Raw genomic sequence first — 72089 nt, 5'->3', positions numbered from 1 at the left:
ACTCGGCCATCGGGGATCTAAATGAACGATATAAAAGAATGAGCTGGATACGGATCCGTTCGTTCTTTTCACGGAATCGTTCCTTTGAGCCGGTTCGTTCATGAACGACGCAACTCTAGACAACATTATAACAGTTAGACTTATTTTATTTTAAGTAGTCTTTAGTAAAGAGAATTCCTTCCATAGAGTCCCAAACTAATCGATTTCGGCACTTGTTTTTATTCAAATTTACTTGGCTAGAAACTCTTTCCACATTTGCTGAAGAATGTGGCAAGACTAAAATATGTTTAATAAATTTGGACAAAATATTAAATAATGGTTCAGAATTTGCACATATTAATTCACACACTGTTTTCCAAAATTCTAGCAACTCTACGTTCTTATCTTTAAACAAATTTCTGAAATTTAAACGTGAAAGTTCGCGTGATACTTGCTTTTCGTTTATGTTTATAAAGCATTCGTATTCCTTTATAATGTCGAAAAATGAATCTTCTGTGCCATTTATTTTAAAATTTGATTTACTGAAGGTTTATTTTCTTCAAAATCTGACAACAAAGTTCAATGTAAAAGTTTGTGCAGTTTTTAATTATTTCCACTAACCCACTTTTCGACAATTTCGTTTTTTGAATAACTTCCTTGACGTATATACTGAAGTACACGTTTTGGTAATCAAGAAAATTCAAACTGTTTTTATAATATGTTAAAAAATTTTATTATTACACTGTGCAGCACTGGAAATGCAAACAACTTCTAATGGGCATTTTCCGAAAGTACATAATGAGACTACAAAAACCTTAATTGGGTTTTGTATTCTTAGATCGGGTTTAGATTTTATGGCCTCATCTAAACCGACCTAAAATGAGCCTTTTTTCCAGTGATCGGACCTTTTTCTCCGAAGCTAATAAGAATTTTGCTTTGCAGTCTTCAGCAATATTGTAGCCCTAAAGTAGTACAACTTATGTGTCAAACAGATGAACTAGGAAAAGCCGCATCCAGCGCATCAAACTCGTTAAAATATAGAAAAGTTTACATAATTTCTGAAATTCTGGTCAGTAACAACTAAACTGTTGTAACTTGAAACCAGTAGCATTTCTAAAAATGTTCCAAATAATGTGACCATCAATTCTACAGAACATTCCGAAACTCTAAAATTGTTATTTCACTTTGTTTAAGTGGTATTTCATAACATACCTTTTACAAAACTTATTTAAAACAATGTTCATACTGGCTGTTTATTCTCATGTTGGGAATTTCAATTAATTATTGAAATATTTACCAAATTGTTATTGAAAAGTTTGCTATAAACAAGGCGATAGAGGCATTTTACAACAATATAATGTTCTGAAGAGTTGTGTATTACATTCCAGAGAATATTTTGTTTTAAAAATTCGGTATTTAACCATGTTTAGATGAGGCCATAAAAACCGAACCCGATCTAAGAAAACAAAACCCAAATATGGTTTTTGCCTATTGGTCCTCTACTTTCATAAAATTCTGGACAGAAGTTGTTTGCACGCGATTGGCTCAAAAATGTTGCACAGTGTTATTAATCAAACTACTCTTGACGATATATGTATGTAGTTGTTTTTGTTATTGTACCAAATTAGTTCTAGCAACCACAATTTTCATACAAAACGGAAATTTTATGTGAACAAGTTGCCTTAACTAAAAATCGGCATTTTAGGGGTGAAAATCGGCAAATCGGCATTTCTATTTTTTTGGACTAAAAATCGGCAAAATGCCGATAAATCGGCAAATCTGGCATCACTGGCAATGCGTAGCGCACGAGAGAGGTATCGGGAGAAAAAGAGAGAGGAGAAACGTCTTTCCCACAGGAAAAAAAGAGAGAAATGAAAAGGCGGGAGTGTGAAAAAATCGAGATGTACAGGAGCCAGAATGAAGTCCGAAAGTTCTACCAAAGAGTTAAACATCAAGCTGATGGCTTTGGTACAGGCACATCCTCCTGTAGAGACCAGCAAGGTAATTTGGTAACTGATACAGATAGTGTGCTCAGGATATGGAAAGAACATTTCCCCAAACTGTTGGTATCCGATAGTAGCGAAGACGGTGAAGATACCAGAGATCAAATCCCAGAAGATGGTATTGAATGTAAACCGCCCAGCCAAGATGAGGTAAAGACAGCAATAAATCGGCTGAAGAATAATAAGGCAGCAGGAGCCGATGGCTTACCAGCCGATCTGGTCGAAGCGGGAGGCGACACGCTGATAAGGTGTATTCATCAGGAAGAACGGGTACCCGACGAGTGGAACCTGTGCATCCCGTGCCCTGTCCACAATAAAGGTGATAAGACTGTATGCTCTAACTATAGGGGCATAAGCCTTCTCCCTTTTTAACATCTCTTTACCTGCTTCAAGAAAACTTGAATTCGCTCTTTCTCCACACGACGAAAAAAAACACTTCTATTGTACACATTGACCCACTTAATAATAAATAGGTCGTACCAAGGTGAGTCATAAGATAAACTTATTAATTCCATTGATTCGTAGTTAAATACATACGATTATGTTTGGAGCAGCAACTGGCAACTGATTATGTCGCTCACATTAATAACCATATATACATACATAAATACAGACGAGCGACTTACTGATCGGACGATTAGTAAATTATGGCTTATTTAAATATCTAATAAGGTGTAATCTGCCAAAACTGGTTGATGCAAAATTCAAACGTTGAACTTTAACCTTGAATTCCTTAGAAAACCGATATTGAACATATTTAATTTACTGAAAACCTGATTGTGTTTTCTGTCGAACAAAAAACCAAATTGACGATACGGCAAACATTTTGTGGACTGCATCTGGAATGGTCGGAATCTTTATAGAAAATATCCCAGCAAAATTTGAAGGAAGGGGTTCCATGCGATGACGTGATTTCATGGAAAGTCGTGAAAGATCCGATCTTTTCATCAGCATTTGAACCCATTCCATCGATCCAATAGAGATGAATTTAGTGTTTTCATTTATACACTTTTTTCTATATATATAAGATTAATTATTTACAATAGGCTTGACGTTTTCGGAGACTCGAAATCACAACCAACGTTGTTAAAACTCTCGTCGTATTGATAATGACATTGTAAAGGGTTGGTGAAAATGACATGCCAAAGCATTGGTGGAAATGACATGCCAATGCATTGGTGAGCATCATAGCATAGCATCTTTTGGGGTCCACGCTCATATAAAATTCATCGATGATGATGCTAAAAATATGACATGCCAGATCACTTGCTCGAAGATTTTGCTGAGATGCATTTTACGCACTTGGCAGATGTACTTGCAAAGTACATGGTCGATATTATTGTCATACAGGAAATACGATGGCTTAGGATTGGTGTCACAACAACACTTAAAGGTGATGGATGCACTTTATTATAGCTGCCATTATATAAATCACGAGTTTGGTTGCGGATTTGTTGTTGTAGTCGGAGGTGGCTTAAACATCTGGTTTCCAGTTTCATTCGGTGGATGAAAGTCTTGGTAAAATGCGGATAATAAGTAAATTCTCCAAAATCTGTCTTATTTGCGCCCATGCCCCAACTGGATACCATGGTATGACCAAGAGTGTCGTGCTGCTACCGAAGAGCAAGATGCTGTATATGGAGCTAATCGGCAATCGGTAGCAACGCGTAGCCATGAGAGAGGTATCGGGAAAGAGGAGAAACGTCTTCTCCGCAGGAAACAGAGAGAAATGATATGTACAGCAGCCAGAAAGAAGACCTCCTAATAGGGTCACTAATATATAAAAGGCCTACTAAACAGAATCTTCTATAGAAAAAACCCTCTTGAAGGGAAATTCTTAAAATAAAAAATAAATCTCATAAAGGTGTCATCTTTAAATAGTACTAATCCTATAGATAGAAGAACCCATAAACGGGTCTTAAACATATAAGAGACCTCCAAAATAAGTCACCAATATATAGAAGGCCTCCTAAAGGGGTCTTCAACAGATGAAGTATTCAATAGATAGACGACATCCTAAGGGGATCACCAATAAGTTAAAGGCCTCGAAAGGGGTCTTGGATAGATAGAAGACTTGCTGAAGGATTCTTCTATAAATGGAAGACATCCTAAAAGGGTCTTCAATAGATATAAGATATATAAATTTGCCACCAATAGTCTCCTAAAGGGCTCTTCAACAGTTAGAAACCCTTCTAAAGGGATCTTCAATAGATAGAATACCTCCTAAAGGGGTCTTCAATAGATAGACGACCTCCATAAGGACTCTTCTATAAAAGGAAGACCTCCTAAAGAAGGGTTCAAAATAAATAAGACCACCTTAAGGATATTCGATGAATAAAAGATCTCCTAAAAGGGTCTTCAACAGATGGAAAACCTAATAAAGTGATCTTATATAAATATAAGGAGGTTTTATCCATAAATAGAAAACCTACTAAAGGAAGTTTTCCATAGATAGAAGACCTCATAAGGGGAATCGAAGACTTCTTAAAGGGATTTTCAACAGATAGAAATCCTCATAAAGGGTCTTCCATAAACAAAAGACCCCTAAAAGGGTCTTCTATAAATAGAAGACCCGCTAAAGGGATCTTCCATAACTAGAAGACCTCCTAAAGGGTTCTTCTACAAAACGAAGACCTTCTGAAAGGGCCGTCAATAGATACAGGAGCACCCCAAAGGGTTATTCTATAGATAGAATTCCTCCTAAAAGGTTCTTCAATAGATGCACACCCTTTTAAAGGGGTCTTCTCTAAATAGAAGACTTCCTAACGGATTCTTCTATGAATATAAGACCTACTTCCTAAGGGGGTATTCTATACATAAAAGACGTTCTAAAAGGGTCTTCTATAGAAAGAATGCTGCCTAAAGATAGAATACCGGCTAAAGGGGTATTCTATAAATAGAAAACCTCCTAAAGACCTACGCAGAACGGTACTATCAGATTTTGCTAATTTTAAGGTTTTAGCCTTTAGTCTTTGTTAGGAGCGCTGAACATTCCCCCAGAAATTTGCCGGTATAGGTTTACGTTTTGATATTTCCCCCTTATCACGGTACCTCCCTAATGGTGTTATTTTCAAGGTTTTAGTCTCATTATCACACCGAAAGGGTTACAATTTCGTATTTAGTCTTCGTTGGAAGCGAAATTTGTTGCTATAGGTCCAAGTTTTGGTCACCCCATAGAATGGTACATCCCGATTTTCGGTGTTTTGAGGATTTTAGCTACAATTTTAAACCGTACTAGCTGTAATTTGACATGTGAGGTTCTCAGTGGCCACAAAACTCCAGCAAAAATCGTCAAAATAGGACCATGTTTTGGTATAGCCCCCCTATATAACAGTACCTCCCGATTTTCGGTATTTTGAGGATTTTAGCTAAAATTTTTAACCGAACTAGATGTAATTTGAAATTTAAGGTTCGCAGTGGTCACGAAACTTCTCCACCAAAAATCGTCGATATATGTCCACGTGTCCCCCATATAACGGTTCCTCCCAATTTTCGATATTTTGAGGATTTTAGCTAAAAGTTTTAACCGCACTAGTTGTAAATTGACATTTGAGGTTCTCAGTGGCCACAAAACTCCAACAATCGTCAACATAGGTCCATGTTTTGGTATAGGCCCCATATAACGGTACCTCCCTATTTTCGGTATTTTGAGGATTTTAGCTACAATTTTTAACCGAACTAGTTGTAATTTGACATTTAAGGTTCGCAGTGGCCACGAAACTTCTCCACCAAAAATCGTCAATATAGGTACATGTTTTGATATAGCCCCCATATAACGGTATCTCCCGATTTTCGGTATTTTGAGGGTCTTAGCTACATTGTCTGACGGAACTACCCGTAATTTGACTTTTGAGGTTCCCTGTAGTTATAAAATTGTCCACCAACAATTTTAAAGATAGGTAAACACTTTGATATAGCCCCATGGCACAGTGGAAAAAAATACCGATCTAGCGCGCCAAAAGTCAAAAAAATCACATACGCCAATTTAAAAATGATTATTGCAGTATTAATCTAAGGTGTCCACAGAATGCAACGACATTTAAAATAATTTGTTTTGCATCAGTCTAAGCGGAATAACGGTCCGTTTTTGGTTGACATTTTTTAACTAGTTTTCATAATATAGTTTATTAGTAAATTTGTGATCGTCGGATGCACTCTTCCTACAAAGTAATTTTAAAGCTTTATTGAATTTAACATTTCGTGAAGCAGATGATTTAAAAAATGTTGAATATAAGATGTTATTTATTACAACTCGGATTTTACACATAAAACATGTGACATCCGATTTTTTTCCAAATTGAGCACTTTGTTAAAGCTATTACTAAGGAGAGTCGCGGGATGGCGCGTAGTTATTTTATTATACCCTCCACCATATGGAGGGTATAATTAAATTTGTCATTCCGTTTGTAACACATCGAAATATTTGTCGGAGACCCTATAAAGTATATATATTATTGATCAGCATAAAATTCTATGTCGATTGGACCATGTCCGTCTGTCCGTCCGTCCGTCCGTCAGTCCGTCCGTCTGTCTGTCTGTTGAAATCAAGATACAGCTCGCAATTTTAAAGATAGAGAGTCAAAATTTGGTACAGAAGTTTTTATTACTTGCAGGATGGTTGGTATTGAAAATGGGATATATCGGTCCACGTTTTGATATAGCCCCCATAGAACGGTACCTCCCGATTTTCGGTATTTTCAAGGTTTTAGCTTCATTATCCTACCAAAATGGCTGAAATTTGGTACATAGTCTTCATTAGGGGTATAAAACTTTCCTCCAGAATTTTGTCGGTATCGGTCCACACCTTCATATAGCCCCCATAGAACGGTACCTCCCGATTTTCGGTATTTTAAAGGTTTTAGCTTCATTATCACACCGAAATGGCTGAAATTTGGTACTTAGTCTACGTTGGTGGTATAAAACTTTCCCCCAGAACTTTGTCGGTATCGGTCCATGCCTTCATATAGCCCCCATAGAACCGTACCTCCCGATTTTCGGTATTTTTAAGGTTTTAGCTTCATTATCCTACCAAAATGACTGAAATTTGGTACGTAGTCTTCTTTAGGGGTATAAAACTTTCCACCAGAATTTTGTCGGTATCGGTCCACACCTTCATATAGCCCCCATAGAACGGTACCTCCCGATTTTCGGTATTTTTAAGGTTTTAGCTACATTATCCTACCAAAACTGGCTGAAATTTGGTACGTAGTCTTCTTTAGGGGTAAAAACTTTCCCCTAGAATTTTTTCGGTATCGGACCACACCTTCATATAGCCCCTATAGAACGGTACCTCTCGATTTTCGGTATTTTGAAGGTTTTAGCTTCTATATCCAACAAAATGGCTGAAATTTGGTACGTAGTCTTCTTTAGGGGTATACAACTTTCCCCCAGAATTTTGTTGGTATCTGTCCACACCCTTATATAGCCCCCATAGAACGGTACCTCCCGATTTTCGGTATTTTAAAGGTTTTAGCTTCATTATCACATCGAAATGGCTGAAATTTGGTACTTAGTCTACGTTGGTGGTATACAACTTTCCCCGAGAACTTTGTCGGTATTGGTCCATGCCTTCATATAACCCCCATAGAACGGTACCTCCCGATTTTCGTAATACTGAAGATTGTGACGTCAATATCCGACCGAAATGGCTGAAATTCGTTATTTCGTCTTCCAAGAGTTATAAAATATTCCAGAAGAGTATTATCAGTATAGGTCCACGTCTTCCTATATCCCCATAGAAGCGTACTTCTTGATTTTCGGTATTTTTTAAGTGTTAGCCACATTCTGTTAACGAAATATAGGAAATTTGATATTTAGTCTTCTTTGAGCCTAAAAACATTCCGTCAGAAATCTGCCGGAATAGGTCGACGTTTTGAACTAGTCCCCATAGAATGGTGCCTCACATTGTTTAACCGAAATTGCTGAAATTTAGTATTAAGTCTTCTTCATACACGAAAGGAAACTAATTATTCCATTTTACTTCAATACAACTCGTGGTGGAGGGTATAACAAGTTCGGCCCGGCCGAACTTAACACCGTTCTTACTTGTTTTTAGTACACATAGTTCCTTACTAATTTGTAAAATTTTAGCTGCAACAAACTGCAACATTTTATTTTATTACTATTTTTATTAACATCATTTTTTATGTAAAAATGCTGAAATTAGAGCGGTACCTTTCTATGGGGGCCATATCAATGCGTGTACATGTGCCGAAAATTCTCCGTCGGAATATTTTATACCACCAACGAAGACTAAATGTCAACTTTCAGCTATATCGGTTGAATAATATGGCTAAAACCTCCAAAATTACCGAAATCGGTGGTACCGGTCTATGGGGGCTATATGAAAACATGGTCCTATATCGAAAGTGTTTATAGGAGTGTATGCATAACACCCACGGAAACTAAATACCAAATCCTAGCCGTTTCGGTTGGATCATGTGGTAGAAATCTTTAAAATACTGAAAATCGATAGGTACCACTCTACGGTAAAAATACAAATTTACCAAATATATTAATAAATGAAGTAAAATTGTCAATTTATAGCTGTTCATATCGAATTTATGGACAAACATACAATAAAACATAGACTTTTACTTTTGGCGCGCTAAATCGGTACTTTTTTCCACTGTGCATGGGCGGTACCTTTCACCTGGTTGAACACAGTTTTATACCCTACACCACACTGTGGTAAGGGGTATTATGTCTTTGTGCATTTGTATGTAACATGGAGAAGGAAACGAAATAGACCCATAGTTCCTTTTGGCGGTATACATATAATCACTTTCTGAGTCGATTTATGCATGTCCGTCCGTCCGTCTGTCTATGTATTTTTGTTCGAAACTTACAGGTCGCATTTATTGTGCGATTCAACTAAAAATTGGGGAATATCATTTTTTTAGCCATAGGAAGAGCGCTATTGCTTTTGGTGAAAATCGGTACAGATTTGGATATAGCTCCCACATATATTTTCGGCCGATTTTGCGTATTTGCTGCACCAGACACGCTATATACGTCCGATTTTGATGAAATTTTGAATGTGTGACTGAATTTTGTCTATAAATAAGTGTGCAAAATTATATCGAAATCGGTTCAGATTTGGATATAGCTCCCATATATATTTTCGGCCGATTTCACGTATTTGCTGCACCAAACACGTCCGATTTTGATGAAATTTGGAATGTGTTACTGAATTCGGTCTAGAAATAAATGTGCAAAACTGGATCGAAATCGGTTCAGATTTGGATATAGCTCCCATATATATTTTCGCCCGATTTCAGGTATTTGCTGCACCAAACACACTATATACGTCCGATGTTGATGAAATTTGGAATGTGTTCCTGAATTCGGTCTAGAAATAAATGTGCCAAACTTGATCGAAATCGGTTCAGATTTAGATATAGTATCCAAATATATTTTCGGCCGATTTCACGTATTTGCTGCCCAAAACACACTGTATAAGTCCGATTTTGATGAAGTTTGGAATGTGTGACTGAATTCGGTCTAAAAATAAATGTGCCAAATTATATCGAAATCGATTCAGATTTGGATATAACTCCCACATATATTTTCCCCTGAAACACACTATATATGTCCAATTTTGATGAAATTTGGAATGTGTGACGGAATTTGGTCTAGTAATAACTGTACCATATTATATCGAAATCAGTTGAGATTTATATATCTGCCATATATAATTTACGTATTCACAGTGGTGTAGGGTATCATATAGTCGGCGCGCCCGACTTTCATCCTCTCCTTACTGGTTTAGAATATATTAGATAATTTAGGAATTTGGGGTATCCATGGTCGAAAAACGTTTCCACTTAAAATTGTGAAAGGAAACTAATTATTCCATTTTAATTAAGACTATTTTATGGTGGAGGGTATCAAAAGTTCGGCCCGGCCGAACTTAATGTTTCTTACTTGTTTTGTTTTTTTTTGTTTGTTTCGCACAGTGATATAGAATAAAATGTTTTGTTTTCTTTAAGGAATTTCATGTTAATTTTTATTAAAAAATAATTTACAAAGCTGGAATATTGATATTTCGGGAAGTGTTGCACTAAATAAAGGATATTAATACATATTTTTTGATAAAGGATTTTTAGTGTTTAATTTTTAGGACATTTTTGATGTCATTGTTATCCTTGAATGGAATAATTTATAATTATTATAGAAAGCCAATACTCTCCTCTTTAATATGACACCAACACCAGCATCGTGCGGTGAGTACAAGTATTTAAAATATTTGTTTTGAAAAATATTGTCCTTTAATATTTAGTGTCCTTTAAAAGGTCTACAGGATGAGAAAACGCAAAATCTTAAATGTCATTTTACTCCATTTTGCGTATAGTTTCGGACGTATGTACATACATATGTATATAGTCCGGTTCATGTGTAACGAATTTTTTTGAATATTGTCGGACGGTGTAATTATTACACCTACATGTCGGAAATTTTGTATTTAGTCTTTGTATTTAGGAAGCGCTGAACTTTCCCCCAGAAATTTGGTTCTTAAAAAAATTTAACTTCTTCTTTCCACACGATGCGAAAAAAACACTTCTATTGTACACTTGGACACAGTTAATAATAAAATAGTTTGTGTTAACTTGATCGATCCCCTATGAAAACGATTAATTCATAGTGAAATATGTTTTGAGCGGCAGCTGATTATGTTTACAAAAGCCAATAAAAAAAATGTGTATGAATATACATATGTACATACCTACATACATACAAACAGACGACTTGGCTTACTGACGTATCGTTTAGTCTCGATCGTGGCTTATTTAAATTTCTAATTAGGTGCAATCTGCCAAAACTGGTTGAGAGAGTGGTGGGTAAGAGTGGAGATATGTATGTAATTAACCTTCGCATTGGAGCTATGTTTTAATTTTTTTAAATAACCGGTCGGTGCCGCGTAAGCAAAGCAGCAACATATGTTTCCAGTGTGCCGGTATAGACTATTGTTGTTGGTGATTTTGTGTTTTTATTATTTGATTAGCAGATAAAAATTAAACTGCATCCATGCCACCGTCAACGGCAACAGCAACAACACCACTTCTCACCACTACAACAACCAATGATAGCAACCCTGTAGGAAGCATGGGGACATGTGTCGACATGTCAACACTTTGTCTACTATTATGGTGACAAAGTCAACACTTTGTCAACATGTTGTCAACTATTGATACTTTTATCTTAATAAGAAGAAGCATTGATTATTTTAAGAGCTGATAGCCCAACGATTGTTTGGTGTAAAATAATTTTGGAGCTTCGTGAAAAAAGTGTTTTTGTGAAAAATCAATAAAATATCGTGAATTTAACGTGTGATTCAGCTTTTAATTACAAGTATGACCAAAAGAAATTATAAAAGACAAGTGAAAAAATTGACAATTATGAAAATACAAATTCTGAGGCGGCTGACAACATGTGTGGTGAAATTTCGACAGTTAGACATTTTGTGGAATCTTTAGAGAAGATTGTGGAGCCTGGCGAATATAATGTCCCGTCTTGCTCGAAATGCTGAACCCAATATACATATTTGAACACGACATAATAATGAATTATAATGTCCATTGTTTATACAGCTGTAATAGGTAAGCAAATTTAAGGACATTTTGTTTTTTTATACATGATTATTCTTTTCAATTTCTAGATGTTATATCAACATTCAGCGAAACGCATGATAAAAGGTTAAGTGCAGCAGAAGAAGAAATATTTTGAGCAGACAAGTCGCACCAAGTCTTATGGCCAAGAAAATAAAAGGCGATGATATTTCTGACAATGAAAACGACTTTGTTCTTATTTAAATATTCAAATGTTTAGCCAGCCTCGAAAACATTGGCTTTATTTTGAACTTATGTGGAATCTTGGACTTCGCCCTTATTTAAAACACGTTATACGCAATTTGTACTTTTTTAGCATTTTCAATAATATGTATTTCTCTTTAATAAAATATACTATTTAAACAAAAGTGTAAGATCATCGTCTTATTAAATGTACCATATAGCTTTTTACTCTATAAAAAGTTCATATAAGCCAAAAAACTTAGCAAGGAGAGTCTGGTACCAATGTCTCCATATGACCCTTTATGAACTATTGATTCACTACCTCCAATGTCTCTACTGACTCACTACCTCCAATGTCTATACTGACTCACTACCTCCAATGTCTATACTGACTCACTACCTCCAATGTCAACACATGGTTCCTCAGGAACTACTGACTTACTACTGACATACTAGTTCCAATGTCAGTACTGACTTTCGAATGACACGTTCATACAAAATGTCTATAGGAAATTACATTAGTTGTCTACAGTTTGTCAGTAGTACTGTTGACAATGTCAGTAGTAAGTCAGTATAGAATCACTATTGACATTTCCTACAGGGAATTGAATGGTCGCTCGGTCAGACTGTCAAGTCGTTTCAGTTTCTAACAAAGACAGAGTGTTTGATTTTTTGTTTTGAAGAGAGCTTTGTCCGATTGACTTTAACTTGGCAATAGCAAATCAATTAACAAAAACAACAACAAGAAAAAATTCCCCCAACAACATTTACTGAAAGTCCAAGGCATTTCATTTGGAAGCGAATAAGTCAGTCAGTCGTTTATTTAGTCTGGTACTGGTCACTACTTGAATCGTATTGGATCGTTTGCAATGTTGAAATTCTCACCATCCCTGGATTTCGCGAAAAAATATGGAACACAACTAGGCGGATATCTCTTGTATATTTCAAAAATTCTGCTAATGGTCGTCATTGCCATTCTAATGATTCTCAATGAATTTATTTCGGATTTGGTGAAATTTGTTACACGAAAATTGGGCATTTCATGTTCACGTGGAAACGACGGTGTCAATGGAGATTCGTCGTTAAATAATTGGTACATACGTTCAGATATGGCAGCATTAAGAAGACCTGGTCAATGAGTTTTGGCGTAGAAGCGAAAAAGGCATTTTCACAATGGCCATTTGGTGATAATAATAAAACGCGCGCAACAGTTTCCGCCATAAAATTTTTCAGAACAGGGGAACAACGTGATGGAGCGGATGCAATGTCGGTCAAAAGATCAAGGAGGATCGTACAGGCATGTTAGCTGAACTGAGTCCAAGGGGCATCGAGATTATAACGTTAATTTAAACATGTGTTTTAAATTCAAAGAAATAAAAAATATTTAAGTGAAACAATATATGGAAAATTTTTGATTTTAATTATTATAAAGAGAAGGAGAAGAGCAGTGAAAAATAACATAAGCAAGGAAGGTGCCGAAATAAAGAGAGCAAACTAAGAAAGTGACTAAGTTATCCATGGTGCATCTTTACATCCACTAACTAGGAAAATGTACATTCTGTGTAGTGAAGCTGTTCATAACAAATAACTATGGCTAAAACCTCGAAAATATCGAAAGTCGGAAGCTACCGCACAGTGGGAAAAAATACCGATCTAGCGTGCAGAAAATCAAAAAAAAGGACTTCAAAGAAATTATGAAACTTTAGTACAGTATTACACTAGAGGGTTGACTGTACTTAACGGCATATACAATAACTAGAATTGATTAGTCGGAACGGAATAAAGGTACATTGAACATAGATATGTTTTACAGTGTTCTCGATGACGTTTAAGTTTGTCATTCCGTTTGTAACAACTCGAAATAATCATTGTAGACCCCACAAACTATATATTTTCTTGATCAGCGTGCAATTCGACATCGATATAGCCCTGTCCGTCCGTCCGTCTGTGGAAATCACTCTAGCGTCCGAACGGATTGACGTAGGTGGATGAAATTTTGGGAAAATCTATCATATGTACGTATGACTTTTGGTATTGAAAGCGGGCTATGTAGGTCCACGCTTTCGTATAGCCCCCATACAAAATGACGCGTGGCGCGTCGTCGTTTTAAGGAATGTTTAAGATATTTGTCCCATTTTACCACCGAATTGGTTGTAATTTGGTATTTTGTGTCTCCAGAGGCCAAAAAACATTCCTACCAAAGTTGGTTTATATAGGTCCACGTTTTGGTATAGCCCCCGATATAAAGTACGCGTCATTTTAATATATTTTGAATGTATTAGTCCCATTTGACAACAGAACCGATTGTAACTTTGTATTTTGTGTTTCCAGAGGCTAAGAAACATTTCTACCATAAAATGTTTATATAGGTCCACGTTTTGATATAGCCCCCATAGGACGATATCTCCCGATTTTCGGTATTTTGAAGGTTTTGGACTCATTATCACACCGAGATGGCTGAAATTTGGTATTAAGTCTTCTTTCCCCCAGAAATTTGTAGGTATAGGTCCACGACATCATATAGCCCCCATAGAACGGTACCTTGCGATTTTCGGTATTTTGAAAGTTGTGGCCACGTTAACCCACCGAAATGGTTGAAATTTGTGGTGGAGGGTATAAAAAGATCGGCCCGACCGAACTTAACGCTTTTCCTACTTGTTTAGTTGTAAACTTACAATAGACGTGTGCTGTCTGTGAACATATTATTTTCGAATCTTTTGTATTTTTGGTTTATCATAAAGGTATTTAACTAAATTAAAAAGTTTAATGAGCCATAAGTTATTTTAGTTTAGATGTTACGGGCTAATTATATGTAACGTTCATTTTATTCCGATTCTGCAATTAAGACAGGAATAAAGTGTTAAATCGGATCAGATCGGATCGTCATATTTTTTTATTTTTTATATATATTGTCTAGAATAACCTCTCAAATTATTTCCTGCGACTTTTTGGCATTTTTAAGGAAATATGCCAATTTAGCACGGGATGCTTTTTAAAGTTGAATTCAAATAAAATGAAATTTTTTGATATAAAATCTCTGAAATCAGTTGGAATTGATCACAGCTTGGCAGATAAGAAAATACAAATTGAAAATGTCCGTCCTGCGGTTCCTAGGAAATGGGGGATGTACGAAAATGAATGAAGTAAAGGACCTCCAAACAAACTGATAAATAAGTTTTTATTACTTAAAAGAGCATGCTGGATGATTTTGAACTCTTATTATACCCTCCACCACAAATTATGTGTATTCAAACCAGATTTCAGACGTTTCGGTTCGATGATGTGACTGAAGCTTTAACCGAAAAATCGGGCGATGCCGTTTTATACTCCCAACGAAGATTAAATGCCAAATCTCAGCAATTTAATTTGGAGAATGTGGCTAAAACTTCAAAATTACCAAAAACGGGCGGTACCGTTCTATGGGGGCTATGTCAAAACGTGGACCTGTACCGATAATTCTCTGTCGGAATGGTTTATACGCCCAATAAAGACTAAATGCCAAATTTTAGCCATTTTGGATGGGTAATATGCCAGAAATCTTCAAAATACCGAAAATTGGGAGGTACTATTCTATCGGAGCTATTCCATAAAAGTATTAAAAAAATAAAAATTTGCCCAATATATCAATAAATGAAGTAAAATTGTCAATTTAAAGCTGTTTTTATCCAAATTATGGATAAACATACAATAAAACATCGACTTTTATTTTCTGCACGCTAGATCTGTATTTTTCCCACTGTGTACCGTTCTGTGGGAGCTATATTAGAACGTGGACCTATTGCAACAACTTTTGGGTACAGATTTGGATATAGCCTCCATATATATTTTTTCACCGATTTTGCTTTAAATCGGTGTAGCTATTCAGGGGACTAAGAAAATAACACATATTAAATGTGAAAGCTATTCGATCAAAATTGAACGAGTTGTAGCAAAATCGGAAAAAAATATATATGGGGGCTATATCCAAACCTGAACCGATATGGACCAAAGTTGATATTCCTTATCATTCCTGTGCCCTCATAAGTGCTTGTGCAAAAATTCATCAACCTAGGTCAATGCCTTCTATTTTTGTCCACTTTTGTATAGAAGCGGCAACACTGTGCGGCGTAGTTCTATGGGACGCTATCAAAACGTGGACCGATATAGACCATTTTCAATACCAAACATCCAAGGAGTAAAAGAAACTTGATCTTGATTTCTGGATAACAGTTATTATTGTGGATATTATTTCACTCGTATTTGTTTATGAATATGCCAAAGTCATAAGAATAATATCCGTATCATTATTAAGTTCAATGTGAGGTTACGCTACAGACATTCGTAAGAATAGCTTAGGAAGTGTGGTTTAGAAATTTTGAGAGACAAACATGCATGCAAGAGACATACATCGATACAAAAGACAACTTAGGATTCTCCTATAGAATAGTAGACCTCCGTAGGGAACCTCTATAGAATAGAAGACCCTCTTAGGGGTCTTCTATTATAAAATAGAAGATCCTCATTAGATTATAGAATTTTATAGTAGGGGCCTTTTACACAAGAGAAGACATCCGTAGGGGTCTTTTATAGAATAGAAGACTTCCATAAGGGTTTTCAATGGAAGAAAATCCCTCCATAAGGATTTTCTCTGGAATAGAAGACCTCCTGTAGAATAGAAATTTTTTAAAAAGTCCACCCACAGTACAAATATTAAAAAACATCCAGAAATATTTTCTTAAAAACTCAACGTCCCATGAAAATATTTATTAAAAACTGCACGCCCCATGAAAACATTTTTAAAAACGCCATGAATATATTTCTTAATAACTCCTCGCCACATGAACATATTTCTTAATAAATCCGCACCACATAAACATATTTTTTAAAAATTCCACGCCACATAAAAATATTTTTTAAAAATTCCACGCGCCTTTAAAATATTTTTTAAAAACTCCACGCCCCAAAAATATTTTTTTTTAAACTGCACTCCACATAAAAATATTTTTAAAAAACTTGACACCCCATGAAAATATGTTTTAAAAAACTTCACGCCCCATGAACATTTTCTTGAAAAATTCCACGCTCATGAAAATATTTTTTAAAAACACCATACGCCATGAGTAGAGAAGACCTCCGTAGAGGTCTTTTATAGAATAGAAGACTTCCGTAAGGGTTTTCTATGGAATAAAATTCCTCCATAAGGATTTTCTATGGAATAGAAGACCTCCTGTATACGCGTGACCTTTTGTGAGGAGGTATCGAAGGGAGGGGACTGATAAGCACTATCTTTGAACTTTATCTAAGATTCGCAGAATTATTTCGATATGCAATGTTTGGACCAACGCGCAACACCCGGTATGAAACTTGTCGGGCACACCAGCTGCTACACGTGGTGGCCGTATGGAGTTTTACAACTTTCGGGCCGTTTTCCCAGAAAGCATGAACTTTCCCCTGAAAAATTAAAATTGAAATTTTGTGTCGGGGGTACCCGAAGGAGTTTACCAATATAGTCCATATTTGAACCTGATCTATGTCTGGATGAAATATTACGAGAAACAAATGTTGGACCAAATCGGTTACTCCTTCGAGAGTTATCGGGCGCACCATTTTATCGAACTTGTAAACTTTTGTGGGGCATGTACCCAAAGGAGTGGACCGATATGGCCCATCTTCGGACTTAAACCAATTTTGAACGAAATATTACGAAAGCCCAATTTTGGACAGATTGCCCCAATTGTCTAAAACCATTATTTCGATGGGACACATCTTGGTCGTATGAAAGTGTCTATTAGGGTTATGACTTTTTGACCTTTTTTTCTCAAAAATGATTTCCTGTAGCGAGAATGAATGAACTTTTGCCTATTAATGCCAAAAATAACGTTCATTCCATTTAATTATTAAACAAGTAAGGAAGGGTTATAGTCAGACAGAGCCGACCATGTGATGCCCTTCTCCACTACACCTGGACACTATTTTCCAAGGAATTTCTTTTATATGATTGCGACATATTTTAGCCGTCCGGTCATACATACACAAGTTGATATTCATGGTAACATACCAGAGATGTAGAACATACATACATTCATTTATACGCCTTCATTACTGGAAACGTAAGGTATTATTTTCCGTATTTTTTAATGACCAATCGGGGCTTCTTTACTACATATTATTAAAACAAGTTAGAAAGTATCAGTCAGCTGTGCCGAAGAAGGTATGCCATCAGCCTCAAACACAAAGAAAATAAGTAAACTCAATACTTATAACGTACAACGAACATTAAGGGTTGCTTAAAAACTTAAATGTGCAGTGCACATGTGCACCACGAACTGTTATTTTTAATAACCAAAAAGTTTTTGTTTTTGTCAAAAACTCGAGTGCCGACGGTGAGCTGTAACGATCCTCACGAGTCCCTATTCCTTCCTGACCAATGACCTTCTTTGCTGGGAAGTAATAATTCAACGAATCGGGAGGTACTATAAAAGGGGGCTACATCGAAACAGAAATCCGTATTGAAAATATGTTGTAAGAAGATTTTACACGCAGTGAGAAAACGGAATGCAAAATTACAGCCAAGTCGCTTATTCAAAATACCTTAAAACGGGAGGTACGGATACATGGGGACTATATCAAAACGTGCACATATGTCCATAATTTTTGGTGGAAATGTTTTGTGACCACTAGGAACCCATGTACCAAATTACAGCTAATTTGCAACGAAAATGTGGCTTAAATCCTCAAAATACGGAAAATCGGAAGGTGCCGTTATATGGGTGCTATAAAAAATATTAGCCGATATAAGCTTGAGCTTACACAACATTTCAGTAACATATCAACCTTTTTGTAGAAAATTAACTTATGTTGAAACTGAGGTATGGGGTATTGTAAATCGTGAACAGTTGTTATATACTATAACTTTTGAAGTAATTGCGGTAAAATAAACTGTTTTAGACCGATTCACCGAGGGATTTTTTAAAATAATAATTTGAGCGGATGCTGTGGTCGTGTTAATGTAAAAAAATAGGAAAAAAGCGTTGAAGGAAACGAGTTTTTTGTATTAATTTCCAATTAGTGGCTTTACAACACAATCTAGAGCTTAATGCTCAAAAAAAGTTAAAGAATACACTTCAGAGATGAGGTTTCTAATGTATGATTTTGTAATAGATCCACTGTAAGTACCTCAAACGGATGCTGACATTTTGAAGAATGAAAAATGGGATTTTTTAAATTTTTGTTCTAATCGGGACGCGCAGCTGGATTTATCTAAAAGCTTATTATTCGATTGTAGTACTCGCGATTTCGCATTTTTAATGTATAACATGAGCGTGTAGCCTTCATAAGATCACACCAATCTGCGCTCAAAGCCGAAATTATTGTGCGTAAATTTTTCTAAAAAATCTGTTTTTTTGGTTCAACATTTGCAAACGTCATTTGATTTCCGTGGAAACCCACGTAAATTTAGTTTTTTTTACGGTTTGAATCTAATAAGCCACGGCGCGCCTAAATCCATCCACTAGATTGGCGGATATGATACCCCTCAAACTTCGAAAATCTGCAAAAAATGTTTTTGAAAATATCGCGTATTTAAACGCGCTTTGGATGTGTTATTTCTACTCAAATAAAGAGAGCGATATGCCTGCTTAAAATGTGCAAAAACAGATATTTAAAAATTGTAGCGAATACAATTGACTTTTTCTAAAAATTATGTGCGATGCTACATCCACGGATCTTCATGGATTGCAATGAAAGGACATCAAATTATATATTTTTTAAAGGTGATCATCGAAATCGGATGCGCATAAAATGTAACTGAACTTCGTGGAAATTATGACTATTTCACTGTTTTTTCCACCCTAATATTCAACAGATGATACATCGTGGTCGCCAAATAGAATTTCACAAACTGTACATCAAATAAAAGGGATTGATTCGCTGCGTTGGAAAATCGGATGCGCATCATTAACATTTCACTATTACGCGGTTTATATGCGTTTCAAAAGTTGTAATATTCAGTATAACATTATATTAATTTTTTTCTTGATATCTCGATTCGTTTGCAAGTTATTAATTTCGCGCCGCTAGATTAGTGGTTTCGACCATTGTGCGTTGTAAAATGGGCCGTAAAGCGAACATATTTCAAACAAATTCAAAACGGTTCGAGAAGAGCTGTGGAACGACACTTTTCCCAAAGGAGTGGGCCCATATAGTAAATATTCGAACCTGATATATGCATGGAAGTAATATTTACACATCCCTAGTTTGGAATAATTCGGTTAGTCCCTTCTAAACCTATCGTGCGAATAATCTTAGCGAAAAATTGTGAACTTTTGTGGGGGTAATTAACGGAAGGGGCAGATGGATATGGTCCATCTTCGAAACAAAAAGGTTGATTTATCGAGAGTTATCGTGCGCACCTGCCAGCCTGACGGACATGGGTAAATCGACTCCAAATCGTTGGCTTAAATGTTGAGGGTATAAACAAATATTAAAAGAATTTTAGAAATAGTTTTCGGTGATTTTTATCGAATCGATCAATGAAAAAAGACCAATATTTCGAGGTACAATTACACTACTTTTTACCAAAGGTTTCACAAAAACTTCAAGACCTCGGACAGCATTGTAATTTGTAATAATTTAAAAACCTGGGAATCCTTCTTTCATGATTTGAAAACTTTTCTATCATGATTGCGAAAGTTTGTAACATGGAATGTAAATGTAATTCTTGCAAGAAAATTACAACAATAAAAAACCACTTATATGTTAGGCAGTAGTTCAGTTATCTAACCGCTATATTCATGTTGGTTTCCAAGTTTATTTTCGTAGATTGCCGAAATATGTCTCCTAGAAATAAAATATAGATCAAAAATTGAATTTGGATATTTTTCCCACAAAAGTTCACCCCCTAAGAACTATCCGCTCATTATTCAAAATTGTTGGCATCTTCCTTGACCAAAATTCCTACCTCGTGTAAAAAGTTGTCAGTATTAAACTATAACTGCGAACTCTATCGTTATGGTTATGGTTACTATACACACAATTAAAACTGTGGAATTTCTGTATATACTAGGCTGTAACTCTGTTATCTGAGAACGTACGTCAACATAATTGGCATCTATGGAAAGGTCGCGTGGGTGGAATGTGTTTACCAGGAATAAAGATATAAGATATATATTAAAATTTTTCCAATTTTCAAACAAACGTTTCGGTCCATTTCACCCGCTAAAACAATCTGATCATCATGTAAAATTGCAAGCTTCTTTACTGTCATAAGCTCACACCTTATTTAAAATTTCGCTCTTGTCGGACTATGATTGTGACCTAAAGAGCAAATACAAATACGGATAAAAATTTTTGTTTTTGTTCCATTTGACTCCCAACATATTTCACGATCATCCCCAATAACAATAGCGATCTACTCTGATATGAAACCGACCTTCATATAAAATTTCGTGACGATCGGTCCATAATTGCGGCCTGGAGTTTGATTACAATTTATAATGGACAGACACACATCGCTATATGGCTTTATCTCTCCGAGATATGAAAAATTGTATATAACATTGGGGGTCTACGACAAATATTTCGCGGTGTTACATGATATCCTTCCCACATTGTGGAGTAGGGTATAAAAAGGTCACACACAAACCACTTAAAAAAAATGAAAAAATACTATGAAATGAGAAAAAATTTTCTCAGAAAATTATTTCCTGCTGCACGCATATTGAAAAGGTCCCGCACAAACCACTTTCACTTGATTTGATATTTGGAATAAAGTAAAATATGATATATATACATGTAATAATATGTCGATAAAATTTTGGTTTATCGTGTGGCCTTAAACCTTGTTTTGAGTTATATATGTGTTTAAAGTGACTCAATTTAGTTTTGATACATATATAAAAACTTTGAAAGCTTTGTGAGTGTGAGCTTTTTTCATAGAATCACATTATAATTTTCGTTTTATCTAATCTCATCAAAATATGATACAGGGATACAAGGTTGTATAAAAATCATAACCCTTGTGTCTATACCCTCTTTAGCCTAAAGGCTGAAGGTATAAAAATTGCTGCTGTCGGAACTTGAACTGGGAACCCTCGATTTCGTAGTCTGGCACACTTCCACTGCACCACCATGTTGCGCTTACGTTTCACAATGTTGCCGCTTCCATACAAATGTGGACAAAAATAGAAGGCGTTGACCTAGGTTGATGAATTTTTGCACAAGTACTTATGAGGGCACAGGAATGAAAAATATCAACTTTGGTCCATATCGGTTCAGATGTGGATATAGCCCCCATATATATCTTTCCCCGATTTTGCTATAACTCGGTCAATTTTAATCGAATAGCCCTCAAATTTAATATGTGATATTTTCTTAGGCTCCTGAGTACTTTCACCGATTTTCATAAAAATCGGTTCAGGTTTGGATATAGCTCCTATATATATCTTCCCCGATTTTGCTATAAATCGCTCAATTTTTGATGAATAGTCTTCAAATTTAACATGGGACATTTCTCCAGGCCCCTGTTCAGTTTCACCGATTTCGATTTGATTTCGCAAAAATCGGTACAGTTTTCTATATAGCCTCCATATATATCATTCACCGATTTTGCTATAAATCGGTCAATTTTTGAAAAATAACCTTCAAATTTAACATGGGATGTTTTCTTAGGCCTGTGTCCTCATAAGTGCTTGTGCGAACATTCATCAACCCAGGTCAACGGTAAAACTGAACAGGGGCCTGAGGAATCCCATCTTAAATTTGAAGGCTATTCATCAAAAATTGAGCGAATTATAGCAAAATCGGGGAAAGATATATATAGGGGCTATATCCAAATCTGAACTGATTTTTGCTAAAATCGGTGAAACTACTCAGGAGCCTAAGAAAATGTCACATATTAAATTTGAAGGCTATTCGATTAAAATTGATCGAGTTATAGCAAAATCGGGGAAAGAAATATATGGGGGCTATATAAAATCTGAACCGATATATCTCAGAAGGTTGCAGGGATGGGCAGAATGTTTTTACACATTTTGATTTGGAAGAGATGTCCAATCAAAAGATCAGCTCTACTAAATATTAAGAATTTTGAATTTTTTTTTATCAAATTTAAATTTTGATTTCTTGATCACGGTACACTGCCCATGTGCAGTTAATGTCAACTTTTTATACTAAAACGTTATATTTACAGCCCACTCATCAAATTCCCATCCAAAACTTTTAGTATTACCAACAAATTTTTCAGAAAATGTTATTTTAAATGTCGTCTAATTTTCATATGATTATCGCCTTAGATTACCTGGGAAATATTTTTCATATTTAAAGAGCTACAACTTCATATCTACAAAATTCTTTCAGATTCCATGTATCGGATGTGTTTACTGTAAGAAAAAAAAAACATAAACATATGTAAAAGTTAACACCACATTTTTTTGATTTTTGTCCACGCGGCAACACTGTGCGTTCTCGCCTACATTACTGGAGAAAAGTTGAACGCTCAACACACTTACCAAATAGTGACGAATAGGAAGCGCTATGGTAGCCCTGAAAATATTTTATGTTGGGATGTTGATTTTATCGCCATTTATTGTCATATCCCCATTGGCAGATTCTCTCTTAGCACATTACGACCAATTTATTATTGGCCATAACAGTTTCAAATGAAAATCCCTTAAGATTATGTCGTCATAGGTACTTTTTCAAGCTCATCTGCTTTTAATTTACAAAAACATGAACATCATCAGCATGCAAACGCCATCATCATCATCAGAACATTTTGACTGTTAATAAAGTGAACATTTTTATATTCACTTTCATGCCCTTCTTTCTGGACACATTCATCATGGTCTTGTTTATGTCCTTAAAGTGTGTAAAACACATTCATGTAAATGAGAATACTCGTTCCCGTTTAAATGACCATTTTATATTGCAACACATCGTCGTACAGCTGATGCTACTGCAAAAAATATGGGCCTTTGTGGTTAATATCTGGCTTTTCTACGGGTTTTGTTTGGGTGGATTTTTTTCATATTTTTGTTTTGTTTTTCTTCTTAGCAATTTTTCAAATAAACCTCATAATAAGTAGCCATGAAAATTAAATTTTCTGAAGCTTGAAGATACATATGGGGGTTTCTGAGTGACATCGGACACTTTTTCAAGATGGAGATAGACTCAGAGCCAGATTGAGCAGAAGAACGAACACACAAACATACAATAACAACATCGAAATTTAAGACATTTTAGTGTTATAAGGAGCTAAAATCTTGAAAATGCCGAAAATCGGGAGGTACCGTTCTATGGGGGATCTATCGAAACGTGAACATATAACAAAAAAAATCTGATGGAAAGTTTAGCGCTTCCAACAAAGACAAAATACCTAATCTCAGCTATTTTGTTGCGAAAATGGGGCTAAAACCTTTAAAATACCGGGGGTCTAAATCACAACGTGGACCTATAGCAAGACATTTCTGAGGGCAAATTCAACGCTCCTAACGAAGACTGAACACAAAATTTCAACTGGTTCGGTGTGATAATGAGGGTAAAATCTTGAAAATACCGAAAATCGGGAGGTACCGTTTAATGGGGTCTACATAAAAACGTGGACCTATAGCAAAAAAAATGGGGAAAAGTTTTACTCTCATCGAAGAATTATTACGACATTTCAGCCATTTTGTTGTGATAATGAGGCTATAACAAAACGTGGACCTATATGAACAAATTTCCAGGGAAAGATTTTGTACGTCCAACGAAGACTAACTACGAAATTTCAGTCACTTCGGTGTGATTAAGAGTCTAAACCCTTAAAAATACCGAAAATCAGGACCTACCGTTCAAAACATGGATCTATAAAAACAAATTTCTGGGAGAAAGTTTAATGCTGCCAACTAAGACTAAACAGGAAATTTAAGCCATTTCGGTACAAGAGTTAGGCGTTAACTTGAAAATAACCAAAATCGGGAGCTATCGTTCTATGGGGGGGGGGGTCTATACCAAACCATGGAGCTATGCTGTTAATTTTTAATGGAGAAGTTTTGCGAACTTTAAATGTCAAATAACAGGTAGTTCAGTCAAAAAATTTAGCTAATATCCTCAAAATACCGAAAAACGGGATGTACTGTTCTATGAGGGCTATATCAAAACATGAGTCTATACTGACAAATTTTTGGAGGAACGTTTTTATTTGGCACCAAACAAGACTAAATACAACATTTCAGCCTTTAGGATAAGATAATGTCGCTAAAATCTTGAAAATACCGAAAATCGGGTATTACCCTTCTATGGGGGCTATATAAAAAACGTGGACCGATAGTTACAAAAATCTCATCTCAGCCTTATAAAAAATGACAACAATTACAACATAATCGCAAAAAAAAACAAAACGGCCTATAGTAAAAAAGTCTAAAAATATATAAGTTATATTATTTAATCAATAATATATTTAGTCATCAGTGAACATAACACTGCACATCTTCATCACAATTCACGTAGTCGTCGAAATTGATTTTCTCATAAATACACCAGAGCGGGTAATAAACCGAGAAAAACATTATTAACTGTTCTTTTTGGGGAAATATTTGACGGGCAAATATCCGAATTGGGTACTTATAGAAAAGTAGTTAAGCGGGACAGTTTGAACTCATTTATATGAAAAAACTTTGGGGATTCAGATTGTGAGGCAATTACACGGGAAAGGCAGTTAAGCAGAGAGGTAAATAAGCGGGGTGCAGTGTATATGTAATGATTCAGCGAAAATTGGACTCTACGAATAGACGCGGCAAACATTTGATAGACATAATCTTAAAAAAATTAATGCTAAAGAATGTTCTTTTAAACAATAATAAACATTTCCCATTCAATTAGAATTTTCTGTTTGTTTTTTTTTTTTTCTTTAAAAAAGTTGGGATCACTCTTTATGTATACTTCAAATCACCCATTGCGGGGCCCGCTAGTACAAATAACATTGTACAAATCATTGGAAGAGGTAAGCCCATTGGATGATTCATAATTTAAGAATAAATACATATTTTAAAATAATCGATTACCCAACAGCCGCATAACATCATTCAGTTTAACAGCGGTTTAAACATAATGCGTTGCGGTTGTCATTTTGGTAAGCAACCGACTTGTCTGCGGGGCTATGAACTATGTGTCAATAAATAGTTAATGTGTGTTTTTACGATCGCCCATTTAAATGCACATACAATCTGAGATAGGACTTTGTGTGTGTCGGAATATTATTCATGAATGCTATTAGCTCCGAATTTAATAGTCTAGGCTATTTTGTTGATTTGCTAATGTGTTCTTAAGGAATAATTATTTCAATAAAATTACAGATACAAACTATACGTTTGTTTCTTATTGTCAACACCGCCAATCTATTACCATACACTTCACCATAGCATGGAGGGTTATTAAGTTTGTTTCTTCCGTTTGTAACGCATTGAAATAATCATTTGCGACCCTGGTCGAGGTAAAATTCTGAGTCAATCTAGTCACTTCCATATGTGTAATTTCACATTTGCGGTTCCCTCTGGTCGCGAAATATATGCACCAAAACTCGTCAACATAGGTCTATATTTTGGTATAGCCCCATATAACGGTACCTCCTATCTAGTTCAATGGACTCCGGTCGTTTGTATGAAAAAACTGCGTATGCGTAATTTCACACTTTAGTTTGCATGACGTTACTCATATGTTTTTTTTTTTAACTAGATTGCACAACTCTACTTCCATGGTACAAAATGTGGAAATCATGATTGAAAAGTTTTGAAATCATGATACAGAAATTTTCAGTTTTTATACCCTCCACCATAATATGGAGTGTATAATTAAATTTGTCATTCCGTTTGTAACACATCGAAATAATCATCAGAGACCCTGTAAAGTATATATATTCTTGATCAGGGTGAAATTCTAATTCGTTATGTCCGTCCGTCTGTTGAAATCAAGATACAGCTCGCAATTTTTAAGATAGAGCTTTGTAAGATAGAGCTATTTCTTCTAGTATGTTTGGTATTGCAAATGGGCTATATCGGTTCACGTTTTGATATAGTCCCCATAGAACGGTGCCACCCGATTTTCGGTATTTTGAAGGTTGTGGCCTCTATATTACACCGAAATGGCTGAAATTTTGTACTTAGTCTTCATTTGGGGTATAAAACTTTCCATATGAAATTTGTCGGTATAGGTCCACGCCCTCATATAGCCCCCATAGAACTGTACCTCCCGATTTTCGGTATTTTGATGGTTGCGGATTGAATATTCCACCGAAATGGCTGAAATTTGGTATTTAGTCTTCATTTGGGGTATAAAACTTTCCATATGAAATTTGTCGGTATAGGTAAACGTCTTCATATAGCCCCCATAAAACGGTACCTCCCGATTTTCGGTATTTTGAAGGTTGTGGCTTCAATATTCCATCAAAATGGCTTAAATTTGGAATTTAGCCCCCATAGAACGGTACCTTCCGATTTCCGGTATATGAACTTTATCAGTATAGGTCCACGTCTTCATATAGCCCCATAGAACGGTACCTCCAGATTTTCAGTATTTTGTATTTAGTCTTCTTTATAAAAGAAAGGAAACTAATTGTTCCATTTTACTTCAACACAACTCGTGGTGGAGGGTATAACAAGTTCGGCCCGGCCGAACTTAACGCCGTTCTTACTTGTTGAAATTATGATTTGGTCTTTATTTGTGTTCCGCTGTAAGTATAATGTCAAGACGCCTATCCTTAATAAAATTTCGTAATAAGTGTCTCCTCGCTAAGAAGATCAACGAATTAACACTGATGAATGTCACCTTAAAACTCGCCCGGGTTTGATCTCGTTGAAGATCGGGCCAAAAGTTTTCGCTTACGATAACTTGCCGGCCTCGAAATTCTAGGAGTGGGAGCTGCATTATTAGCCAATGCAGCAGTAGCAAATGAAATATCTGTACGGACAGACGACAGACTTTGTGACCGATTTAGGGAACTGGCCTGTAAATTAACCTTGGCCTTAGCTTTTTTATTCAGAATAGCCAGGCGGCGTGCACAGTCACGAGCACAAGCAGGGTGATTTTCAATATCGCAGTTGGCGCATCTGTATGTAGGAGCAGTAGTTTTAATAGTTTCTCTTGTAGTGGAATCTGTTAATTCAACGACCATCTCTTGACCTTTAGATGGAATTGGACAACTCTTAGGACTGTAATTTTCACCGCATTTAACGCAGTGGGTGGGCATTGTGCAATTACTTGCAACATGACCAAACCGCTGACAGTTAAAGCATTGTGTGATTTCCTGCCCTTTCTCCTTAGTTATTATAATATTTATGTCTTCGAATATAGTCCCGAGTTTGTAAAGACTGTGGATATCCGACTGTTTCGAAACTCTGAGCAGCCATTTTCTGTCAGAGACACTGACTGCACCCAGAAATTCAAACTTGAAGGGAACTTTCGTTTCCAAATAATCTTTAATCTCACGCTCAGTATAGTCCTCAGTAAGATTATTTACGACCAACATCTGAGGCAGTAGAGACTTGGGCGTGTGGGTGTGAAATTTATACCCACGATCGGACAATAATTTTTTAATGCTTTCATAAACGGGGAGAACCTTTACCTTCACAGACTCACCTGGTCTGTAATGCTGCTTGAGGACTCCTGAAACCTTCTTCAGATTGACATTGTATAGTGTAAAGGCTGGCATAGACTTGCCACCAGGGACTGGTTTCTCGTTCTATGAAAATTTGAAATGAAAAATAATTGCCTTATAAAATTTTTCATTTGACATTTATTTCCTTTATAAAACTTATCATTCCAAATTTTCATAGAACAAGAATTGAGCCCCAGGAAATAAATGTCATATGAAAAATATTATAGAGAAAATATTTTTCATATCAACTTTTCATAAAACTAGGGAGGGCCGAATGCCACATCTCAAGATGCGCATTAAAGTCCCCCAAGGCCAGACGATTATGACCTTCCAAAAGCTTGCTAATGTTAGGCTTGTAATCTGAGATACATACATATGTACATATACATATCTATTTATCGAAGGAGTATATTCGTTCAGCAACTCCATTTCGGCATTTACTACGGACCATTAGAGCCAGACTCAAGTGAGATAGGTCTGGATTAAACAGACTGGTGCAGTAGGAAAGCTAATCCCTCACCTCCACTTCTGGTGCGATTTCAGTTGTTGTTGTTGTTGCAACGCCAATACGTCCGCTCGTATATTTTATTCAACTATCTGGCTACGGTTCCCCTATCCAGATTAAACAATTCTGCAACATGGACTGGCTGCGTCCATAAAGAATCAGGAGACAGGTAAGTGGGGTCGGCTGGACAGCTAAACAAATGACCGTGTGGTGGGTATCGTGGCATCAATACGGGCCCAATATGAATTAAGGTGGCACGAACCAAAAGAATCCGGAGTAGGCATCCCGGGATATGCTGCTCCCAACACAGAAAAACGATATCAGCACAAACATTTGTACACTGAAGCATTGATGGCCAAAAACACACAATTGCAGATTATACATTGCGCTTTTGTGAGCAGAAAAAATCCGAACGACCAACATTAGTATTACACCAACAAACCAACGTTCCTCTCATCGACTGATTTGCAAAACAACATGCCAACCTAACGAAGCGACACGAAGATGTTTACTCTATACCAGTGTTCACCAGCGAGCTGCTACTGAGAGCAAATTATCGTAACTTTCAATCCAAAACACACGGTAATGTATGCTCAGTTGCTCTCAGTACGGGCTCGCTGGTGAACACTGCTCTATACCATAGCCGACCAAGAAGAGCGAGCGCTTAAATTGTTTATGTGTGGGTAAAATTACACTGACAGAACAGGGTGATGATTTTCATATTGAGTGTGAAATGAAAAATATATTGTTGGCGCGTTCGCTTTGTATGACTTAAATTAAAAATAATATAAATAACTTCATAATTTGAAAAGTATTTTTCTTCATATGTTAATTTTTTTTAGAGAAAAAACAAATTGTATATAAAAATTATTTGTTAAGACTTTCTAAGCATACATACATTTTTTATTGTTGCATTGCAGACGAGGCATTCTGCGTCATTAAAAATATTAATACAAAACAAAAAATCATTTTCAAATTCTTCCCTCCACATATTTGCTGTACAACTGCAAAATCTTTTCAGTGTACCCAAAAAAAACAAATAAAGCGGCATCAACCTGCTTGCATGAAATTCAGTACAAGACTGAAGTAAAAAAATCAAAACATTTGCTCTATTACTTTGCGTTCGGGTCGCGTGTGTGTGATTTGCCGAAAAACTTCGTAACCAAATCAATACCCACGAACGGGTTTGCTCTATACGCGTGAGTACGATCGCTTTGCCTATGCCAGCGGACATAGGAAATTTGTTGTTGCTGGCCATATCTGCACTGAAGTGTCATCTGCTACCCGGGACACGGGTGTTGTGTGGTTCCGGTCAAATCCGGTATCGAAGAACCCTCCGCCGTGGGATCGGTTCTAGCTTTGCAACTTCATCCATTGTGATGGTTCTTCTGGTGGAGGCATCTGATATCCAAGGACGGCTGCTGGCATGAATTGGGCAATACTTTGTCATTGCGTTAATATATTACCGGGACGAATAGTACTTACATGAAGCAATTGGATAAGTTGAGTGCAATATTCGTAATGAGTCAGTTCGTACCTTGCCCGGACCTTTCTAGTCTATGTTTGCTCTTCAAATCGATTGTACGTCCAAACTTGAAGTGACATTCCTATCTTCGCAGTCCGAAAATTTTTTTTAATGAAAGTACTGAGTAGAATTTATGAGAACAGATTCCAATATATAGCGAGGTGGAACATTTTTGTGAAGGAAGAAAATTGTATACTCATAATTAGGACTTAAAATGATTGGTCCTTTTGAGAAGGGGGCGCCATCACTCGAAATGAGTTCCTGATTACTTATCAGACATTGGATGTATTATTTTCACTTGTTTCATAGTGGCTTAACATTCAGCTAAAACCATTTCTCCACTTCATTTGTTGGGTAAGGTATAAAAAACAAAAAACGTACACCTACCAACGTGAATTGCAGTAAATTCAAAAAAGTATGACATACTTTTAGGAGCATGTAAAATTAATCTTTATTGAAACACATAAAAAACTTCGTGCTGGAAACGCACGAGATGACTCCATTTGTAATATTTATTGAGATCGAAAATTAATGTTTTTCAAAAAGATTGTCCCCTTAGGCACGCGAGTAGAATTTCACAATAAAACTGTCACTTGTTTTGTCATTAATTATTTCCTTTTTTATTTTCTGGAAGTACAAAAATATATTTATTTATAATGTTATAACTTTTAATAGCTCTTTCTCTTTCAAATAGCACACTAGAGTTTATTTAAAAATTAACATTTACTATTTAAAATTTAAATTTCTTTATATAAAAAAGAATAGGATGGAAATCATTTTAAAATTTCTTTAAGATGAAGAAATTAACGATTCATTGATATTTGCTTTTGTAACAAATAAACAAAATAAAAAAAACTATACTAGATAACATGTACATACATACAAGGTAGGTAGGTAAATACAAAGGATGGATATCGTACGATATTATATCCCTTGCTCACTCATCACTCGGTTGACATCACAATTCAATTTGTACAAACACCCGTCACTTATTTATTTACAGTAGAAAAATTACAAGTAAAATTTTCGAAACATAATTTCCGCATTGCTTATATCTTATAATTTATACATATGTACATAAGTATACAATTGAACTTTGTACAAAGAAACGTTTGATAAAGAATGCGGAAATTAGTTCCAAAAGTTGTTGCCAAATGATAACTCGCATTACCAATTGGCCAAGGCAAACATGGGTAATTTAGATCTATCGGTTAGTTTTAGGTTAATTAAAACTTCTTCCGTCTGTCGAGCAGTATTTAAGCCAAAGACATCCAAGGGTACCATGTTGAAATGATTAAATCTGTAAAAGATAAAATAGATGAGGAAAAAATTATGATAGCATGTTTCATTTCGGTCAGCAAACTTCCCGACTTACCTTCCACCAGAAATATCTTGCAAGAATTTATAGTAGCTAGGTCTCAAACACTTTGGTTCGAGAATACCGGCATGGAACAGAACCGCTGTACAGAAGGCATACAACATTATTGTAAAGCCAGGTACCTTTGGAACTTTCTTCTTTTCAATGCCCAAATTGTAGACAACCTGTAAGGGGGGTGGGGGGTAATAAAAACGTTGAAATAAACACCAATAAATATTATATAAAAGTTAGGTTAAGTTATGCACACTCCAACATGGGACTTCAAAATAAATACAGATTGTTGTGATTAAACGGTAAATGTCATAAATCTGTTAAGGGGTTCTTTAAAAGTGATACAACCAAATGTGGAGCTGTAACGGCCTATGAGAGTCATATAAAAAACGTGGAACTAAAGAGGATTTGTTTAAATATTTCTTACCCATAGCAAGGATAAGGTGCTACAATGGGCAGACAACATGACATTTCTCAGCGTAATGTAAGCTACATTTAAAAGTGGTTTCTTAAGATATGTCGTTCGGACTAGGCAATACAAATTATGCCTCATATAATTAAGCTCCCAGCAAAATTAAATGGAAGTGATTCCATGTGAAATCATGATTTCACTGGTTCTTTTGCATGAGTGCAATTGAAGTCGTGAAAGATCCGATCCTTTTCATCGATTTTTCATGAGTGCAATTGAAGTCGTGAAAGATCCGATCCTTTTCATCGAATTTTCATGAGTGCAATTGAAGTCGTGAAAGATCCGATCTTTTTCATCGAATTTTCATGAGTGAAATTGAATTGGTGAAAGATCCGATATTTGTCATAATATTGTCATGAGTTTAAATAAATTTATAAGTACCCGCACAATAAATTAACAAATACCCATGTACCCGAATAATTGTGTACTTGCAGAAGTAATTGTTAAAATGAAAACGTCAGATGAAAGTGATCGATAGTGGCAAAATTTATATATTTTAATTAAAAATACAATGTAATTTGATATAAAACAAAAGAAAAATATATTTTGTGTTTGGAAACCTGCGACCCGAGGGAAGAACAAAACTCCAATGGAAAGGCCAAATTGAATATGATATCACAAAACATGGCACCCAAAATTAGAGAAGCAAAGTAGAAGATCGGTAAAATAAGTATAAAAGAGACCATAACATGGTAACTATTACAGGATAAGTTTTTTTCTTTTGAAATAACATAATAGAATTCAAATTTATACTAGATTTCCCAAATGAAGAGCTTGGTTCAGAGATTGACACATAATTTATCAAATATTGGAAAAACGGAACCCCAAGTTGAAAGAAATATCTTGCAGCCATCCGGAGAGATAAATATGATATTGCAGATTAATATAATATATTATTTTAAAAATTACATACAAAATAAAGATACAAATCATCTGTTCATTTTATTCTTATTAATTCAACAAATTACATAAGTGTATTACAAATTTTATTTCTGATTGGCGAAAATCCGGATCCAAAGCATTGGTGCAAGAAGCCATGACAATGAACTGGTGCAAGAAGCCATGACAATGAACTGGTGCAAGATGCTATGACAATGAACTGGTGCAAAATGTCATGACAATGAACTGGTGCAAGATGCTATGACAATGAACTGGTGCAAGATGCTATGATGATGAACTGGTGCAAGATGCTATGACAATGAACTGGTGCAAAATGCTATGACAATGAATTGGTGAATGTGTGTGTCACTCCCTTGTAAATTTCATTGGTGATTCACCTAAATTTTCACCTATGACATGTCACTTGCACCCATGATTCAACTCATGATTTGTCATCGAACATTTTGCTGGGCTAATATGATATGTAAGAAATCGCCCTTATGTTTGTGGAACTATCCCTAAGATGATTATAAAGTATCTATATGTAATAAGGATACTGAGATATCCAGCATTCAATTTTCAAGATTCTATCGAGGTACTTTGGTGGCTTGATATAGAACACCCAAACAAGTTTTGCATCGACAAAATGTTTTGGACTAATAAGCCAGTAAAATCTTTACCTCCTCATGAATATGTGGCAGTCCTCAAGTCGGTGTTCTGGCAAGTTTGAATATTCTTGATCTGCGTATCTCTAAAGTTTGCTGACCCAACTGGCGCTGCACAGATTACCACAGACCGGTCTATTGATTTAATACAGACCAAGAAGATTTCCTGTCAGCACCCCAAGACTGCCTGAAAGTGTCAAGAGGATCCTGTCCTGTCCTGATGTTATCGGAAACTACTGTTGCTTCCGTAAACGACTTAAGAAGGTTGTCGAACGTTACACCCAACAACATGGGGTAATTTAATCCCACAGCGGCGGTGTACACATTTTTGTATTCGTATAGTTTTTCTGTGTTGGGAACAGCATATCCCGAAATGCCAAATTCGGACTCTTCGGTCCTTGCCGGGACAGAGGGAAACCCAGGACCAATTTAGATGTGCTTAGTTTGTCACATTCACATCCACCACACTCAAACTTCAGAGAGATGCAATAGATGCCGGGAGTGGGTGCATCTCACTCATCTCCATGTGAGCGACTTCGACAGCTGCATGCTGTGTGAACGCAGCCCCCAAAGAGTCGTTGTCGTCATCAGAATACGAGACTCCCCCACAGTCCCCCAACAGCAGCTGCACGCAGAGCTCTTAACATCGACCGTTGTTGTTCCAATCCCTGAAAATGCATCCTTTTTCTAATTTAATTGCAATGGACTCTGAGGTAAGGTCGAGGAAGTAGTGGACTTCATGAGTCGAAGCAATATCATGGTCGCGGCGGAGCAGGAAACCAAACTCAACCACAATTGCAGCTTACAGCGTTGTGATGGTTACAAGAAGAGAGATGGGTAGAAGAGATGATGTTCCTTGACTTCATCCCTGCTGCAGCCGCTCGCTATATGCCTGCTGATAGAATACCAGACGTGAGACCAAATTTCTCAGCAGAGGATGATGAGCCTCGTCGAGCCCACTTCAGTGACCTAAGCGTCAGGGAGCTGACACTGGATGTTAACAGGTTGGTCGGTGAGCATAAGCGGAACAAGTGGTTTCTTCTTCTTCTTCTTTATTTCCACTTAACTCCTTGGGGAGCATAGGGCCTTTACAAAGTTTTTCCAAACTATTCTATCATTCGCAATACGTTTAATTTCATTCCAGCTACTGCCGCTGCTCTCCACTTCCTTCATCAGGCTTCTTCTCCAAGTGGTCTTTGGCCGACCCTTCCTTCTGTGCCCTTGGGGGTTCCAGTCTAGGGCTTGGCGACATATCTCATCTTGTTCTTTTCGCAATGTGTGACCAATCCATTGCCACTTCCTTCTTTTTATTATAACGGGAATAGGTTCTATATCACATTTTTTGTACAGATTTTCATTGCTTATTACATTTGGCCACCAGATTTTTAAAATAGTTTGCAAGCATCTGTTTGTGAAGCTTTGCAATTTGTTGTTAAGGGTTGTTGTTGTTAACCATGATTCGCAACTATACAATAGTACTGACAGAACGTTTGATTTGAATATGTTGATTTTTGACTTCGTTAGTATAACCCTTGAGTTCCAGATGTTTCTTAATTGAAAGAAGGCGCTGTTGGCTTTACCAATTCTGAATTCAATGTCAGCCTGTGCACTACTTTCGGTTGAGATCATGCTTCCCAGATAGCAGAATTTGTTTACGAACTCAATTTGTTCCTGTCCAATGACAAAATGATTGTTGTTTGATGCTTTTATTGCTAAAGCCTTTGTCTTTGCGGTGTTAATTCTTAATCCGACTTTCGCTGAGTGGGCAACTAAGTCATCGAGTTTAGACTGCATATCTGAGTGCTTGGTGGATAGTAGGCAAATGTCGTCTGCGTAGTCTAGATCCTCAAGATGGCTGCTTATAGTCCATTGGATACCACGACGGCTACCTGCGATTGTTTCCTTCATCACATTATCAATTACCAGAAGAAATAGTAGCGGCGACAGTAGGCAACCCTGCCTCACACCGGATTTTGGGCGAAATGGTTCCGATAAACGGCCATTGTGTAGGACCCGGCAATGGAATCCGTCATACTGAGCTTTAATAAGGCTTATGAGCTTCGATGGGATACCTGTTGTTTGTAGTAGCTCCCATATTTTGGACCGGAATACGCTATCAAAAGCAGTTGTGTAGTCCACGAACGTCATATATATATTACTTTGCATTTCTATTGTTTGCTCAGCGATTATTCGGAGCGTATTTATATGGTCTACACATGACATATTTGCGCGGAACCCAGCTTGTTCTTTCCGAAGATTTGTTTCTACCGTGTAGTTGATTCTATTAAGAAGAATTCTTGTGAGTATTTTGGAAGGTATGGACAGAAGAGAAATCCCTCTATAGTTTTTACATTGGGAAAGGTCTCCCTTTTTCGGCAGTTTTAGTAGAATGCCTTGTAACCAGTCGTTGGGTAGTTTTTCTTCTCTCCAAATATCTTGGAATAGTGGGTAAAAAAGTCGTGATATTTTTGTAGGACAGCATTTTATTATTTCTGGGGGAATACGGTCGTATCCTGGAGCTTTGTTGTTTTTGAGCCTTTTAATAGCATTCTCTATTTCAATGAGGGATGGTGGTTCGGTGCTGAGTTGATTAGACGTAGGTATGGGTACGTCGGACATGGTATTAAAGTTTGAAGGAGAGTTCGGAGTGTTATCTAATGTTTCCATAAAGTGCGTGCGCCAGCGAGAAATTTGTTCATCAATGTTTGTTAGAACAGTCCCATCCTTTGATTTGATGGGGCGGTCATGTGGTTTATGTCTCCCTGCTAGCCGTTTTGTTATATCATAGACCGCTTTAGTGTCGTTCCTATTTGCCGCTTCGTTTGCTTGCATCGCAAGTTCATCAGTGTATGCCCTTTTGTCTCTTCTACAAGCAGTTCTTACTTCCTTGTTTTTTGTTGTGTATAACTTTTCCAATTCAATTTTTTTATGCGACGATTTTTCATTGTTCTTTGATATTTTCAGATTTCTTCTTTCTTCTATTAAGCTCCAAGTTGATGGGCTCATCCATTCCTTTTTTCCGGGGGCATAGTGTCCAAGCACATTTTCGCACGTTTGTAAAAGATTATTTTTAATGTGTTCCCAGCGTTCTTCTATGCCTTCGTTTGGGACATTCTCCTGTTCTAACATCATATTTAAATCGTTTTCTACGGCTTCCTGATAACGAGGGTATTTTAATTTTTCTACGTCAAACTTCGATGACGTAAATTTTTGATGTGTATTTTTGATGGCGCTTACTTTCATTTGCACTATCGCGAGAAGTAGGTGGTGGTCAGAGCCAATGTCAGCACTACGTTTTACCCGTACATCACAAAGATTATGTTTCCATTTACGGCTAATGCAAAAGTGGTCAATCTGGTTTTCAGTTCTCCTATCTGGAGATATCCATGTCGTTTTGTGACTACGTTTGTGCTTGAAACAAGTACCACCTACTATGAGGCCATGTCTGCTACACGTTTCTAATAGAAGTTCTCCGTTCTCGTTTCGTACTCCTATTCTGTGCTTACCCATACAGTGTTTGTAGGTTGTATTGTCTTTTCCTACTTTAGAATTAAAGTCTCCCATACATATCAGTATATCTCCCTTAGGTGTTTTGGAGAGAACTTTATCTAATTCACTATAGAATTTCGTCTTAATGTCTGAGACTGAAGTCTCTGTCGGGGCATATACTTGGACAATGGTGATATTACGTATTCTGGAGTGGAATCTGGCTGTCAATATGCGTTCGTTTACTGGATTCCAGTTGATAAGGGATGTAGATGCGCTTCTGCTTAGGAGTAATGCAACACCGTCGCTATGTATATCCTTTTCATCCCGGCCAGAATAGATTAGAGTTTCACCTGATTGTAGTCGATGTAGTCCCGAGCCGTTCCATCTGCATTCACTTACACCCAAGATGTCAATACCCATTTTTTCACGTTCCTTTGCCAGTTGCGATAATTTTCCACATTCGTAGAGAGTTCTAACATTCCAGCACGCAATTTTGGTGCGTCTTTTAAATGCGAATGTTGATGTTGATTTAGTCTTTGTAGAGGTTTCTTTTATACTGTCTAAACATGAATTGCTCCCTCCCAGACCTGTGGAGCTTGCCGTCGAAACGGGGGGATTTGACATTTGCCTGTGACCCCCTGGGAGATGTGTGATATTCCTTCGTGTTGTATTCATGTTACTTTGACATTTTGTCAGGGTTTCTCCAATGCTTGTAAGGACAAAGAAGAGCTTAGTTGAGCCCGACACTCTTGAACGACTAAGCACGGGTGTAGGCTTCCTGGAAGCTTGTGGGCGCTACCGTTGACAGTTATCTGTTCTTCCGCTACCATCCCTTTTACACAATCCGACCATAATTATGCAATTATCTGCCTGACCCTATTCCCCGACTATTTCGAGTTGGCTCATTGGCAGATGAGATATTGTTGTTTGGATGCTAATTTTAAGGACGGCATCTACTCGTCCTGACAATGAGGTGTTCGGGCTATGGAGCTTCCATACCCTATTCCTCATCCGCTGCTTGTTCGGGGTTGTTTATTCAATATATTCACAACTGGCCCCAACTAGGGGCTGTGCACTATCCACAACCTGTGACCCGTCCGGTAGCTTGCAGCTCAGCTCTCACGGGTATCTCACTCCCGCGAACCGGAGGAACAAGTGGTTTAATCATCTGAAAAGGGGAAAATTGGAGCCGAATAAGTCTATTGTGGGCAACAGCTAAGTCACTCCCGAACCCTGGAAAGAAGGAAGATAGGACCTCAGTAACGTTTGGCGACCGAATAGGTGCGCAAGTTATTTTAATCGACAATTTGTCGAGCACCCAGGGTGTGACAGGGCGATGAGAAGAGTACTTCGAATGTCATCAGGAACGCTAAATCATCCAAAGTGTTGGTCCCTGGTAATGCTGAAACAGGTGGATGTGCCGGGAGTCTAATATCTCACTTAAGTTATCAACCTGTCGCTAGCCATCTACATCGTTCCCTAAGTCTGGAAAATGGGCAGGGTGGTCCCGCTACTGAAGCCAGACAAGGATGTCAGCAAAAGGTGAATCGTACCAACCGATTTCGCTTTTGTCGTGTTGTGCTGGACAGTATTAAAGGTTTTGGATAATTCGAGCAGACTACCTTTCTGTCGACACGTGGACGACTGTCGTACGTGGAATTCAGGAGCAAGAAGTCCAAGCACCGTAGAGTGAAACAAGGAGTTCCCCAAGGTGAGTGAATCTCCGGAACTGTTTAACCTATACCTCTCCTGTATCCCACCCCCTCCAGATGGTATTGAGGTCGTCATGTATGAGATGGCCGCCATGTACCTTCAATGATGTTATTTGTGAAGGACTGAACTCCTAATGGACTGATCTTACCAAATTATTCTACACGAGGAATATGCAAGTATTCGCCACTAAATCTATGGCCACTCTATCCAGCACATGGGCTGCGGAGAGGTGAGCACTGTGCTAAATGTCATGATCGATGGTGTCATTTTCCCCCCTTTTTTCCCAATGTGACATTGCTTAAGGTGTTCTAGCCACTTTTTCTGTATATGTTCGCCTACTATCTTGCTAACTTCAAGAGTAACTTATTTAGATCTTGGGTCTTCAGGGTTAGTACTCATCACGCTCATTTGTTAGTAACGTCGCCTACGCTGGGAAATTTGATATAATTTCGGGTAATTTATCAGCAGGTATGTAGCGGGTGTCAGCATTTAAATTTCGTATTTTGTCTTGCTGTTGTTGTTGTAGCAGCATAAAAACCTAGGTAGAAGCATAGGTTTGATGCTGGGTTGGCAGCCGCTGGTCGAAACTCTATTGTTTCGGGTCAATCCGGTACGAAAGAACCCGCTGCGTGGGATTGCGTATTTTGTCTTTGTTTGAAGCGCTAATCTTTCCCCAAAAATGTTCAATATTTTCAAGGTTCAAGCCTCATTATCACTCTGAAATTTCGTATTTAGTATTCGTTGGAAGCATTAAACTTTCCCCCAAAAATTTGTTGCTGTAGGTCCACGTTTGGATATAGCCCTCATAGAACGGTTCCACCCGATTTTCGGTATTTCACCGAAATGGCTGAAATTTCGTTAGGAACGCAGAGCTTTCTCCCATAAATTTGTTGCTGTAGGTCCATGTTTTAATATAGCCCACATAGAACAGCACCTCCTGATTTTCGGTATTTTTGGCATTTAATCACACCGAAATGGCTTAAAATTCAGATTTAGTCTTTGTTGCTATCCCACTTTTAGATATAGCCCCCCATAGAACGGTACCTTTCGATATTCGCTATTTCAACGTTTTAGCCTCTTTATCACATCGAAACGGCTGAAATTTGGTATTTAGTCTTCGCTAGGGGGCATACAACATTTTCACAGTGAATTGTCGGTATAGATCCACGATTTAACATAGCAGAACCGTCCGATTTTTTTTATATTTTGTGGTTCTTTGTCACTTTTTCTGACCTAAATGTGAATACAAAAGTTAATTTTGCTTCAATACAACTGTTCGGCCCAGCCGAATTTAACGCGTTTTTTACTTGGATATGGAAAATCTTGCCGAAAAAGGAAGGAATATCTATCTGTACATAGATCTCTGATAGATAACCTGTATAAACCGATTACGTCTGGAGTCAAAGTTACTTTCAAACCCCTATCGACTATTTCAATTATGTATTTTAATAAACAATTGTGTCGCTTCCATAATTAAAAAAAACGACAAATTTCTCGAGTAAGAATCTGCTTAGAAAATGGAAATTAAAGCTATGGTTTGGTCCTATGTCACGGATTTTAGAGTCCCTAGAGTCCCTGAACCTCTTAATGTGTATAGATTTTTTGACAGATTTTGGGTGGACAACTTATAGGCTGACGTAGCAAACGGGACTTTCATTTTTCAGTGGAAAAATATATACAGCCTGTTTCACTATGTCGAAAGAAAAACAACTAAACTCGTGTATGATTTTTAAATTTGTTTTAAAGCAAACACAAAGTCAATATTGCCATGAAAACCAAAGTTTAGGTGTTTTTCGTTCGCAATCATTTTTTTTTCGACATAGTGAAACAGACCCTTAATGTTGTAAACGCCATGATGATGAATATAAAATAAGGAGATTTTTTTAAATTTCAAAAGATTTCCCAATCTTACCTGTAGTGTTTTCCACATAACATATAAAGCTACGGTTTTATCAGGATAATAAAGGAAGCTGGCACTAGCAATTAAACCAGCTGGAATGGCAAATCTGGGATCATCACGATCAAAACCATGTCTAAGGCCACAGGAAACAGACTAAAAAATAAAATGAAAAGAAAATAAAATAAAATCAAATTAAAATTCCTATGTAAATCCTCCAACATCTGACCTTCTTACCTTAAATAGGAATGAGAAAGCACCCAAGAACAGACCCAAATTCATGGTCTTCTTATTGAACACCGTTTTCTTCCAATCCAGTTTATTTTGTACCACCTTTTTGATATTCAGCAGAAGTTTCAAGGCAACCTGAACACCAATACCACCCACCAATGGTTTAAGACCACCCATAATGGAATAGTGTACACAACCTTCTTTGTGCTGACAGCTTTCATGTTTACCTTTCACCTTTTCGATAAAACGTGAATAGGCTTGAACCCAACCATGAATGGTGGCATAATTGATGGGAGGACGAGATCGTTGTTGGCGTGATGGCGCCGCTGTAGATTCTGTACTGCCTTCAATACCCTCCTTTGGTGCTTGACCTTCTTCAGATTTACCCACAAATATTTTCAACAAACCAAAGAGAGAATCTTTACAGGTGGTTTTATGTAAACCTAATCTATACAGGTACAACAATACTGAAACACTAGCTCCGAAGAGTAGCACTTGACCGTTTGGTATGGACTTCACCCAACCACGTGCTTCCGCCATATTCCACAGAGTTTCTGTGGCAACATTGGCTACATACAGGGCTAACATTGGTCTCCGTTGTGGTCTCTCCACAACAATGGCCATTAAACTAGCCAAGAAACATGGCAAAAATGCCACGCTGGCTTTTGTATAATGACCCATAAGATTACGCAGCAGACAATTGTACATAATGAAGCCATAGGCATTTGTTACCAAGAATGCGGTGGATTGTAAAATACCGCGTATGGTTTTCTTTAGATCATCTAAAGTAGGAATTTTACCGCGCATTACAAGGGAAAGCTGGAAAAGGAAACATTTGGGATTAAGATGTGGGAAACTGATGTTAAAAAGGCTGCGGCATTTGTACTTACCACATAAACCATGCTATAAACTCTAAGGCAATATGGTGTGGCAGCCAATATTAAACCAGCCGAAGCATTTACACACTTATCTGTCCAGCAATGTTGAAATTCCTGGCAGGTACAAAGTGATACCATTTTACTTTGAACTGTCATTTTGAAGCTTTGTGGAAATTAGGATCGAACTGAAAATAAAAGGGAAAAGGAATTTAGTTAGAGATGTAGGTTTGTTAGAAGCAGTGGTGTAATCAGAGTGCAACCTAGACTGTCTCGGGTTTAAACCAATAGTTTGGAGTAAATAATGTTCATGTTTATGGAAAATATTCTGATTTTCTATGAGAAGATCTTTAAGTATTCTATTCTCATGTTCTTCGAAGAGAATAATTCTGATCTTCTACACAAAGACATTGGTCCCGCCATTAATGTGAATACCGGGTTGTCTGCAATGAGAAAACCTCTGGTATTCTATAGGAAATCTTTCCATATTCCACAATTAAGCCTTCTGGTTTTTTACAATAAGTCTTTCTGGTCTTCTATGCCTTCTGTCTCCTATAACAAGACCTTCTGGTCACCTATGAGAAGAGCTTCTCATCATCTATCAGAAGAACTTATGGGCTTCTATGAAAAGACCTTCCGCTCTTCTATAAGAATACCTTCTTCTCTTCTATAAGAAGGCCTTCGGAAACATTTCTATCTTTCATCAGGAAGCCATTTGGCTTTTTATGATAAGTCTTTCTGGCGGGAACGACTGTTCTAACCCTACAATTGACATGGTTAGTAACGCAAACCATACTCAGGATAGGCAATTGTTCGATCTCCTAAAGAAATGTGCAAATCTCGGTCTGATTCGGGAATGTTCTACCCTGAGCCACTGTGAAAATTCCCCTGCCTGATCATGAGATATATACCACTGTTATGGCATTTCAATCGAACAATCAATTATCGTCACTGTAGGAGTACCAACCAAGGCAGCCAGAGTGCATCTCCCTATCAATCGTAGCCGATAGACCCATATTTCCAAGGTAAGATGCTCTGGTAGATGACGTTGTAGAGGTGAAGATGGACCATTTTCCCACGCCCCACACACTAAAAGTGACAAGGCCAGGGAAAGGAAGGAAAAGCACGCCTACATAGGGGAAGTGTATTACTGCAACAGATATTTACTGTTTTTGGGAATGACCGACCACAGATCCTTTATGGAAAATTCTGACAGGACAACATGGGTACAATTGGAAAGCTTATCAAGACAGCCATCCCCTGAGCTAATAAAGTCTTTAAAAAATATTGCACGATGTCGCGATATTTACCGATTTTTTTGGGGGTGACCCTGCCATAAGGACACTTATTTTGACCACTGATCCTTTAAGGAAAATTCTGCCATGACATTGGACAGCTTATCGAGACATTCCCTGAGCTAATAAAATCTTTACAAAATATTAGCCGATGTCGCGATATTTACCTTTTTTGGGGGTGACCCTCCCATAAGGACATTTATTTTGACCACAGATCCTTTAAGGAAAATTCTGCCAGGACAACATGGATACCATTGGAAAGCTTATCGAGACAGCTATCTCCTGAGCTAATAAAATCTTTAAAAAACATTGCCCGATGTCGCGATATTTACCTTTTTTGGGGGTGACCCTCCCATAAGGACATTTATTTTGACCACAGATCCTTTAAGGACAATTCTGCCAGGACAACATGGATACCATTGGAAAGCTTATCGAGACAGCTATTCCCTGAGCTAATAAAATCTTTAAAAAATATAGCCCGATGTCGCGATATTTAACTTTTTTGGGGGTGACCCTACCATAAGGACACTTATTTTGACCACAGATCATTTAAGGACAGGTTTGCCAGGACAACATGGGTACCATTGGAAAGCTTATCGAGACAGCTATCCCCTGAGCTAAAAGAAATCTTTAAAAAATATTGCCCGATGTCGCGATATTTACCGTTTTTTGGGGGTGACCCTTCCATAGGGACATTTATTTTGACCACAGATCCTTTCTGCCAGGACAACATGGGTACCATTGGAAAGCTTGTCGAGACAGCTATCTCCTGAGTTGATATAATCTTGCCCGATGTCGCGATATTTACCGTTTTTGGGGGTGACCCTGCCGTAAGGACATTTATGTTGACCACAGACAGCATAGGTACCATTGGAAAGCTGATCGAGCAGCTATCCCCTGAGCTATTAAAAACTTCAAAAAATATTGCCCGATGTCGCGATATTTACCGTTTTTTGGGGGTGACCCTGCCATAAGGACACTTATTTTGACCACAGATCCTTTAACGAAAATTCTGCCAGGACAACATGGGTACCATAAGAAAGTTTATCGATACAGCTATCCGCTGAGGTAATAAAATCTTTAAAAAATATTGCCCGATGTCGCGATATTCCAGTATGTGATGGAAAACGATTCGACTCGTTTTGCCATAAATCGAAATCGTATATCTCTAATTTTTGTGAATATTTTAATGAAATTGAAAATGGATTTTAAAAATATTATTCAAAAAGAGACTTTTGCGAAGCAAAACTATATATATCATCAACGGCACTCCGATTATATACCATTTCGATTCTGCAAATCGAGTCGATTCGATTTTCATCACATACCCGATTTACCGTTTTTGTTTTTTTTTGGGGGGGGGGGGTGACCCTTTCATAAGGAAATTTATTTTGACCACAGATCCTTTAAGGACAATTCTGCCAGGACAACATGGGTACCATTGGAAAGCTTATCGAGACAGCTATCCCCTTGCTTATTTTGACCACAGATCCTTTGAGGAACAATCTGCCAGGACAACATGGTTACCATTGGAAAGCTTATCGAGCTAGCTATCCCCTGAGCTAATAAAATCTTTAAAAAATTTAGCCCGATGTCGCGACAATTATTGTTTTGCAAACGACCCTGCAATAAGGATAACTTTTTTGACCACAGATTCTTTAAGCAAAATTCTACCAGGACAACATGGATACCATTGGAAAGCTTATAGAGGCAGCTATCCCCTGAGCTAATAAAATCTTTAAAAAATATAGCCCGATGTCGCCATATTTACCGTTTTTTGGGGTTGCCATACCATAAGGACACTTATTTTGACCACAGATCATTTAAGGACAATTTTGCCAGGACAACATAGGTACCATTGGAAAGTTTATCAAGACAGCTATTCCCTGAGCTAATAAAATCTTTAAAAAATATTGCCCGATTGCGTGATATTTACCGTTTTTTGGGGAGCGACCCTTCCATAAGGACATTTATTTTGACCACAGATCCTTTAAGGACAATTCTGCCAGGACAACATGGGTTTCATTGGAAAGCTTATCGAGATAGCTAATAAAATCTTAAAAAAATTACATTGTACTCGAGGACCACCCCCACCCCTGCAGAAAAACATCAGCTACCAAAACAAACACGAGTGATTTTAGTCCAGTTATGATCCGGACGATGCAGCCGCCCCAATTCGTATTGGCCCATATCACCTGATTCTTTATGAACGCAGCCAACCCAATTTGCAGAATTTTTGATTCGGGACAGAGAGAAACCAGAACCAGATAACTGAATAAAATATACAAACGAACATATTTGAGTTGCAACATTCTAAAATTTTAGTGATTCACCCTAATGTTCATACCGCAACACACCAATTTTATTGCATATAATTAAAAACAGATTTAATAAAAATATGTCATTAAATGTTAAAATTACATTTCATGACTAAACAAATTAATGGAACCAAATAAAATGAAATAAGCTTCGCTTAGCCTTAACCTTACACTAAGTAGCTTGCATTAATCTTTGAAAAACAATTACCCCAGGTAGTGATCTCAAACGCAATGTGTCATCCATCATTATTTAGAAAGTATAATAATAAATACAAGGGAGACTGTTTCATATCAAGGAGTACACCGGATTCATATTAGCACAATGGCGTATCTGAAGTTACCAATGCCAAGGAAATGCCTAAATGTTCAACTAATTTCAAGTTCTAATAATTTGATTTCATGTGGGTTGTCAGTTGCATAGAACATAATAGAACCTATTTTGTTCGACCTTAGCCCACTTTCATATATAAACAAATCGAAATAAGTTCACTGTTTGCTGTTGACCACCACACACGAATTTATTCAAATTCCAAAATGTTATCAATTTTGTTTTAGTATGGGAAAACATCATAACATTTTGAAAAAAATTTTACTGTACAGCTTCAAAGTAAGCAATTTATTATTAGCCTGTTCGCATATCGCATTATTTTATAATCTAATCACATAAAACATTTTAATAATCAGTATAATTAAACGCATTTAAAAACCTGCTTTGAATATCAGAATTTGCGTTTGTTGTTGTCATGGAAATGGGTGACCATTGAACTTATGGAGTGATTTGTTTAAATGATTTCAGATAAACTCATGTGTGATCAGGTCACCGATATATCTAAGGGGACAAGGTTATTGTCGTCAACAACAACAACATCAATGCCAATCCACGGGAGGGGGTTCGTTCGTACCCGATTGACCTCAACCCATAGTGTTTCGGCCATTGGCATCAAACCTATGTTTCTACATAGGTTTCATGCTGCTACAACAACAGCAATGTTAACTATTTAATCGATGAAAAATATTAAATTTCTGCTTTATACCCTAGACAGACGGCAGCGTTAATTTGCATTAACTGCCTTAATTCAAATTAATTCGTGCATTATCAACATTCTTAATGCACAAAATCAAAGGAAATTTAAACTGAATTTAGCAATTTCAATATGACAATAGGTGTGTACGATAACTTTCCCAGCAATAATTACTCAGTCAGTTCCAGCAACCTCTCTCAGTGAATTTTACTCTCTCAAGCAAGAAAAATTGCAGAAAGTTATCGAACAGCATTTTGCAAAAACTTGCAAGAAAGTCATCTGTTTCCGAAAATGTATGAAATTTGTTTTTGTTTCTTTTGATATTTTAAACCAATCGGAATTAAAACATAAATTTTAAAATTAAAAATCTCTCCAAACTCGCTCTCTTTTGCTGGATAATTTTGTTATCGAACAGCATTCAGCAAAAATTTGTACGAATTTGTACAAATTATTGGGTTATCGTACACACCTAATGCTGTTGAAAATCAATTGTCTTTTGTCAAATTTCCATGTTTAAGAAAATAAAAAGGGAAAGCAAATCAGCAATTTTCGCGTTTCTTCAAAATAAGTAGTGGTCTTTCGCGAGTAGAATAGCAGCTAATCGTTTTTCACGCCTTCTAACAAATCTCTTTTTCAAATATTTATTTTCACAAAAAATTTCATTACCCACCATACCAATTCTATCGAAAATTATATCTTCCTCAAATGTTTTTTAAAGTTTTGCAATATTTTTATACTGTTAAAAAGACTCAAAAATATCGCGAATAAATTAAATTTATTTTTGCTTCATCGTGGTGAAAAGATCAAAGGTAGAAAGTGTATTTGTTTCGCATATTTTGGCGAACTTTTGTAAAGCTTTATGAAATGGTCTGCTGGATACAAACAAACAACACAAACAGCTGTTTCATAAATGCAGATACTATCGTCTGTCAGGGTGAAAAATTAATTCAAATTAGGACATTTTTAATGCAAATTAACTCTGCCGTCTGTCTAGGGTATTACATATAAATATTTTTTCAAACTTCAAATGAACCTCAATGTGGAAACCTGAATCTACACACTGTGGGTCACACTGAATGAAAGGCCTGTCCTGCCTCAATCTATGAATGTATTATCTGGTGGTCTGTACTGTGAGTAGCTTCAATCCTCATCAGTGGTGCCGTCAAAAACACTTCACAGTTTGCCCTGTGGAATGTCTTGTCTCGTGGTATGCGCTCTGTTCCAAGTCAATTCAGTCAATACTGCCTCAATTCTCATCAATGGCATAGTCGAAATCACCACCACAGGTTAAGCTAAACGCAATATAGAATATTTATTGAATCTATTGTATATTTTAGTTGAAAATATCGTAGTTAGAGGCGCATTATGGCTAGGAGAGATGAAGATACTCAACTTCAGAACGTCTTCTTTTTCTATTCCAACCAAAAGTGAATGAACCCATGGAAAATCAGTTCCACAATGTTTAGCTAACTACACAGTGGAATCCAAAATGGAAGAGTTCAATTGGGCTGGCTTATATTGTGAAGATATCGACGCCAGGCATTTATATAGATAGAATAAGAACTTTAACATCTACCAACCAAAAATCTCGAAAAGTTATGTAGTTTTGAATCAAAACCTGTTTTATCAAATTAAATCCAAAGTCGTCAACATGCGTATACATAGATCTGTTCGGAAGGTTACATAACGAAATCACCTGTCAACTCCACGGCCGTGATTTTTTCGATATTGGATTGACCCAGAACCACACAACATCGGCTAACACCTCAGTGTTCACATGTTTGTATTTGTGTTTTCTACCTTGGAAGCATATCCCGGAATGCCTTCTCTGGATTCTTTTAGTACGTGCCTGCAAAACGTAGGAGAACCCAGGACCAATATAGATGTGTTCAGTTTGTCACACCTGCATCCACCCCACCCAAACTTCGGTGAGATTCCATAGATAACGGGAGTGGGTGCACCTCAGGGATTGTTTCCGACTCCTCCATGTGAGGAACTACCACAGGGACAATGTTGCTGCACGCTGCGTGAACATAGTTACACAGTAAACCGTCGCACAGTAGTCCCACTTGTATGGAAAGGAGTGCCAAAAATAGTTATAATCGAGCTACCGCCTCGAAATTTTAAACATAGTTTTATAATGAGCCCAAAAGAGAGAAAAACAATTTTAATGAATGTAGGTCCACGTTTAGGTATAGCTCCCACATAAACGTACCTCCCCATATTCGGCATTTTGACGATTTTAGCCAAATTTTCCAATCGATTTGGCTGTAATTTTGCATTTTGTGTTCTGAGGGAACAACATACCTCCTTGCAACAAATGTTCATTATAAGTCCAAGTTTAGATATAGGACCCATATAAACGTAGCTCCCGATATTCGGTATTTTGAAGATTTTAGCCAATTTTTCTAACCAAGCTGGTTGTAATTTTGTATTTTGACTTGGGAGGGAACACCATACCTCCGCACAGTGCGAAATATGGGCACTTTAGTGAAACTTTACTCATAACTTTTGATGCAAAGGACGTAGGTTACTAAAATTTTCCAAAAATGTTTCTTATATTTGTGGGTCGTATGTGGATAACTATGGACCACATAGATCCGAGGTTTCCTATAGTCCCCATGTATCGGTGGTGACAATTTTTAGATATTTGGTCCATTTTTCAACCGATATTGCTGCAAATTGGTATATTGAGGTTTCAGTGGACGGGGAACATGTGTACAAAATATTGTCAATATCTGTTCGCGTATTGGTATAGCCCCCACTGAGCGGTACCAGCCAATATAACATATTTTACAGATTCCAAGCACATTTACCAATCTATTTGTTTACATTTTGCCATCTCATGTTCTCCGTAGGTAGAAAACCGTTTTGCGAAATATTAGCAACGTATTTTCTCGTTTTGCTATAGCCCCAATTTAAATGGTGTTAGGTAATTATTGCCCACCGAGTTTGGTTTACTTTAAAATTTGTCTTCATTAAATAGAAAGTATTATAAAAAAAACAATTTAGAGCATAGATCCTTGCTTTGGCCACTCCCCCCAAAGTATCCACATACATTAGTAAATGAAAATAAAAAAATAAATTTTTGAGATTTTTTATTTTTAGTATAATGTCATTGATACAACATAAATTTTACAAATTGAACGTCTCGACTGAGGATATGTTTATCTTATTACACGGTTCTGCAAATGAGTATATCACCTAAAAGCATCTGGTGCAACTATGCTTTGACTTAGGTACTTAACGATGTCCTGAGAAAACTGCTCAAATTTGAAATTTTTCTATAAAATGTGAATGAAATTCCCAAGAATGGCCATAAAACTAAACTTTTGGGATAAACGAAACCAACATTGACGTCAAATGCTGGTCCTCCTATCAAATTTTCAAAAATATAGATATAAGAATATTCCAATGACTTTCTGAAAAAGTAGCATATCTCTCAAACCTGCAGCTAATTTTTGTTTCGTAAATAGAAAAATATCATACCTCTCAGAAAATGTGCGATTTTTTCTGCAATTCACTAAAATTCTTAAAAAAAAACCTCTAAAACTTATAAAAAATAATTTAGTTGACTTTAAAAAAAAAACAAATTTTTGGGGAACGAATAGCAACCAAACTAAATTAGACATTACAACTCCATAAACGACAAATAATTAAAAAATTTTCATGAATTATAACACCGACAAAAAATATAGTCAATTAACTTACCATTTATTTGTATAACTCTATTACTTAAGCACAGCTAGAAGCAATTTCTAAGTCAAATAAATATTGTAAAACAAAAGTGCAACTTTTAAGTGCATTTCTAGTTGTTTCGCGGGGTAAATCAAAAAACTGAATATGAGGCATTTGTCGTGGGATACTTAGCAATAGAATTCAACAAGAATCTCATTAGTTCTTTGTACTTTAATTTTTGAGTAACGTTCCACTAAAGTTCCCATATTTCGCACTGTGCTCCGTGCAAAAAATGTTCAATATAGGTCCACGTTTAGGTGTAACTCCCATATAAAAGTACCTCCCGATATTCGGTATTTGTTCGATTTTAGCCAAATTTTTTAACTGATTTGGCTGTAATTTTGCATTTTGAGTTCTGAGGGAACAACATACCTCCTCGCAAAAAATGTTCAATATAGGTCCACGTTTAGGTATAGCTCCCATATAAAAGTAGCTCCCGATTTTCGGAATTTTGGTGATTTTACAGGTGTGGTATAAGGGGAATAACTTACAGGGTGGCAGCTGGGGGCAGATGGATCTCGTTTTATCGTAAACTAGAGACTTTCCCCTGTATTTTAAAATAAATATGGACTTGCCCTTACGGGGCCAACATTAGTAAAACTCAACATAAATTTATAGTAATGATTAACAATAGCACAAAAAGCCATTTACAAAGAATTTATTTTTAAGGAAGTTAGAAAACGAATTTTCAATATGTTTTTCGTAAAACATAGTCAATGCCATCAGCTACTATAAGTTTCATTTTGGAAATTGTACATTTACCTCTTCAATTTTTTTAATTTCACTCTTAAACTACGAATACTTTGCGAATCTATTTTTCGTTTTTAAGGCACCGCATACAATTCTTAACTTCTTCGACTTAACTTGACATATTACCGCTGTAAATTGGCAAAAATAATATTGGATATTAAAAATTTAATGTGTTTAGAGAATATTTCTTTCAATCGCAATCAAATTTGTCGCCATAAAATTTTCGATTTTTGTCCACGGGCGGAACCACAGTGCGTCGCCGTCATCAGAATACGAGACTTCCCCACAGTCCCAGCATTTAAAACCAGCCGTTGCTGTTCCTATCCCTGAAAATTGGTCCTTTTTGCAATTTAATTGCAATGGACTCCGAGGTAAGATAGAGGGAATGGCGAATTTCATGAGAGGGCAGATTATCATGGTCACGGCGAAGCAAGAAACCAAGCTCAACAACAACTGCAGCCTGAAGCGTCGGGATGGTTACAACGTACTGAGGAAGGATCGCGTGGAGGTTGGGGTTTAGCTTTCCTATTGCACCAGTCAATTCAATACAGACCAATCTCGCTTGAGCCTGGCTCTAATAAACCGTACATGCAATGTATGGGGATAGCAGTCAGGTGTGGAACTGCCAAGGTAGTGTTGTTTAACGTATACATCCGTCCATGGCAATGACCAGATGAGTGTAGTGCTGGCTGATCAGATTGATAGCTCTATGTTTTGCAAGAGGTTAATGAGGACGTCCTTCCAGAATTAGCGGAGAGGTCTGACAAATAACGTCATCTGGTAACCGTCGTTTCTCTCAGACCATCTCTCCACAAATGTCTCCATAAGCAGACCGCCCGATTTCATAACCGCCGCACTTTCAGCAATCATGGGAAAAATAAATGGCCTACTTTTAGAAATCTGCCCCACGCTTCTGATGAAAGAAGGTTTCGAGATATCATCACTGCTGCGGCCCCTCGTCATATACCCCAGTAAATCCAGAGTCAGGGAGCTGAGACTGGAAGTTAACAGGTTGGTCGGTGATCATAAGCGGAACAAGTGGCTAAATTATCTGAAGAGTTGCAACATTGGAGCCGAAATAATTGAACTGTCACTCTCGAACCCTGGATCAAGTATCTCCACGCTGTTTGTGGACATTGAGCAGACTACCCTCAGTCCAAATTTGAAACGTTGGATAATCAATTATATGCGTGGACGCCAGTCGTAAATGGAATTAGAATTTTAAGCCCTGTTGAGTGAAACAATGAGTTTCCAAAGGTGGGGAAATCTCCGGAACTGTTTAACCTCCACCTCTCTTGTATTCCACTTCCTCCAGACGGCATTGAGATCGTAACGTATGCAGATGATTGTACGATCTCGAGTACCTTCCCTGATGCCATTTGTGAAAGGCTGACCTCCTATTTGAATGATCTCCATGTCAGGAATATGCAAATATCCGCCACTAAATCTACGGCCACTCTGTTCACCACATGAACGTCAGAGGTGAGAACAGAGTTGAATGTCAGAATTCTGACCACCAAGATTCTAGGGGTCACATTCAACAGCTTGTTCATGTCGTCCGCCCATGCAACTACTTTATGCGACAAGCTTAGATGTTGGAACAAGGTCCTCAAGTCTCTAGCCGCAGCACTTAGGGTGCGGTTAAAAAAACCTTGTTGACCTTGTCTGTGGTAAGCTATGCGGCGCCAGTTAGCTTCGCGAATATAAGTGCAACACGATAGAAAAATATTCGATCCTACCAGAATGCCGCCTTGAGCACTGCAACAAGGTGCCTCATCATCTCTTAAGTGGACCATCTACATGAGGAGACAAAGATTCTTCAGTACAGCAAGACAATGGCATGCTCTCGTTGCGGTACTTGCTCGGGCGTTACCGTGAGATCCATCCTAATCACCACCGTTACAAGAAAGAACCACTAGATCAACAAGCCTATCAAGCAGTTTAAAATAGAATTCACACGGACGCAGTCGAAGATGCCGTGTGAATGTGGTTCTCAGAGAACATCCCCATCTATCGCAGCTGAAGAGCATCAGCTGCCACAACAAACCAAAGTAGTTTTGGCTCAACTACGCTCGGGATGGTGCAGTCGTCTGAAGTCCTATAGGGCAAAGATCGATGACACCGTGCAAAACATCTGCCCAGCATGCGGCACAGACCCGCACGACACACTGAATATTTTTAAGTGCCCTGCCAAAACAACTCAACAAACTTCAGTATATCTGTGGTTACATCCCATCGAAGCAGCCACATTCTTAGAACACAGGGTCAGATTAAGCAGGAAACGAACTTACAAGCATATAATAAACACACTGTTACAACAACAACCATCGAGCCCAGAGGAAATCAGTGATTATATATCACCACTGGAACAAGTGCAGATGCTTACGAATATTGTAATTATCTTCCAAGCCGTAATCTTTGCAAGTAATAAGGCTGCAGAATTAGTAAACTATAGGAAAAGGGACAGCGATGAACTAGGCCCTTTTTTGTCGAGTTCGCAAGAACACCTTAGGGACTCTCCAATGAGAACCCCAAAATCAATTGTACCTTATGTTGGTCATAGCAATATGGAAGGAAATGAAATGGCGCTTCGCGGTTTTGAATCACATCCACATTATCTATGTTCTCTATCTTCTTTTCAGCACTTTTTAGGAAAAAACAATGGTCCATGAGGTCTTCTAGTATAGGTATGTATATCCGAATATACGGACAAAACAATAACTTTTGTTTAATATTTCACCGATTTATACAGCGAAAATTTTAAAGCACAGCGTATATTTTTTAATATTTTCTTTACCTTTAAAATCAAAATTTCTTAATTTCCGTAAAGAAAATTGAATTTCCAATCGCCTGTCAACAACACAAAGTTACCACAAAAAATCAACTAAATTTTGAATGGCCATTGGGAAACGCATAAAGCCACAAATTCACTCCAGTCCGGCGAACAAGGTAACAAGTTAATGTTTCACTAACGACAACAATACCAACAACAATGTATACTTTCCATAAATAAGTAATCTAAACAAAAAGTAAAACAAGAAGAAGCAACAACAACGACCAAAGGGAGGGATAAGATAAGCCATTCATTGTGGTGGTCAACATTAGCTTCTGTTCATAATCCGCCACATCCACGGCAGCAGCGCTGCCACAGCTCTAAAGATGATAAAGGTCATAATAAATGTTGATAGAAAATAAGATTACGATTTCGATTTCTTCGAATCGTCACTTATTAGAACTTAACGAAAGTTTGTTGAGGAAAGAATTTCACTTGATTTTCGGAGGTAAACGAAACACAACACATGTTTGTTCGCTTGCCCGTAAAAAAACCCATAATCATATTTTCTCACGCAAGCGATAACATGAAATAATGATAATTCGAACTTTAGAGGGTAATTGATTAGCTGCTAGTTGTTGGAGAGAGAATGTCAAGCACACAGAGTGACCAACAAAGAAAGTGGGATAAATAACAAAATCAATAAGTCTATAGACAAAATACTTTTTGAGGTCTTACATAGACAGTAAACCTCTTGAAATCTTCTATATACAGGAGATCTCTTGAGTTCTTCTATAAAACAGAAGATCTCTTGAGGTCTTCTATAGACAGAAGATCTCTTGAGGTTATCTATAGGCAGAATACCTATTCATGTTTTCTATAGAGAGAAGATCTTTTGAGGTCTTCTATAGAAATTAAAATTCTTAAAGTCCTCTATACAAAGAAGACATTTTGAGGCCTTCTATACAAAGAAGACCTCTTGAGGCCTCCTATATAAAGAAGACCTCTTGAGGCCTTCTATACAAAGAAGACCTCTTGAGGCCTTCTATACAAAGAAGACTTCTTAAGGTTCTCTATAGACAGAAGGCCTTATGAGGTCTTCTATAGACAGACGACCTCTTGAGGTCTTCTAAATGCAGAAGAGCTCTTGAGGTCGTCTATACACAGAAGACATCTTGAGGACTTCTATAGACAAAAGATCTCTTGAGGTCTGCTATACACAGAAGATCTCTTGAGGTCTTCTATAGGCAGAAGTCCTCTTGAGGTCTTCTATGGACAGAAGACCTCTTGAAGTCTCCTATAGATAGAAGACCTCTTGCGGTATTCTATAGATAGAAGACCCCTTGAGGTTATCTATAGGCAGAAGACCTATTCAAGTTTGCAATAGACAGAAGACCTCTTCAGGTTTCCTATAGACAAAAGAGCTCTTAAGGCCATCTTTAGACACAAAACCTCTTGAGGTCTTCTATAGACACTAAACCTCTTGAGGTCTTCTATAGACAGACGACCTCTTGAGGTCTTCTATAGGCAGAACACCTCTTGATGTCTTCTATAGGCAGAAGACCTCTTGAGGTCTTCCATAGGCAGATGACCTCTTACGGAATTCTATAGATATAAGACCCCTTGAGTTTATCTATAGGCAGAAGATCTATTCAAGTTTTCTATAGACAGAAGATCTCTTGAGGTCTTCTATAGACAGAAGATCTCTTGTAGTCTTCTATAGTCAGAAGACCTCTTGAGGTCGTCTATAGACAGCAGATTTCTTGAGGTTTTCTATAGACAGAAGGTCTTCTACAGACAAAGGACCTCTTGAGGTCTTCTATATACAGAAGACCCCTTGAGGTCTTCTATAGACAGAAGACCTCTTGAGGTCTTCTATAGACAGAAGACCTCTTCAGGTCTTCTACAGACAGAAGAACTCTTCAGGTCTTCTACGGACAAAATACCTCTTGAGGTCTTCTATATACAGAAGACACCTTGAGGTATTCTATAGACAGAAGACCTCTTGAGGTCTGCTATAGAAAGAAGACCTCTTGAGGCCTTCTACAGTCAGAAGACTTCTTGAGGTCTTCTACAGACCTCTTGAGGTCTTCTATAGACAGAAGACCTCTTGAGGTCTTCTATAGACAGAAGACCTCTTGAGGTCTTCTATAGACAGAAGACCTCTTGAGGTCTTCTATAGACAGAAGACCTCTTGAGGTCTTCTATAGAGAGAATACCTTTTGAGGTCTTCTATAGACAGAATACCACTTGAGGTCTTCTATAGACAGAAGACCTCTTGAGGTCTTCTATAGACAAAAGACCACTTGAGGTCTTCTATAGACAGAAGACTTCTTGAGGTCTTCTATATACAAAAGACCCCTTGTGGTCTTTTATAGACAGATGACCACTTGAGGTCTTCCATAGACAAAAGACCACTTGAGGTCTTCTATAGACAGAAGACCTCTTGAGGTTTTCTATAGACAGAAGAGCCATGAGGTCTTCTACAGACAGAAGTCCTCTTGAGGTCTTCTACAGACAAAAGACCTCTTGAGGTCTTCTATAGACAGAAGACCTCTTGAAGTCTTCTATATACAGAAGACCCCTTGAGGTCCTCTATAGAAAGAAGACCCCTTGAGGTCTTCTATAGAAAAAAGACCTCTTTAGGTCTTCTATAGAAAGAAGACCTCTTGAGGCCTTCTACAGTCAGAAGACTTCTTGAGGTCTTCTACAGACCTCTTGAGGTCTTCTATAGACAGAAGACCTCTTGAGGTCTTCTATAGACAGAAGACCTCTTGAGGTCTTCTATAGACCGAAGACCTCTTGAGGTCTTCTACAGAAAGAAGAACTCTTGAAGTCTTCTACAGACAAAACACGTCTTGAGGTCTTCTATAGACAGAAGACCTCTTGAGGTCTTCTATAGACAGAAGACCTCTTGAGGTCTTCTATAGACAGAAGACCTCTTGAGGTCTTCTATAGACAGAAGACCTCTTGAGGTCTTCTATAGACAGAAGACCTCTTGAGGTCTTCTATAAACAGAAGACCTCTTGAGGTCTTCTACAGAAAGAATAACTCTTGAAGTCTTCTACAGACAAAACACGTCTTGAGATCTTCTATAGACAGAAGATCTCTTGAGGTCTTCTATAGACAGAAGACCTCTTGGGGTCTTCTATAGACAGAAGACCTCTTGAGGTCTTCTATAGACAGAAGACCTCTTGAGGTCTTCTATAAACAGAAGACCTCTTGAGGTCTTCTACAGACAGAAGACCACTTGAGGTATTCTACAAAAAAAAAAAAAAAATACCTCTTGGGGTCTTTTATAGACATATGACCTCTTGAGGTCTTCTATAGACAGAAGACCTCTGGCTTCAGTAGCGGAACCACCCTGCCCATTTTCCAGACTTCGGGAACGATGAGGGTGACTAGCGACAGGTTGAGAACTTTAGTGAGATACTCGACTACCGGCTCATCCAGCTGTTTCAGTATTACCATGGAGATTCCACCAGGGCCCAAAGCTTTGGATGTTTTAGCGTTCCTGATGACAATCACAACATCATCCATTGTAAATAGTGGTGATTCATTCTCGGCTGAAAGAAATGTAATGCGACGTAGTACTCTTCCATTATCCCTGTTACTCCCGGGGTGCTCGACAAACTGTCAATATAATATATAAAATATTTTTTTTCCAAAATCTGAAAATATTTAGAATTTTTTGAAAGACATGGGCTTGGAGAGGTTTCCGTGGACGAACCCCTCCCCATTATTTAGTGGGGGGCCCCAAAGGTATTACCCTTTATCAGCTTTCGTAGTGGGTATATAAAATAATTTTTTTCCAAAATCTGAAAATATTTAGAATTTCTTGAAAGACATGGGCTTGATGGACATTGGAAGCCCTATCCAGAAAAAATATTCCGTGGACGAACCCCTCCCCATTATTTAGTGGGGGGCCCCACAGTAATTACCCTTTATCAGCTTTCGTAGTGGGTATATAAAATAATTTTTTTCCAAAATCTGAAAATATTTAGAATTTCTTGAAAGACATGGGCTTGATGGACATTAGAAGCCCTATCCAGAAAAAATATTCTGTGGACGAACCCCTCCCCATTATTTAGTGGTTCCCCCAAAGTAATTACCCTTTAGCAGCTTTCGTAGTGGGTATATAAAATAATTTTTTCCCAATTTTTTTTGACACGTATGTATATCGTTATTTAAACCTTTAAACAAACCTCATTAATATAAAATTGTATGCTAAATAAATATTTACAGTTTCCTTTAATTCAGTTAAATATTGTTCAACTATTATAAAGATATTAATAGTTTCATTCTTAAATTAAATTTTGTCATTAAATTCAAATTTAAATTTAGCCCTAGAAGTGCTATGCTGTTGTTGGTTCATGTCTTTGTTAAAATTAAATTTTCCAATTTGAAATCCAATTTATCTTCACAAACATAATTAAAATTACTTGCGAACCTCTTCGGATTAGTAAGAATAACTTCGCTAAACGTGATGTCCTTTCTGCTACGCGAGAATCAGAAGGGTTGGGCAGATTTCTGAAGCGGTGGTTAGTGAACTCTCAGATACTGGGCCAAATTAGCTTTTCCATTATGATGAAACTGCGGCGTTCAGAGGTGACGAAATCGATCGATCTGCTGATGGAGACAATTACAAGGGTTTTCTATAGACCCAAAAGAAACGACGGGTTGCCAGGTGACGTCATTTGCCAGATCAGATGACTCTATAGCAAATGTGTTCTTCTTTGGCACGGCGGTGTCGATGATTTTCGGCAATTAACACACACACGACCCGAATGCACAGAAAGAGCGTACAAAAGAGAACAAATGTTTTGATTTGTTATTGTTTTATAGCTTGCGTGAATACAAACTTACTAACACACTGTTATAAGTTGCCAATATTTTGAATACATTCACATTTTCTCCGTTCTCTTTTTGGTCATGTCTGCTCTATAGTGATTTTCCAGGATTATATCTAGAGAACTCTGACACTCTCTGCTAATTCTGGTAGGGGCGACCTCATTGATGGTGCAAAGCGTAGAGCTATGAATCTGCTCAGCCAGCACTACACACGTCTTGAAGTTTTCTATATAGGTTTTCTACCAACAGAAGAACTCTTTACGTTTTATATAGAAAAAAGACCTCCTGAGATATCGATATTTGCTAGCTCAAATTTTCACAAAATACATTTCCATAGAATTCCAATTCCATCGTTCTACAAAAATCTTTCACTGGGTTCGACTCATATCATTTCGCTATCACGGACATTTACATAAAAGAGGCAGCAATTGGCAATTCCAAGCCAGTCGATTCATTTTTCGTATTGATTGTCGTTGTATTCTTTACCTCAGGCGCCGATTGTTGTATGCCATCATAAAATAGTTTTGCTATTCATATTTTTTGTGTTCTAATTTCCAGCGATAATGTCCAAATGAATATGCATAGAATGCGATGCGCGTCGCATGCCATCATGCAATAGATAAGACTAGGTCAACTAATCGAATAAAATTTATAAGCTGTTGTTGTTATTTTTGAATACTAAAAAATGTCCAGTTGTGTTGTCAGTGTTGGCAAATGTAATGCGGCAGCAGCTCCACCTAGTAACGGAAGCGGTGGTAGTGCATGTGCAATGAAATATTTATTTAATTAAAACAAACAAATATTGGCATTCAACTTGGCAAAACAAAATGCGCGAAAAGCGGAAATAAATGGTGTGGCAAAGAACTCGACGACAGAACTGCATTTCATTAAAATAAAATGTTCTTGAAAGAGTTCAATTAACTTGAAAATATTGTATGTGTGTAAGTGGATTGAATAATATTAGAAAGTTTTGTAATATTATCAATTAGATAATATTGAAGGCATTTCATTTCAAAATAGGAATCAATGACCGCTTAGGTAATGAATATTTGAGAGTCTTTACTTTTTTGAATTCTTTGATGGTTCAAAAGCAAAAATAGCTGATTGATTTGGAATCATGACGATTCATTTTATATTTTAATTCGAGTTTCAAATTTGCCAGCGTAATAAAAGAAAAATAACACAATTATTATAATAATAATTGTTCGTATAAAGATGACGTCTGTTAACGCTAAAATTGCACACTATTATTATTCAAATTACTTATCGCTCAACTTTCATAAAACGACCTTTTTATATGTTGTTTTTTTAGTTTCTATTGTCAACGAGTGACAATATCGGGGCCTCTTGAGGTCTTGTGCATAGAAAACATGGATTAGTTGTGGTCACACATATAGATGTTGCTCGATCCAATTAAAATACATTTTACTTAACCCATAACGAAGACTATTTCGAGAAGCTTTTTATAAGAACGTACATACTTAAAACGGGAATTGTAATAAGGGGAGATAAACAAACAAAACCAGCAAGAAAAAGATCAAAATCGAGCACAACCGCCTTTATGTTACCCTGCACCACTGTGTACTATGTACAAAAATTAAACTATAAGTCTATATTGTTTCCTTTTACATGCTAGATACAAATAGGGACATGATACAAATGGTGTATGGTCAGCCAATGACTGATAAATAAAAATAAGTAAGAGAGGGCTATAATCGGAAGGGGCCGACCATTTGATACCCTACACCACTAACCCTGGGTACTAGTTTTCCACGTAATTTATTTTATATGACTGCGACATATCTTAGCCGTCCGGCCATATATACATTAGGGTTATGACTTTTTGACATTTTTTCTCAAAAATGATTTCCTGTAGCAGGGATGAATGAACTTTTGCCTAATAATCACTACACTATCGTTTATACCATTACAATATAAAAAAAAGTTCACGCACAAATCGATTTTAAAAATATAATTTTTGAAAAAATTTATGAAATGAAAAAAAAAATTTCAAAAGATATTTTTTGTTGATCGAATGAATAAATATAAGCCTACTAATAACTATAATAATGTTTATTTCATTCAAATATTGAAAAAGGTCATGCACAAACCACTTTGAAAACATTTTAAAGTTTTTGTTTTTTGTTAAAAAATTATATCTTTAAATAAAAGCGTTTACGACATTTTTGCGATTCTCAGAATTGAAGAAAATTAGTGAGAAATAAATGCTATGTCAGTTTACATAATTATCTCATGTGACTCTAAAGTTTATTTTCAATTGTATATCTGCTTACAGTTACTTCAAAAAATTGTCCATAATTTTGATAAATTCAAATTTTAAAATCATTTTGTGCGTGAGGTTTTTTCTCCGAATCACCTTATAATTATGATTTTATGTAATTTTATGGCAAAACTCATCACGCTATTATACAGGGATATGAGGTTGTAAATAAGTCATAACCCTAATATACATAAGTTGACATACATACATGATAATTATGCCGGTTTTAACTCAAAGAGAAAAATCGATGTTGGATTTTTTAAGCGGCACCTCTATAAAATTAGTAGTTTTGCTGATTTTTAAGATTGCCAAAGTTTGAGCACAATTGCAATATGTTAACACGTACCACTGGGGCCTCAAAGTTCCCATAGTAATTTGGGCCAAAGGTGAATTGTCATGAAATTGCTTCATTGGCCGCAATGATTGTCCAAACAATGGGAAGTAAACCTACAATAAATTATTGAAATCAGCTGGATACGTTGCGTGTGAAGATAAATTGGATTTAAAATTGGAAAATTTAATTTTAGCAAAGACAAGAACCAACTGTACTGTACAGAGCACTTCTAGGGCTAAATTTAAATTGGTATTTAATGACAAAATTTAATTTAACAATGAAACTATTAATATCTTTATAATATTTGAACAATATTTAACTGAATTAAAGGAAACTGAAAACATATATTTAGCATACAATTTTATTATATTAATCTTTAACTTTGGAGGTGAAAATGTAGGACGTACTTTTTGACGTGGTGGTAATTTTTACCCCTATACATATTCTTAAATATTTCTTTATATATTTTCTATTTTTTATAATATTTTGCATGATATTGTGTCAGCAAATAATAAAATAATATCAAATCAAACCACGCTCTTTGTTTATATAGAAAATTAGGCTCTACATTTCACAGACCTTTTTTAAGCCAACAAAAAAGACATATTTTATTTTTAGATGAAATAAATAATATAACAATACTTTAAAACGTGAAATTACATTTTTTGACAGTCTTGCCTACATGTTAAATAAAAATACAGAGATCATTCAAAAACACACGTTTTTTAAAAATCTGCAAGGTACCAAATAGTTGATTTATCATTCGTAGTGATCGCACACTGTACACATATATATGAGTATGCTGCAACCCATCTACATTCCTTTATTGGATTGGAAACAGGTATGTGTAGTTTTTTTGCTATGCCTACTAAGCATATATAAGAAATTTTCGAGTCTCTGGGATATATTTTGGATGGGGCTATTGAGTCCTTGCCCAAGATCCTAGTAATAATTTAACGTAAGTAGCTTTTGGTTATGTTGAATTCGGGATCGACCATCACCGTCAACGTTGCTGAACTTATCGTCCTCTTCTAGCAGTTGCCTTATTATAGGAACACTGATTTGCTGTGAAAATGGATTAATTACCCAGCAAAATGTTCGATGCCAAAGATGACATTCAATCATGGGTGCAAGTGATCTAGCATGTCATATTTTTAGCATCTTCATCGATGAATTTTATATGAGCGTGGACCCCAAAAGATGACGTTCTTTTCTAGATCCTAAGCATGTCATTTTAACCAATGCGTTGACATGTCATTTCCACCAATGCTTTGGTATGTCATTTCCACCAATGATTTGTCATGTCATTTTCACCAATGCTTTGACACGTCATTCTCACCCATGCTTTGACATGTCATTTTAACCAATGCTTTGGCATGTCACTTTCACCAACCCCTTGGCATGAAATTTTCATGTCTTGTTTGGAAAATGGAAATGCGGTATTGAAATATGGTTTTCATGAAAAACAAAACTCTTTATTAATTCAAACGAATTCATGAAATAGCTACAATTAATTTATCAGTTTAGTTTTTCAAAAGTTTACATCCAAAATTGCAATGTAATCACCACCGCTGCAACGCAAAAGATTACTTCCTCCGTTCTCCGCAACTGATATTCTTTCATCTTACAAAAGGTTTTTTCAATTATCTTCCCATCACCGTTCAGATTTCAACATGGACTCCAAATGCACTCCTTTAAGTATTTTTATTTCGTAAATTACTTTTATTTTATAATTTTGTTATTTTATAACAACATTTTGGTAATTTATACTCTTTTGTTTAGTGACGGAAATATGTAGGGATCTACAACCCGGCTTGCTTTAGGGATCTCTAAGAACAAAATGTAACGAACGGGGAGGAGAGACTTTTTATGGAAAATACCATTTATGCTTAATTAATTTATTTTTAATTGTTTCTTTCCAAAAGTAGTTTCTTCTTTATTTTCAGATTCTTGTTCCTTTTCGTTTCGGACTTTTTTTTTCAAATTCCAAGAAGCGAGATTTGATTGATTTTATTCTATGTCAGATTTAGAACAGACAAGGGAACTTTTAAAATAGCAATGTGTCCAGTCCGATTCTATTTTTAGCTCGATGGTTGGGACTTCATATAATACCAATTGTTTAGAAGTTTTAGTTGTTTGATATGCAGGAAATGTAAGACAACATCACGACGACAGTTCTAACAATCTTGGTCTGTTCCAGAAACTGCAAGAATCTACTTATTTTTACTACGATAACAATTTTTCCTTTATGTTATCGGAAAAAATAGTAAAAATTGGTAGATTTTTGCAGTACTGGAACATACCAAAATGAAAATAAACAGGTGTGTAAATAAAAACACAAACATCATCTCTATTGGATCGATGGAATGGGTACAAATGCTGATGAAAAGATCGGATCTTTCACGACTTCATTTGCATTGGTTCAAATCCTAATGAAAAGATCGGATCTTTCACGACTTCCTTTGAACCAATGCAAAAGATGACATGAAATCACGTCATCGCAAAGAACCCCTTCCGTCAAATTTTGCTGGGACCGTAAGCATATCTCCTCACCCGCTACCCATATGGCAACCACAACACTACTGACTACTTACGTTACGGAAATATGAAGATACAGAGAAAATTAGACCGATCGCTCAAATCATTTGAAAGTAATTAACAACATATGATCGAAGGGGTAAAATTTAAAATTTACCACCACCTCCACAGTTAAAGGCTAATGAGTTTTGTTTAAACGTTTAAATAATTATATACGTGTCAAATTCTAACAAAAGTACCAACGACCAAAACTGATAAAGGCTTATTATTTTGGGAAGGGGTTCGTCTACGGAATATTTTTCTCTGGATAGGGCATCTAATGTCCATCTTGCCTATATCTTTCCAGAAATTCTAAATATATTTATATTTTAGAAAAAATTATTTTATATACCTACTACGAAAGCTGCTAAAGGGTAATTACTTTGGGGCCCCCACCAAACAATGGGGAGGGGTTCGTCGACGGAATATTTATACCCTACACCACTATGTGGGGAGGGTATTATAATTTGGTTTTGGCCAAAAAGTTTGTAACGCATCGAAATAATGGTCGTAGACACTTATATATACCACACACTTATATATACCAAAATGAATGTCTCGACGAGCTGAGTCGATCTGGCTATGTGTGTCCGTCAGTCCGTCCGTCTGTCCGTCTGTCCATCTAAACTTTGTAATCACGCTACAGGTCGCAATTTTGATCGGATCGTCACGAAATTTTGGATGTTGATGGGGGTCCCGGAGGGGAAGAAGCCTACTGATTTTGGTGATGGTCGGATAATAATTAGGGGTCGGAATGGGCAAAAAACTTATGTGGATAAAAAGACAACGTTTTTTTTCCAAAGCGAATATCTCAGCTTCTATACGGGTTATACCAAAAGCAGAACCTGACAATAAAAGTAGAAAATATCGCCTTTCTAATGATGTAAAGTAGGTTCTCGTAGGTGATCAAACAACGAAGATATCACAATAGTCGCAAATAAAATCCAAATTTTCATTTTTGCAATTTTAATTATAATGACGAATATCACAGCTTTGGTTGGAGACTTTCCAAAAGCAAAGCCTGGCTGTGAAAGTAGGAGATCCCTTCTTTACAATGATGTAAACTAGGTCGGCGTAGGTGACTAAATAACGGAGATATCGCAATAGTAGGTAATACATCCCATTTTTCCACTTTTTTGGAAATCACGCTACAGGTCTCAATTTTTATCGGATCGTCACGAAATGTTGAGGGTTAATGGGGGTCACACAGATGAAGAAGCCTATTGATTTTGGTGATGGTCGGATAATATTTAGGGGTCGTAATGGGCAAAAAACTTATTTGGAGAAAAAGACAACGTTTTTTTCCAAAGCGAATATCTCAGCTTCAATATGGGGTATACCAAAAGCAGATGAAGTAGAATATAGAAAATATCGCCTTTCTAATGATGTAAAGTAGGTTCTCGTAGGTGATCAAACAACGAATATATCGCAATATCCGCTAATAGAACCCAACTTTTTGTTTTTGCGATTTTAATAATAATGACGAATATCACAGCTTCGGTTGGGGATCTTCCAAAAACAAAGTCTGACTATGAAAGTAGAAAATCCCATCTTTACAGTGATGCAAAGTAGGTTGGCGTAAGTGGCCACATAACGGAGATATCACAATAGTCGGCAATACATCCCATTTTTTAATTTTTTTGTAATCAAGCTACAGGTCGCAATTTTAATCGGATCTTCACGAAATTTTGGGGGCTAATAGGGATCCTACAGAGAAAGAAGCCTATGATGATTTTGGTGATGGTCGGATAATATTCAGAGGTCGGAATGGGCAAAAAACTTATTTGGAGAAAAAGTCAACGTTTTATTTCAAAGCGAATATCTCTGCTTCTAAAAGGGGTATATCAAAAACAAAACCTGCTGATGAAAGTAGAAAATATCACCTTTGCAACGATGTTACGTAGGTTGTCGTAGGTGGTCAAATAACGAAGATATCGCAAAAGCCGCTAATAGAACACAACTTTTCATTTTTGCGATTTTAATAATAATGACGAATATCACAGCTTTGGTTCCGGACCTTCCAAAAGCAAAGTCTGACAATGAAAGTAAAAAATCCCATCATTACAATGATGTAAAGCAGGTTGGCGTAGGTATTCAAATAACGGAGATATCGCAATAGTCGGTAATACATCCCATTTTGATCGGATCCTCACGAAATTTTGGGGGTTGATGGGGGTCTAACACAGAAAGAAGCCTATTGATGGTTGGCATACATCCCACTTTTCCATTTTTTATTTGGGTTGTACTGTCGATGCACTTAAATGCGTTTCAAAAAAATTGACCTGTGTTAATGAAGACATTCAGAGCAAAGGCGCTAAGCTATCCCAATTTTAATATTTTGAATTTTATTAGTCAAAAGCTTATGAACAGGGGTAGTGGTGTAGGGTATCACATAGTCGGCCCCGACCCGACTATAGCCTCGGCTCACTTGTTTTTTTCTGGATATGGCATCGAATGTCCATCTAGCCTATGTCTTTTAGGAAATTCTAAATATATTCAGATTTTGGAAAAAAATTATTTTATATACCCACTACGAAAGCTGCTAAAGGGTAATTACTTTGGGGTCCCCACCAAAAAATGGGGAGGGGTTCGTCGACGGAATATTTTTTTCTGGATAGGGTATCGAATGTCCATCTAGCCTGTGTACTTTAGGAATTACTAAATATATTCAGATTTTGGAAAAAAAAAAATATTTTATATGCCCACTACGAAAGCTGCTAAAGGGTAATTACTTTGGGCGCCCCACCAAACTATGGGCAGGGGTTCGACGACGGAATATTTTTCTGGATAGGGCATCGAATGTCCATCAAGCCCATGTCTTTCAAGAAATTTTAAATAAAGTCTTATCTCCTTTTTTATGAACGGGACACAGGATGCTCAGGTTCCAATCGTCGGGTACGCATTCTTCCTGCCAGATGGAGCTAACTAGCTGATGCATACACCTATCAGCGTGTCGCCTCCGGGTTTAAACAGCTCGGTTCCTGTACATCTCGATTTGTTCACACTCCGATTTGTTGTTGCTACTGATTGTAAAGTAGCCCTATATGCCGCATTTTTCTCTTCGTTAGCAGCACTACACTCCTGGTCATACCATGGATTCCTTGGTGGAGGTCTTTGCTATCCAAGTACTGATTTTGCGGCTGTTTGCATGGAATTTGCAATGTTTTGCCATTGTCCAAATATGTTATCGGGACGAGTAGTGCTTTGATTAAGCAGTTAAGCCAGTTGAGTGGAATATGCTGTGGCTATTAGGGTTATGACTTTCTGAAATTTTTTCTCAAAAATGATTTCCTGTAGCAGGGATGAATGATTTTTTGCCTAATAATCACTACACTATCGTTTATTCAATTACAATATAAAAAAGTTCACACAGAAATCGATTTTTAAAATATAATTTTTTGAAAAAATTTATGAAATGAAAAAAAAAAATTTTCAAAAGATATTTTTTGTAGCACGAATGAATAAATATAAGCCTACTAATAACTATAATAATGTTTATTTCATTAAAATATTGAAAAAGGTCATGCACAAACCACTTTGAAAAAATTTTAAATTTTTTGTTAAAAAATTATATCTTTAAATAAAAGCGTTTACGGCATTTTTGCGATTCTCAGAATTGAAGAAAATTAGTGAGAAATAAATGTTATGTCAGTTTAGTTATCTCATGTGACTCTAAAGTTTATTTTCAAATATATATCTGCTTACAGTGACTTCAAAAAATTGTCCATAATTTTGATAAAATCAAATTTTAAAATCATTTTGTGCGTGAGGTTTTTCACCGAATTACCTTATAATTATGATTTTATGTAATCTTATGGCAAAACTCATCACGCTATTACACAGGGATATGAGGTTGTAAAAAAAGTCATAACCCTAGTGGCTATCTGTTGTGATTGCAGCTTACCGATGTCCAACTTCCGTGTTGTGTCTGTTCGCACTTTGTTTGCTACGTTTAATTTGGTACGTACCTTTGCTGCAACAAGGTAGTGGTCCGAGTCTATGTTTGCACTTCGGAACGATCGTATATCCAACACGCTCGATGAATGTGTTCCATCTATCACAACATGATCAAATTGATTTCTTGTTCTTTGATCTGGCGACGGCCAGGTGCCCTTATGAATATCGAGATGCTTAAATCTGGTAGTGCTAACTACCATGTTTCTTGCAGCTGCAAAGTCTATCAGCCTCATGCCATTTTCAGATGTTTCACTATGGAGACTGAATTTCCCGACTGTTGGGCCAAAGATATTTTCTGTTCCCTTACATGAAAATTTTTGTCAAACTGTCAAATCGAAATCTCGAAATTTTAAAGTACTCTTATCTGATATTATACACATATAGTTGAACCTGATACGCGATCCTGTTATTGGCATTGCATGAAAAGCCATATGAACACTTTCCTAATGACGATTAACACGAAAGGGAGAAGGCCGAACCACCTATTTAAAGGCGAATATCGAATTCCAGACCATAGGAGCAGCGTAAAAATATTTACTGTATTTAATTTCGAAGCAAAAGGTTTATATCTGAAAAAATAGTTAATAAGATATGTATGTATGTACGTTAATTACAAATTACAACTTAATATTTGCTACATTGTTGCCTGGAGAAAAGTATGGAAATAACCACACCTTTTCATATGTAAATAACATGTACACGGAAATATGCTTCTCCTTCAACTGCAAAAACTAACATAGGGCTCGGCATTGAACCTTGCCACTTTATTGTTTATGACGCATATTAAACTATTCCATAAAATATAAATACAAAATATACAATCACACAATACATTTTATCCACATTGATAATACGTCATTTATGATAACAGCCTACAGCCTGACCAACCGCCAATTAGGGCAATTAGGGTACTTACCAAGAATCAAAAACGAAACAAATTTGTTGACTACAAAATAATGCTGTTGATGTTTAGCTCCTCCGATTGACTCCCCTCGATTTTTCTGCAAGTCACCATTGGTCAAGGGAGAATGGCAAAAAAACTACATAAAAGTCATTAATTATTTATAAGAAAAAAGGTTTGAAGCATAATTATTTAAATTTCATTGATGACCGGTTTGGTTACTGGACGGAAGAAAGTTCAAAGCAAAGTTCATCAGCAAAGTCCACGCAAGGGTGATGAGGTGATGTATACCACAAATATGTCACAACGTTCTCTTTGACGTGGAAGGATTTCGTTCTCGTAATGTAAACGTGGAAGGATTTTATCTCGTAATGTAAACCAACTACTGTTTAAAATGTTACTTTCTGTTACATGTAGTATAAAGCACCCATATACCATTCCATGCCCAATCTACCCTTGGGCCATGACCAAAAAAATTTTTTTATAATGTAGTTTTGGCCTGGAATGGTTTGTGGCCATGGAATGGTATATGGGTGCTTTATACTAACTAGAATGAACGACTGGTTCGTTTTAAACCATCCTATTTGGAAATGTTTCAATAAGTTTTGAAAACTCACTCTTTTTATGTATTTTTTATGGTATATTTGAGATTCCCAAGATATGAATTATGAAGAATAAACACTGAATATCGTTAACCTAAAAAGTAGTCTGAAACTAAAATTATTTTTTAAGAACCTGCAATGAAAAAAGAAGACGCGGATTTTCATAGGTGGGACCCATGGGAGACAATGCGGTCTTCTTTTTCGAAAATATTGGTTTTACCTTTTATAAACAGCAGACCATAACGCGAAAACGGGTGGGTCTATCTTCGTACGAGGAAGACTTTAAAAACTTTCCGTTGATATTGTTCCTAAATTTCGTTTATTTAACAAGCTCCCGTTTATTTTGCAATGTGTTTTTTTATTGATTTGTGACATGGAATGTCGGACGACCCCACCAGATAATTTGGAATGATTTACTCCTAATAAAGCAACACTCTCACTCTCGCACACAAACAATAAATGCAATAACATCAGTGGAAATCAGATAAATATTTTCATTCACTTTTATTTCAGCAATTTATTTAATATTCATACTATTTTTGGTATTATAATTTTATTTCTTTTGTTTATTATTTAGTTCTTCGTCTCTTTGTTGTGCTTATCGTTGTTAATCCAAGAAACATCTGATTTTAACTTCCAACAATCAACAACTAACTGTCAAAATATGTGGTGTTTAGAATAGGATAGAAGAGAGAATGAACAATTTTTACGAATGGGAGATGAGGGAAAATAAAAAACTTCTGCCAGCGCAACAGTGCTCCCAACGGAGATGCCAGATTTCACAATATTTGTTCGTATGTTCCAGTACTGCAAGAATCTACTAATTTTTACTATTTTTTGGTCTGTTCCTTTACTTTTGAAAGTGGTAAAACCGGCAAAAGTAGCAAAAGTTGTAAACTGCTCCCATATGAATTGTATGGTGTCTGAAGTAAAGGAACGCTTTTCGAGTAAAAAGTGGTAAAACTTGAAGATTCCTGCACGTAAAGGAACAGAGCTTTTTTCGATAACATAAAGGAAAAAATGTTATCGTAGTAAAAAGTAGTAGCTTCTTGCAGGTTCTGGAACGGAGCATTATGTATAGAACACATTGACAAGCAAAACTGACAGTCATCGAGGTCTATTTCGTGAATATCAAAGCCTAATTGAAAAATTTCTTTTATAATCTCTAAATAGTATCGTAAATATTGTATTTCAAACGTTTTTAGCTAAATAAAAGTTGTTATTTGCCGGAAAATTGTCCTTAAAGTACGTTGACTGTCAGTTTTGACTGTTAGTGTGTACTCCCCTTTAGATGTGTATTATCGGTTTTTTGCTATTTAATCGATAACATAGTTTTGTGTGGTAGAGTAGAGCTGGGGCTGGATTCTTGTTCTATGAAAATTTGAAATGAAAAATATTTCCTTTACAATTTTTTTTCATTTGACAGTTTTTTCCTTTATAAAAGTTTTTATTTCACATTTTCATAGAAACAGAATCTGTTCCAGAATCTGCAAGAATCTAAAATTTTTTACTACGATAACAAATTTTCCTTTATGTTATCGAAAAAAATAGTAAAAATTAGTTGATTCTTGAAGTTCTGGAACAGACCATGAAAATGTTAAATGAAAACTTTTATAAAGGAGAAAACTGTCAAATGAAAAAAATTATAAAGATAAAAATAAAAAGTAATTTAAAAAAATTAAGATACAATGTTTTATCTATAAATGCACTAGAAACTAGAAAATAATTTTGCGCTTAGCCTCAATAATTATATTCTTCTTCATGATAAAATCTTTTAAATAAAACGCTTGCAGTTTTATTTTGTCACCATTTTTAATTTAAATGCAAGCGTTTTATTTAAAAGATTCCATCATGAAGAAGAATATAGTTATTGAGGCTAAGCGAAAAATTATTTTCTAGTTTCTAGTGCATTTATAGATAAAACATTGTATCTTAATTTTGTTATATTACTTTTTATTTTTAACTTTTTAGTAAATTAATTTTTTTGACCACTGAGAATCCCATAACCAAATTACAGCCAATTTAGGCTGAAAATGTAGATACAAAATTTAAAATGCCTGAAATAGGGGGATTTACTATTTAGGGGATATACCAAAACCTTGACCTACGTCAAAAATTTTTGGTGGAATAGTTTCTGTACCATTGAAAACTCCAAATGATAAACTACAGCTAATTCGCACTAAAAATGAAGATAAAATCCCCAAAATACCTAAAATCGGGTGGTACCGCTTATGGGGGCTATAGGAAATAATGGACCCATATTGGTTTTGGTTTCATATTCATGTATTGTCATCCAAATCTGAAAAGTGTGCAATGTTTTAGTTCGATTGGTCAACCGCAACTGTGTGTACTAGATTTGAACTAAACAGACAACAAAGCAAGTTAAATAAAACATTGTAAAAATATTTTTCATTTCAAATTTTCATAAAACAAGTATCCAGCCCCAGCTCTATAACCAAGGCACATTTGTATAAGGTAGATGCATGAATTACAACAACTAACAAATTTACAAAAACAACATTGTTGTTATTGAAAATTTAATGTCAAAAAAAATACCTACATATTTAATAATAGTGTTGTTTTTCTCAGGAAAAACATAAAAACCTTTTGAAAATCCTCTAAAATAGAACAAATTTGAATTAAAATGTAAATATAATGCATTTAGTACTGTCTTAGATCATGGTACTATAATCT

The 72089-nt window shown here is 36.6% G+C and overlaps 1 protein-coding gene across 8 annotated transcripts; it reads right to left on the bottom strand.

Moving 5' to 3' along the window:
* Window positions 1–31005: 31005 nt before the first annotated feature.
* On the bottom strand, window positions 31006–70049 carry LOC141402058 (transmembrane protein 135-like). 8 transcript variants are annotated; one of them, XM_073982700.1, is made up of 8 exons: window positions 69616–70026; window positions 69342–69501; window positions 68809–69178; window positions 42012–42184; window positions 41128–41940; window positions 40906–41046; window positions 31785–31951; window positions 31006–31709 (listed from the first exon to the last, which is right to left on the bottom strand). In XM_073982700.1, the coding sequence occupies exons 4-8, from the start codon at window positions 42153–42155 to the stop codon at window positions 31577–31579; spliced, it is 1398 nt and encodes a 465-aa protein (XP_073838801.1). In that variant the 5' UTR covers window positions 42156–42184; window positions 68809–69178; window positions 69342–69501; window positions 69616–70026; the 3' UTR covers window positions 31006–31576. The 8 variants fall into 8 exon arrangements, with proteins under 8 accessions (XP_073838801.1, XP_073838795.1, XP_073838806.1 ...); XM_073982694.1 differs by having other exon boundaries at window positions 69411–69501; XM_073982705.1 differs by having other exon boundaries at window positions 69342–69489.
* Window positions 70050–72089: the final 2040 nt, after the last annotated feature.

The sequence above is a fragment of the Musca autumnalis genome, unplaced genomic scaffold (genome assembly GCF_047663935.1).
Source record: "Musca autumnalis isolate F117 unplaced genomic scaffold, ASM4766393v1 scaffold_1, whole genome shotgun sequence".
NCBI classification, from domain to species: Eukaryota; Metazoa; Arthropoda; class Insecta; order Diptera; family Muscidae; genus Musca; species Musca autumnalis.
The sequence above is the reverse complement of the archived record's forward strand: the minus strand, read 5'-3'. Positions and strand labels throughout refer to the sequence as shown.

Excerpts from the sequence above, each read along its gene's own strand:
- LOC141402058 (XM_073982689.1), bottom strand. The coding sequence starts at position 42,155 with ATGACAGTTCAAAGTAAAATGGTATCACTTTGTACCTGCCAGGAATTT. Across the intron at positions 41,941-42,011 it reads TTTATAGCATGGTTTATGTG|CTTTCCCTTGTAATGCGCGG; the intron begins GTAAGTACAAAT and ends TTCCTTTTCCAG. Across the intron at positions 31,710-31,784 it reads CAAGATATTTCTGGTGGAAG|ATTTAATCATTTCAACATGG; the intron begins GTAAGTCGGGAA and ends TATCTTTTACAG.